Source organism: Crinia signifera, chromosome 8 (assembly GCF_055691185.1).
Source record: "Crinia signifera chromosome 8, ASM5569118v1, whole genome shotgun sequence".
NCBI classification, from domain to species: Eukaryota; Metazoa; Chordata; class Amphibia; order Anura; family Myobatrachidae; genus Crinia; species Crinia signifera.
The window spans coordinates 78,072,903-78,144,991 of record NC_139224.1 but is presented as its reverse complement, the minus strand read 5'-3'; the positions used below and the strand labels follow the sequence as shown (position 1 = coordinate 78,144,991).

The 72,089-nt window shown below is 43.8% G+C and overlaps 1 long non-coding RNA gene across 1 annotated transcript; it reads right to left on the bottom strand.

Moving 5' to 3' along the window:
• Window positions 1-40,818: 40,818 nt before the first annotated feature.
• On the bottom strand, window positions 40,819-68,401 carry LOC146026229 (uncharacterized). The gene is made up of 7 exons (XR_014454396.1): window positions 68,241-68,401; window positions 67,503-67,676; window positions 52,507-52,575; window positions 51,353-51,605; window positions 47,591-47,659; window positions 46,471-46,723; window positions 40,819-42,693 (listed from the first exon to the last, which is right to left on the bottom strand). It is a non-coding gene; the product is annotated as an uncharacterized LOC146026229 (long non-coding RNA).
• Between the last annotated feature and the right edge of the window lie 3,688 nt (window positions 68,402-72,089).

Genomic DNA, 72,089 nt, shown 5'->3' with positions numbered 1-72,089 from the left:
CTCGCTGACTTTCTTTCCTCCCACTCTCTGCTTGACCCATTCCAATCTGGCTTCCATTCTCTCCACTCCACTGAAACTGCTCTCACAAAAGTCTGCAATGATCTTCATGCTGCCAAATCTAAGGGCCACTACTCTCTGCTTATTCTTCTTGACCCCTCTGCCGCATTTGACACTGTGGACCACCCTCTCCTACTCCGAATCGTTTACTCCATTGGTCTGCGTGATACTGCTCTCTACTGGCTGTCCTCCTACCTCTCTGATCATTCCTTCTCTGTATCCTCTCATAACACTACCTCCCGTCCACTTCCACTAATCGTTGGTGTCCTACAAGTTTCTGCTCTTGGTCCTCTCCTTTTCTCTCTATATACATCCTTATTAGGTGAGTTTATTAGTTCTTTTGACTTCCAATATCATCTCTATGCTGATGATACTCAAATCCACCTTTCATCCCCTGACCTTTCCCTCGCTCTCCTCACTCATATCTCCAACTGTCTCTCTGCTATCTATTTCTGGATATCCCAGCGCTTTATCAAACTTATCATGTCCAGGACTGAGCTGATCATATCCCCCCACCCCCCCCCCACAACCTCATATCCCACAATCTCATTATCTATTGATGGCATGACTATCACTTCTAGCTCCCAAGTATGCTGTCTTGGAGTAATCCTTGACTCCTCTCTCGCCTTCAAACCACATATCCAGCACCTCTCACAAACCTGCCATTTTCATCTCAAAAATATTTCCAGAATTAGACCTTTTCCCACTCAGGAAGCCACTAAGACCATTATCCACTCACTGATCATATCCAGGCTGGACTACTGCATTCTCCTCCTAACTTGTATCCCTGACAAATGCCTGTCTCCACTCCAATCTATCCTCAATGCTGCAGCCCAGCTCATCTTCCTCACCAAACACTACCTCCAACTCCCCTCTTCTACAAGCCCTTCACTGGCATCCCTTCCCTTTCAGAATTCAATTCAAACTTCTCACACTCCCATTTACATCTTTGACCTTATATCCCTTTACACTCCCACTTGTCCCCTTTCGCTTGGCTAACACCTGTCGGCTCTCCTGTAGACTTATTACTTCCTCCCACTCCTACCTCCAAGATTTTTCACGTGCTGCTCCCTTACCCTGGAATTCTTTACCTCTCCCCCTCAGACACTCCACTTCTATACAGAACTTCAAATGGGTTCTTAAGACTCACTTCTTCACAAAACCCAGCAAACTGTCCTCCTAACTTTCTGTTCCTCGCCCTGTCTACCCCTCTGGTGTCACCCCTGTCTGTCTACCTCTCCTCTTTAGAATATAAGCTCTCATGAGCAGGGACCTCTTACCTCATGTACTTATCCTTTCTTACTTCAGCAGTCTTCGACTACACCAAAGTATGCAGTGTGCTGCCACCTGGATACTTATGTTGCAGCAATTCCTATAATAATTTACACTATATTTGTCCATTATTGTCTTCAACTGTAAGTTACTGTTTTTTCCTGTTAGATTATGTGTACTCTGTAACTGGGTGCTGCGGAACCCTTGTGGCGCCATATAAATAAAGGATAATAATAATAATAATAATAATAATAATAATAATAATAATAATAATAATAATGTACTGAAAAGAGAAGCTGATGCTTGGCTTTATCTTAAAGGAAATTAGCTCAATCTCTAAAATCTTTCAGCCAGTCAATTCTTTCACTGTTCTGTTGACAGCAGATATTTTTGTTCCAAGTCCCCAATTCTTTCTGTGGAAAATGTGTAACTGTGCTACTCGAGAAATCAAAGTGCCTCAAAAAAAAGTAACAGCAGCATTATCAGAACAAAAGAAAAACCTCAAGCATCCAGGAGTTCAGGAGGTGCTCCCATCTATGCTGGCCAAAAAATAAAAAACAAACCTCCATAAGAAAACTCCCCTGCAGAAACACATATCAAGAACCATTTGTTATGGGTGGCAGAAGGACAGGGCGACGCGTCCGTTCAGCCGCCTGTCCTTCCGGGTCTGACGTCCGGTTGCTAGGCAACCAGGGACGCCGGAGGACGCGGCGGCAGGACGCAATGCCCGCCCTTCAACCCAGCGTCTCCCAGCAACCTGGGACGCTGTCAGCTGCCGGAGAGACTTCCTGCTCACGGCGGCGCCGTTGCTTAGCAACGGATGACGCCGCCGGGCAGAGTAATAGGGTGGCCTCTATTCGGCCTAATCACAAACGGACCACAGGTGTCCGGAGGGGGCAATTAATGTAGGTGGGGCTGGACTCCCCGTTCTCATTGGTCCCTCAGGGTCATTTAAGGGAGCCAGCCCAGCAGTACCCTGCCGGTGATAGCTTCTTCCTGACTCTATCCACCTGCCGGTGTCCTTCTCTGTGTTCCTTGTGGATCTTACCCGTGGAACGCTGTTCCCTCGATACCCCTGGTTTTGTGAGTTACCCCAGCAGGGGGTTATCCTTAGTTCCTGTATTCATTCCTTGCATTGCTATTTATTCGCAGCCAGTCAGGCTAGTCTTGTTTTTTTTTTTTTTTTAAAGAGAGTTGCAAACTCTACTTTAAGCTTCGACCCCGGTCTTCTGGGTCAGAACAACAGCAGATAGGCTTAATTATTTCCTTATTACAAGGAGATCCCCAAACTTGGGCGTTCGGGTTAAAACCTGAGAATCCCGCTCTGCGCTCAGTTGATGCTTTCTTTAAATCTCTAGGGCTCCTGTACGATGACCCGGACAGAGAAGCGTCTGCCGAGAGTCATTTATGTGCTCTCAAACAGGGTCGAAATCCTGCAGAAGCATATTGCACGGAGTTCCACCGATGGTCAAATGACTGCGGCTGGAATGACCCAGCACTACGCAGCCAGTTCCGGCTAGGGCTTTCGGAAGCCGTTAAGGATAGTCTTATCCAGTATCCTGCCCCAGAGACATTGGATAAGTTGATGGAACTTTCCATCAAAATTGATCGACGCCTCAAGGAGCGGAGATCTGAGAGGGGGTCAGGTCTTAGGCCCACTTCCCTTGGTTATGTGCCCTCGGAAGACGAGGAGGAGCCAATGCAGGTGGGTGCATCCTGTATCTCTCCAGATGAGAGAGCCCGCAGGATGAGTACCGGCTTATGTATTTATTGCGGAAATAGGGGGCACTATCTGCGCAACTGTCCCAATAAGTCGGGAAACGCCAAAACCAAGTGAATACTGAGGGAATTCACTTTGGTTCTCAACTTTTCACCCCTCACAATGCTCTATTAGTTCCTGCTGAGATTCAAGTAGAGAAGACCAAGATGTCAGTAACAGCCTTCATTGACAGCGGTGCAGCGGGACATTTTTTAGACATCCAGTGAGCTGAGAAGCTGGGTATACCGCGGTTGCCTCTGGACAAGTCTATAATTATGCAAGGCTTAGATGGCAGTCCATTAGCCAATGGGGTGGTTCTGCATCAAACCCCACTGGTATCTTTACGTATCGGCATTTTGCATTCTGAGATCATATCGTTTTTGTTAATTTCTTGTGCCGCAATTCCTCTCGTACTGGGTCATCCCTGGCTTAGAGTTCATAACCCACAGGTTGATTGGCAGACAGGAGAGATTGTGCGATGGAGCAATCATTGCTCCATTAACCGCCTTGAGCGGCCAGTATTGGGGGCAATGGTTCCTTTGGAAGGGGTACTGATTGCTTATGCAGACTTCGCAGACGTCTTTTCTAAAGGCGAAGCGGACGTCCTACCTCCCCATCGCCCATACGACTGCGCTATCGAGCTACATCCCAATGCACAGTATCCCAAAGCCCGATTATATTCCTTGTCCGGGCCAGAGACTCAAGCCATGAATACCTACATACAAGAAAACCTAGCCAAGGGTTTCATCCGACCGTCAAGGTCTCCCTTGAGTGCAGGGTTTTTCTTCGTTTCTAGGAAGGATGGATCCTTGCGACCCTGTATAGACTACAGGCACTCAACAAAATAACGGTTAAAAACACTTATCCTTTACCGTTGATCTCCGTTGATCAGCTCCGCACAGCTAAGATTTTTTCCAAGATTGATTTACGGGGTGCATATAACCTCATCCGCATTAAGACTGGAGATGAATGGAAGACCACTTTTAGTACCCAAACTGGGCATTACGAGTACCTCGTAATGCCCTTTGGTTTGTCCAATGTGCCGGTGGTCTTCCACGACTTCATTAACGACGTCCTAAGGGACTTCTTGGGAAGCTTTGCGGTAGTCTATTTAGACGACATTCTGATCTACTCCAGGTCGTTGGAGGAGCATCATAATCAGGTTCATCTAGCGCTTCAAAGACTTAGGGAGAATCATCTCTTCGCAAAACCAGAAAAGTGCGTATTTGAGATTTCCAAAGTTTCCTTTTTAGGATACATAATTTCTCCTGAGGGCTTCTACATGGAACACAAAAAACTGCAAGCCGTTTTAGATTTGGTCAAGCCCACAACTCTTAAGGCCATTCAAAGATTCCTAGGGTTCACTAATTATTATAGGCGGTTCATTCAGGCCTTTTCAGATCTGATAGCCCCCATAGTGGCGCTCACTAAAAAGGATGCTGACCCTTCTCAGTGGTCTTCACAGGCAGAACAGGCATTTGTGGCCTTGAAGCAAGCCTTCGTATCCGCTCCCATCTTAAGGCACCCCGACCCTCAGTTGCCATTTGTAGTCGAAGTTGATGCTTCGGAGGTTGGGGCAGGGGCAGTCTTGTCTCAACAAAACTCTAAGTCTTCATTTTTTTCCTTGTGCCTATATGTCTCGAAAATTTTCGTCCGCAGAAGTCAATTATGACGTCGGCAACCGAGAGCTATTAGCCATTAAATGGGCATTCGAGGAGTGGAGGCATTGGTTGAAGGGGGCCAATCACCAAGTTCTGGTGATTACGGATCACAAAAATCTGCAGTACTTGGAGTCAGCCAAGCGTCTGAATGCCCGACAAGCCCGGTGGGCATTATTCTTTACCCGTTTTATTTTGTCATCTCGTATAGACCCGGGTCAAAGAACGTCAGGGCAGACGCATTGTCCCATAGCTTCCTTCCCAAACAGGAATTGCGAGAATCTCCTCGGTCCATTCTTCCGGCCTCTATTATTAATTTTGGTATGACTCATACTCTCAGAGACCTTCTTCTTTCTGCCCAGGATCAGGCTCCCGGGCAAGTACCTGCTGGTTGTTTATTTGTGCCGCAGTCTTTGAGAAGACAAGTTTTTAGTGAGTTTCATGACACTCAAATTGCGGGACACCCTGGCATTAAAAGAACTTTGAATCTTCTTTCTCGGTATGTCTGGTGGCCTAGCATTGCGTCAGACAACAGGGAATACGTCCAGTCGTGTCCCGACTGTGCTAGGCATAAGATTCCTAGAGTGTCACCCACAGGGCAACTTATTCCTTTGGCCATCCCCTCGAGACCATGGTCACATATTGCCATGGTCGAACTGCCCCTGTCTTCAGGATTTCGTGTAGTCTGGGTCATTATTGACAGGTTCAGCAAGATGGCTCACTTTGTTCCTTTACCCCAGTTGCCTTCAGCTTATAAACTGGCCAAATTATTTCTGCTTCATGTTTTCAAGTTCCACGGTCTACCCACTGATATCGTCTCTGACCGGGGCCCGAAATTCGTTGCCAGGTTCTGGAAGCTCTTCTGTAAGGCATTGAAGATTAAACTGATTTCGACTTCCGCCTATTATCCCCAGTCGAATGGGCAGACAGAATGCCTTAAGCAATCTTTGAAGCAGTATTTGCGACTCTTTGTTTCTAAGTCACAGAACGATTGGGCAGATCTTCTCCCCATGGCCGAGTTCGCTTACAACAATTCCCATCACTCGGCTACCGGAGCTTCTCCTTTTTTAACAAATTACGGCTTTCATCCTAAAGCCGGTGCACTTGGTCCAGAAGGATCTATGGTTCTTTCCTCCACCACGGCCCGGTTAAGGGACATTTGGAAACAGGTACACCTTGCCTTAAAAAAGGCGGCTCTTCGGGAGAAGGTCTTTTCTGACCGATCAAGATGACCTTGCAAGTTTAAAGTGGGCGACAAAGTCTGGCTGTCGACACGAAACATTAAAACTTCGGCAGGGTACAGCTAAATTTGGCCCAAGATTTATTGGTCCATTTGTTATCATTAAAAAAGTCAATCCTGTTGCCTTTCGGTTACAGATCCCCAGGGCTTTGAGGATTGCTAATACATTTCCATGCGTCTCTCCTCAAACCAGGTTTTTTTTCGAAAAATTTTCCTTGAAGAATTGAACAAGGTAAATCTCCAGTTAATGTCCATGGACAATCAGAATTTGTGGTAGAAAAGATTCTGGATTGTAAAGTCTCCCGAGGCTCCTTGTATTTTCTGGTCCACTGGAAGGGGTTTGGACCTGAAGAGAGGTCTTGGGTTTCCGACCTGGACCTGCACGCCCCCAGACTGAAAACAAATTTCTTTCGGGAGTTTCCTCATAAAGTTGGTTATAGGGGTTTCTTAACCCCTCCTCAAGGGGTGGGGTACTGCTACGGGCGGCAGAAGGACAGGTCGACGCATCCGTTCAGCCGCCTGTCCTTCCGGGTCTGACGTCCGGTTGCTAGGCAACCAGGGACGCCAGAGGATGCGGCGGCAGGACGCAACGCCCGCCCTTCAACCCAGCGTCTCCCAGCAACCTGGGACGCTGTCAGCCGCTGGAGAGACTTCCTGCTCACGGCGGCGCCGTTGCTTAGCAACGGATGACGCCGCCGGGCAGAGTAATAGGGCGGCCTCTATTCGACCTAATAACAAACGGACCACAGGTGTCCGGAGGGGGCAATTAATGTAGGTGGGGCTGGACTCCCCGTTCTCATTGGTCCCTCAGGGTCATTTAAGGGAGCCAGCCCAGCAGTACCCCGCCGGTGATAGCTTCTGCCTGACTCTATCCAAATGCCGGTGTCCTTCTCTGTGTTCCTTGTGGATCTTCCCCGTGGAACGCTGTTCCCTCGATACCCCTGGTTTCGTGAGTTACCCCAGCAGGGGGCTATCCTTAGTTCCTGTATTCATTCCTTGCATTGCTATTTATTCGCAGCCGGTCAGGCTAGTCTTGTTTATTTTTCGGGCCTAGCAGGCTTTTCCTTCCTGCCCCCGTCCCACGGGACATTCCTTCCCCTGGTTCTTCTTTACTGTTTTTTTTCTGTTTGGTTATTGTGTTTGCAACAGGTATCGCAAAGTCATAGCGACTAGGTCGCTGGCGCATAGTAGCGTTAGCCAGGGCCTGGCTAGTCGCCATTTGGTTAAACTTTAGTTAGGCTCCTTAGTTAGTTCTTCCTGTTTACTGTACCCTGGGGGGGTCCCCGGCTCCTTGTTTATACGTAACACCTGGCTGTACCGGAGTTAGGGCGGGCTTAACTCGCCCTTCCAAACGTGACGGCTACAGGCGAAGACTAGAACACCTGCAGGAGTCGGTCACCCAGCCTGGGGGGGTATAACAGAGTCAGAATAGGGTTTTGCCGTGGCTGTCCTGAACAGCAGTCCCGGCTGCGGGGTAACACCCGATACCTAACACCATTAACAGATTGGAGTGGTCCAAAATACCCAGAAATGATTAATAGACAGTTGAGACCATGTGATATAAATAATGGGAGACAAACCGAAATAAAAGTGTGAAAAAGGTATTATGAGTAGAGGAGAAAATGGAGTAACATTGCACCTAGGGATTCTTAGAGCACCAGGGATCCACCAACCCTGTCTCCCATATAAGAGGGCTGAGGCTCGGAAAAAACAGTATGTGTGGTGGAATGTGGAATCTCCCACCATCTATCAAAATCATCAGCTAATACAGCATTTAAATCACCAAGAGACTTCCCCTCTTTTATTACTGAAATACTTCATAGGCTTTAAGGCAGGCATGTCCAACCTGCGGCCCTCCAGATGTGCTAAAACTACACATCCCAGCATGCATTGCCATCATTCTAGCATTCCAAATTGTGGCAAGGCATGCTGGGATGTGTAGTTTTAGCACATCTGGAGGGCCACAGGTTGGACATGCCTGCTTTAAGGTCTTTATTATAACCTTTTCCGGGTAAAAATACAACTGTGTACCATAAAAAACAACAACAACAAAAATGATCAAATTAAGTCAAAATGTCATTATAACCATTTAAGAAAAATAAGAGAAATAATACATAAAAAGATTCATTTGGACATGAAGTACAAAATAAAGACTGTAAAGTGTTGAGAAGGGGTCCCGTCCCATTGGACTGTCCTCTCCATTAACCAGTGAATTCCTCTTTTTAAGGATTATAATAGTGGAACTGTTTCCAAAGGAAATTTTTGAACTGATGACCTTAGAAGAATGATTTCCTCTAAGGATAATTTAATTGGATCTATTTCTGGTAATCAAGTTTTAACACTTTCACTGCTTGTGAAATATTTAACTGCAACTTTCCATGACAGCTGAATATAGAGTAATAATCAAATGTAATACTGAGTAGATGATGAACAAAGCAGTGGAAATAGTTAAGGCATGTTGTTCATTGTCACATGGTGCTGAGAATCCTAGCTTATTATATGCTGTGAAACAGGAGAGAACATCTTGCATGCACATGTGGCAATACCACAAACACATCAAAGTGGTTCTTTCAGACTGACTGAACATTCCGACGCCAATTGTTAAATGCCCTTGACACGCAGAGTGGAAAATATCAAATACTCTAAACAACCAAAAAGTATACATTAATTTAAGACGTGCTAATGATCTGACCATGTAGGAAAAAAAGATTTACGTTAGACTTTAATACTGTCGCTTGTTTGTGCAATTGTGAATTGGGACAAAAGCACAGTATGTTGATTCTTCATTTTCCATTCACTTGGAAATAATAATATTGATATATGTATGTAAATGTGAATAATATTATTTTTGCTGTTGTTTATTTTTATGTAATATTATAACTCCTTAAAGATAAAATTATTTTGCAACTAATTTTGGACCCGATTTCACCTGAATTCGGAGGATCGGGCCAAGAAATCTGGTGAAATAGGCCCAAATTGCGTAGTGTATGACATCCAATCTGATCCACAGTCCAGTGCGCATTGGATCGGACTCGGAGGTCAGACGGTATGCACAGAAGATGTCTTATGTTCAGTCGTCAGCAGCACATCATGGGTGTGGCAGGGAGCGAGGTCTAAGGACCCTGGTATGGCAGATGGGAACCAGAGAACATGGTCCAGGGTAGTGGTGGGTGGGAACCAGGGAGCAGGGTCCGGGGTAGCGGGAGGCATCGACCAGAGAGCAGAGTCCAAGGTATCGGCAGGCAGCAAGCGGCGGGAGAATAGAAAAAATCCTATTCAAAAACTGGGCGTCCACTGATTGGCAGAGAGCTCAGCCAATCAGCGGCTGTCCAGTGCCGTACGGCCGTCCAGTATTTTGAATAGGATTTTTTTCTATCTTCCTGCCACCTGCCTTAACCCCGGACCCTGCTTTTCTGTAGCTACTCCAGACCCTGCATTCTTGCTGCTACTCCGGACCCTGCTTTCCTGCTGCTACCCCACCCCCCGCCTGCAGCTCCTCAAGTAATGTGATAAATCACATCCAAGTCCAATTACTGCATTGACTGCACCTGTAAGAGTCCCACATGGCCCTCTTCTGCTGCGCAGTGGTCCTGTTGTTATGCTTCCCCAGCAGCCTGTACTTGCATATGCTTGGAATTAGATTTGGATTGTTGATCAACAGCCAGCTATAGTAGGTAACAATTAAACAGTGACAGTACAGATACATTACACATACAGGTATTCACTAGATGTACCCTGTGGAGGGTGATGGACATGTACAGGGGAGACACAGGGAACATATATTTGCAGAGCACAGCGCCTAGGCAGCCATCAGCAGCACCACTTGGTCAATGCAGCAGCCCAGTGGCGTAAGTTCGTTCCAATTGCCCGGAGGCAAGATATATATTGGTGCCCCCCCTCCCCCACACACAACCCTATATAACCTTATATACAATATATTTTTCTGTTCAGAAATATAGATAGAGAACACATATATATTTCATAACTCAGCAATAGAAGCAATTTCCTTTAAATTAACTGATTTAAACTTCCAGATGGAGGAGAGGTGCCCCCTTGGGAGCAGGAGCCCGGCGGCAGATGACTCCATTGCCTCCCAGAGTTCTGCCTCTGCAGCAGCCAGATAGGTAACAATAAGCAACAACAGTACACTTATCGACACGGGGAACATATATTTGCTGAGCTGCACGGGGCCTAGGCAGCCATCAGCAGTGCCACTTGGTCACTACAACAGCCAGATAGATAAAATAAAACAAGTAAACAGTACAGGTATGGACACGATGGGGAGACACAGGGAACATAAAAAGCTGGATGAGTGACACAGATCCTAGGCAGCCATCGGCGGTGTCATTTTCATCATTGCTACTCACAGCCAGGAGACACATGCATGATCACCCTGGCTTTTCAGGTTTGGCTGCGGGAGTGAAGGTTTGCAGATAGGTTAGGGTACGGCTGTTGGAGGGAAAGTTAGGAAGGAAGGTTAGGGTAAGGCTGCCAGAGGGGAGAAGTTAGGGTAAGGCTGTCAGAGAGGAGGTTATGGTTAGAGCAGAGGTTAGGGTAAGGCTGCAGGAGGGGAGGTTAGGGTTAGGGGAGAGATTAGGGTAATGCTGTCTGAGAGGAGGTTACGATTAGGAGAGAGGTCAGGGTTAGGCTGCTAGAAGGAAGGTTATATGGGAGGTTAAGGTAAGGTAGCAGGAAGGAAATTTAGGGGCAGAGAAGGCACTACCCACTCAGCAGATCCTGCAAAGCAGTGAGGCGCCGGGCTATATAGGCACTCTTCTGACTCTATGATGCTGCTGCTGTCTGCTGTACCTGTTGCAGTGTATGACAGGCAGCAGCGCAGGTAGCTGAGAGGAGGGAGAACTTACTGTACTGTACATTGAAGAGAGCAGATGGCAGCTGGGGAAGTCCCTGCACCTCCTTCCCTGCATTGCCCGGCCTCTTCCCCATGATCTCAGCATCAGGGTCAGAAGAGCATGTGCTGAGCTGTGATTGAAGGAGCTAGGCACATGCCGATTAGAAAAGTACTGATTGGAGGAGTTTGCTACATGCTTCTCTGACAAGCTTCTCTAACCCCTGGAACACCTAGTATCTCCTAGCATGGTCCCTGTCTGTGGGAATGCCCCCGCTTCCTCTCTGCCACCCTTTCTATGCAGCTTCTCTCTCTTACTTCTTTAAAGTTTCATATTTCTACTCTATGGCCCTTATTCTGGTTGGTGCGGATGTGTCCGTGTGCGTTCGTTCCGCCGATGTTTTATGTCTGCGCATGTGCAGAGGCATATCTGCGCATGTGCGAAAGGGACATACTGTACGTCCAAATTCCGCATGAATTGTTTACACTACGAACAGGGGGAGGAGAGGGGCGTAAAGGGGTGTTTGGCCTCATTAACATATGCATACGCCCAGCGTTTCATGGGCGTTCCCATGAAAACGCTGGGCGTACGTATGGTAATGCAGCCGTGACGCACGTGTATGGGGTGGACATATGACATTGCCGGATGTCAGCTGCCCGCCCAGATCCCTGCTTTTGCACGGAGAAATGCCCAAGTGGTCTGAGCTCGCGGGAGCTGCCTGACCGCTCGGTCCTGCATTCGATGGTATGCGACCATCGAATGATGGGGGAGGTTCCCAGAGATGGAGGAGGTGTATACATGAGATATCCACTCGTGCTCCGTGCGGTCAGCGGCTTACCGCATTCAGACGGAGTGAGCGATCCGTACGGAAGGCGGGGTTTAGGACGCACGGTCCTGGCCGCATATTCGGCTCCGGCCGCACAGACCAGAATATGGCCCTATATTATGTGTCCTTCATCTGTCCCTCCCCCTCTGCCCAACATCTGTCCTCCTGCCCATCATCTGTCTCCCTTTCTTCCTGCCCAGCTTCTGTCCCTTCCTCTCTCTGCCCAGCATCTGACTCAGCATCTGAGTTTATTAAAAAGTGACGTATATTTAGAGCATGTCCTCTAACACTTTCGGGACAGCTGTCCCGTCCTCAGGACAATGCACTGAGACCCATCCGTAAAACATTAGACAACATGCTCTGAATACACAATCATTTTGGATAAGAGATTGTCTCCAAGTGCCTTCTTTAAACCATGAATATATGCTGATGTTAGTGGCACTGTAGCATATTCCATATCCATTAACGTGTCAGACGCGCTGTTTAACGTGTCAGACGCGCTGTGTGAGGAGGGACGCGCTGTGTGACGCTGTGTGACGCGCATCCACTCAGCTGGAAGCCGGAAGTGCGGGGGGACGCGAGTCAGCTGCACGCTGCAAGCTGCACGCTGAATCTCGCTGTACAGGGGCTGTACAGCGGCACCAGGGCTTCGGGGGGGGGCCCGGGCGCGGGCAAGGAGCACCACCGGGAAAGGGACTGTACACCAGGACCGACTGTACAGCGGCACCAAGGGGCTGTACAGTACAGTGGCACCAGTGTTGTCAGGGGGGGACCAGGCAAGGAGGACCGGTCCAAGGGGCTGATCAGTGGCACCAGGTTACCAGGGGGACAAGGTGAAGCCCGGACACCCTCGGGAAGGAACCAGGCCAGTCCTTCACTTCACTGACAAACAGGCGCCATCAAACAGGTGCCTAACTAGGTACCAAAGAAGAATCATCAGGGAGCCGGGTGCAGGACTCACGTGTGCGGAGGAGGCGGTGAGGTGAAGAAAAGCAGGTCAGTCAGGTGAAGCAAGCACCAGGAAAAGGACGGGGTACGCTGCGAAGCAAGGAGCTGCACGATCACCTGCGGAAGCATAAAACCGAAAGTATACTGCATCAAACTGTATAATTGTCTCTCTTAAAATTAAATAAAAATTAAAATAATATAGCATATAGCACCCACGTACGAAACAGCAGAACCCAAACTAATTAACCATGAGTGGGGTCGGCAATCTCACTCAGTGCGTGTCTTGCCAGATGTATGCGCATTTGGATCAAAAGATCCAGAGAGAATACATCTGTGTGAGGTGCGTATAGATGACTGCTTTGGAAGCCCAGATTTCTGATCTAAAGCAGACCATCGAAACTCTGAGGGACATTGCCAAATTAGAAGAAAGTTTCCGCCTCACGGTGGAAACTTTGGAGGATCAGGGGGTTTTAGCAGTAGATGAGGAGGTAGAGCCAGCTAGCTGGGTAACAGTCAGAAGGGGTAGTAGGGGGAGGAAGAGGCAGGCCAGTGCTGACTTAACCAATCCTAGTAGATTCCCCAGACTGGACGAAGCTACTGCGGATGTTACTTCAATACTGGTGGGGTCAGATGTGACCTGTACCTCTAGCAACCAGAGGACAGGCACATCAGACATAGTGGGGGCTAGAGAACCAGGGACCACAAGACAGATGGTGGTGGTAGGCGATTCTATCATCCGTAAGACAGATAGGGCAATCTGACCATGATTGTCGTACAGTCTGTTGTCTTCCGGGTGCTCGGGTACGGCATATCACGGACCGGGTGGACAGATTACTGGGAGGGGCTGGAACAGACCCAGCGGTCATGGTGCATGTTGGCACAAATGATCAAGTCAGCGGCAGGTGGGGTGTCCTTAAAAACGATTTCAGGGACTTAGGACGTAGATTAAAGCAAGGACATCCAAGGTAATTTTCTCTGAAATTTTACCTGTGCCACGCGCTAGTCCAGGAAGAAAGAGGGAGCTTATGGAGCTAAACGCGTGGCTAAAGGGATGGTCTAGGAAAGAGGGGTTTGGGTTCCTAGAGCATTGGTCGGACTTTTCAGACGGGCGCCATCTATACAGCAAAGACGGATTGCACCTGAATGGAAAGGGTGGCGGCAGTGCTGGGAGGCAGGATGGTTAGAAGGTTGGAGGAGTCTTTAAACTAGGCATAGGGGGGAGGGATGCAGATATAAACTATGGGCATATTAGACAGTACAGTGATGAAGGGGCATTTAAGAGATTGGAGGGTGGAGAAGGGGGGTTGGGGAGAAAAACTAGAGTCAGTAAGAAATCAATAGAGAAACGAGATCCCAACGTAGCCTCAATGGTAGCATCTAATAATAAACACAAACTCAAATGCATACTGGCTAATGCAAGAAGCTTAGCAGGAAAAATTGGGGAACTAGAAGCTATGGCCACTAGGGACGACTATGACATTATTGGTATAACAGAAACATGGTGTAATGAGTCACACGATTGGGCGCTAAGCATGGAGGGATATACACTCTACAGGAAAGACAGGGAAAATAGAAGGGGCGGGGGGGGTGTGCCTTTATGTAAAAAAGGACTTAACATCTTGTGGGCAAATTATGATCTCAGATACAGAAGAAGATAACTCGGAGGCCGTGTGGGCAGAGATAACTGATAAAAATAAAAAACCCAATAATAAAATTTTAATAGGGGTATGCTACAGACCGCCAAACGTGAACGATAGGGATGAGTCTCTACTCCTAAACCAAATCAAAAAATCGTCGGATCAGGGGCAGGTACTAATTGTTGTCGTTTCTGCGATGGAATCTACCAATGATGTATGCAGCGGTCAGCTTCACATAAAAGATGGTCACAGGTGTTACCTTGCAATCAGATAGGATGAGTCTTGTAAAGTTATAACTTCTTTATGTATAACTGAGTAACAGGATCAATGTAACATTACATAAGATCAGCATTCAGTGGTATCTTGTTCACACAAGATGTCTGCTACATGTGCTTCTCCATTCCTCTTCTTAAGACAACAACAAAACAGGAAACATCAGAGAGATACAGGAATATAACAGCAGACAAACAATACATATGACAGTATATCGCCATCTACTGTCCCTCCAGTGTACATACACATGTATATGCATATGAGTGAAACCCACAGTCTGTTGCACATATTCCAACACTAATAATGGGGGATTTTAATTTTCCAGATATTGACTGGAAAAATGAGACATGTAAATCATCTAAAAGCAGTGGGTTCCTAAGCTTGCTCAAGGATCAGTTCATCACTCAAACGGTAGATGCTCCAACTCGTAATGGGGCACTATTGGACTTAGTATTAACAAATAACATAGATTTAGTTTCAAACCTAGGGAACAGTGACCACAACATGGTCTCACTGGAAATCAACTTCTGAAAACCTCAATATAATACAGGACCGGGTAAAGTACTAAACTTCAGAAAAGCTAATTTCATTTTATTCCGGGAAGCTCTAAAATAAATTAATTGGGGAGAGTTATTCGAAGGTAAGAATGCAGAGGAAATGTGGGATACATTTAAAAATGTGCTAGAATCACTAACTACTAAATGCATTCCAAAAGTCAACAAGGGTAAATTTAACAAAAAAAAGCCACCATGGTTGGACAAAAAAGTAAGGACAGCGATCAACAATAAAACAAAAGTGTTTAAATTCTATAAAAATAACGTAATTGAGGAGACGTTCATCAAGTATAAAGAAACAAACAAAACTTGTAAAGAAGTAATCAAAGTAGCTAAAAGGGAAAATGAAGAGCACATAGCCACAGAAAGCAAAACTAACCCCAAGAAGTTTTTCAAGTACATAAACAGTAAGCAAATAATTAAAGAGAACATAGGCCCACTAACAGATATCAACGGTAACATTTTTGCAGAAGATAATGAAAAAGCGGAACTGTTAAATAAGTTCTTCTCATCAGTGTTTACTAGGGGAGAGCAGATAGTGGAAAGCACAGATACCACAACTGGGACAAACAAACCGGATCTCAATATGGATCTCTCGACCGAGGATATAATTTTGAGGCTCAGCAAAATAAAAACGAACAAATCACCAGGGCCAGATGGGATACATCCTAGGGTACTAATGGAATTAAGGGAGGAACTAGCGACCCCTCTATATTGCATTTTTGAAAATTCACTATCAACAGGTATGGTACCAAAAGACTGGAGAATAGCAGAGGTAGTGCCAATATTTAAAAAAGGTAAAAGGGATGACCCTGTAAATTACAGGCCTGTGAGTTTAACATCAATAGTGGGTAAAATATTTGAAGGAATTTTAAGGGATGGTATCCTGGAATACTTAGACCTTCATAGTTTACTTAGTATTAACCAACATGGGTTTGTGAAAATATATTAACGATATTGGGATGGGGATGGGGATTCAGCGATGTATCCATCTTTGCTGATGACACAAAACAGAGTAGAGTTATTAAATCAACAGAGAATATGAACATACTTCAAAATGATCTTAACAAACTAGATGAGTGGGCTAAAAAGTGGAAGATGAGGTTCAATGTTGATAAATGCAAGGTTATGCATCTCGGGAGACGTAACCAGTGTGCAAGTTACAACCTAAGCGGGGAGGCATTAGGTACTTCAGCACTTGAAAAGGATCTAGGAGTCCATATAGATAATGAGCTGGGGTGCAGTGTTCAATGTCACATTGCAACAAAAAAGGCCAACAGAATTCTAGCATGTATTAAAAGGGGCATGGAAACTAGGGACTCAAAAGTAATTATGCCACTGTACAAGGCATTGGTTAGACCACACCTTGAATATGGAGTACAGTTCTGGGCCCCACACTATAAAAAGGACATCATGGAATTGGAAAAAACCCAAAGAAGAGCAACAAAGCTTATTAGGGGAATGGAGAATTTAAGCTATGAGGAGAGATTAAGCAAGCTAGGACTATTTACACTAGAGAAGAGACGTTTAAGGGGGGACATGCTCAACATGTACAAATATATCAGGGGCAAATATAAGGAACTCTCAAGCACCCATTTTACTGCAAGAAAGGAATCTAGGACACGAGGGCACGAATTTAGATTAGAGGAAAGAAAATTTCGTTCCCTCAAAAGAAAAAAATTCTTTACGGTCAGAGCATTCAAACTTTGGAACTCTTTTCCTGGAGAGGTGGTGTTGGCAGATACAATAAATACATTTAAAATAAGGTTGGACAAGCATTTATTGGATAAAAACATTCAGGGGTACTAATAAGAACCATATTCTGTATTTTACAAGGGATAAGCTATTAAAACGTAGGTTGAACTAGATGGACGCAAGTCTTTATTCAGCCTTATCTACTATGTAACTATGTAACTATCTATAATAAACTGTGTGTGTTGGGGTAGGGAGGGGTCGGTAGAGGAGGGATCACAAACATTCATCTTGCCTCCGGTGAATCTTAGTGAAGTTACATAAACCCAGGTTCCATCTGTTCATTGAATAGTGACGGCACAATATCCAGGTGACATCTTACCTACCAAGACCTTTCTCAGTTTGTTGACGTATCCAGTCCTTCGATAGCCATTTACCTGTTTAATGAGATGTACCATCTCAAGATCAATTTCCTAACCATTTGCTCTCCAAGGAATAGGTCTTCATCTGATTTCACCATATGACCTCCCAATATTTGTATCTCCTAAAGTCCGTGAAATTAATACAAACCAAGGATTTATCTAGAATATTGGCAAAGCCACAAACTATGGGACTTGGTTACATTGTATTTCCCTTCAGTGGGCGTCCCTTCAGAGATGTGAAACAGCTCAGGGCCTTCTAATGGAATGGTAACTAACCCTACATTTTCTTGTCCTTGAGGTACATGGGAGCATACCCAACAATCGTCCTGATTTAATACTTTCCTTTTAGGGAGTGGTAGAGTTCTAATGGGCACCTATCAAATTAGAGGTCTTCTTTGGACTGGCACCTTTCAATACAACTTTCTTCTGTGATGGTGTAGAAATATGTTACACCTCCTCCACTTTCTTGCGCATTTGCTCTGCTATCTTAAACACCTATTGAAGGATCACCCTCCTTCGATAATCACAAAACATACACAAAATATAGGTGAAGAATGTAAAGCGCTATTAGAATAAAAATATATACATGTGACTTCCCTCTGTCTAGTAGTCAGGACGTCTGGTAGTTCTGACTACTAGACAGGTGTTGTTTATATTTTTGGGGGTACGACACCTCTCAAAAATATAAAAGATACCTTTATATGCGGTCTACTTTCTCTCACTCATGTGAGTTTTGGTACGACACCATTTACACATGAAGGAGGAAGGATACTTTTAAAAAACACCTATTTGGGAATAACATGCACTGAGGTGTACTGAACTCTAGCCATATAGACTACTACAATATTTGTTGTATTTTCTTTTTTTTCATGACCATTTACATGAACTCATTCATCTGGAGCAAATGTGACATTCAGAACTACTGGATGTCCTGACTACTAGACAGAGGGAAGTCACATGTATTATTCTTTCAACCCTTCACACTGAACTCCATGTTCTTTTGTTACCTTGAGAAAGAAACATTTGACATTTTGACCATAGATTCTACAGATGGAGCCCACCTCATTCAGGCTGGTGCTGGCAATTGAAATGCCAGCCAACAGCCTCCACCGTCTGCCGCCAGCTGCCGAAAGGGGGGCACACGCATACGAGATGCCCGTGCGCCCCAATCTGATTGAGCTCCCCGCCACCTCCCCACCGTTCCCCATCGGTCGCCACCACCTCCCCACACACCCCCTAACCCTGCCCGTCTCCCTGAAGTGGAGACGGGCAGGGTTTCCTATCCCTGCTGCCGAGTGACTGGGACACACGTGCGTGCGAGATGCTCATGCGTCCCAGTCAGATGGAGTCCCTCTCAGCCAGCAGTCACTAGTGGATACATTCTGGTAATCCCCGGATCTGAATAAGAGGGGATCCATCTGTATACCAGTATTTGTGTGATTACCAAACCCAATGTCCTCCACTCTGTGACAATAACCCAGAGTGGTCAATTGCTGCTTGAAAGATCGAATAACAATTAAGAGAGAAATGTTGGTCGATGCTGACGATGGCTTTGATATTTCTCAGATTTAGTTGTCCCTTGTCCTCCTGAAATAGACACTTCCTCTTTGTCTCAAACCTCCATCTCAGCAACCTTAAACCACCAGTTTACCTTGTCCATCCCCCCAGAACCCATGGGCTCTTGTTTGCAACCCTTTGCCATCCAGACTGCCTTTTCCTATGAGGAACACAAATCTTATATATTAATTAACCTTTGCATGGAGAGAGTCTCAAAAAAACATAACCTTATTTACTTTAAAAAAATCAGATAACAATCAAGCCGTTGCTCTCAAAGCAGCCTCATCTGCTCCCTGGATTCCCATTGACACTGTTTCAATTTTGTATATATGTGCTTTGAATATGAAAACTGCTATCTCTGCTGAGTGTGGTGGACCCAGAGATTCAGCTTCTACAACACGTTCATCATCAACTACTGTGTAACTGATACATAATTCACCTGTGTGAGTTTGCCTATGACAATTCCCGTCCATGCAAAATGTTAAATCTGCGTTTCCTAGCGGTGTGTCATGTATGTCTGGCCTTGCGGTGAATGTCTGATTCAGATATTCTGAATGTGTGTCCTTGTACTCACCAACTTTGGTTGTTCCTTCAGTCTCATCCTCCTTATCCACCCTTTGTCCCTCATAAGGCACATATAGAAAATATGATACTGGGCTCAATGTATTACACCTTTTAAGCGTAATGTTAGCTGGCACTATCAGTGCTAGTTCCCATATGGTAAACCTTGTGGAAGAAACATGCCTAGTCTGGGGTTAATTGAACAATGCAGACACAGCATGTAGACCATGAACTACCAAGTCATGGCCTAGAACCACATCCTCACTTTTACTTACCAAAAGCACAGCTGCTGCTACTGGTCTGAGTCAAGTTGGGAGGGACTTGGCTACATTGTCCAGTAATAGGCTACTGTTCTATTAGCATATCCATGTTTTTTGTGTAAGGACCCCTGCCGCACAAACAACAGCTTCCGTGCAATATAGATGAAGGTGTTGACATTAAGCTCCTTTTAAGGTATTCACATGCCTGCTCTGACATCTCTGTGTGTATTACGCCGTCAGGATTAGAAGCAAAAACTTGTTCCTGTAATTGCAGTCCCAGAAAGGTAAACATTGGAATCCAAATCTGTAATAGCCACATGCCCTGAAAATTTTTACGGATATGCTGTTGATTCTGCAATAGTGTTATGGATTGTATCTTTCAATGCCATCCTCAGTTATATGTCGCAACCCTTTGGTCAGACAGTGTCCCAGATATTTAACATTACTTTTACAAGGGAATAGAATGGAAAATTGGTAGAATTCTATTTGGAAGAATGTGAATAAAATGATTGAAAACAAGAAAAATAAAATAAATAAATAAATAAAAAATAAATATTTTGAATGATAAATAAAATTAAAATAAAGGTACAATTAAAATGATTGACACAAAGGTTAACAGCTCTTTTGAGTGTAATTAAGGAGATCCTGCGCTTTCCCTAGACGGAATGGTAAGGGCGGCTACAAGTCTTGAAAGCCGTTGATGCTTACTGTATATCTCCTTTGTCCGATGTTAACAGCAGCGTTGGGTGTCTAAAGGTCCTGCACTGAAGTCCGCTGCTGTTGGTATGCTGTCCGCAGCTCAGTATGGTCAATGAGGGAAGTACGGATAGTGCAATGAGTGTAATTAAGTGTAATTAAGGAGGCATTACTGCCTCACAGCACTAAGGTCATGGGTTTGATTCCCACCATGGCCCTAATTGTGCTGAGTTTGTATATTCTCCCTGTACTCGCGTGGGTTTACTCCGGGTACTCCGGTTTCCTACCACAATCCAACAATATACTGGTAGTAATTGTTTTAAAGAATAAACTAGAGAAAATATTTAAACTCAAAATCAATATTTAGTCCATTTGGCTGCAAAGTTTGCAACTCAAATATCCATTTAAATTCTATTTGTTTCAAGGTTTTAATGTGGTCAGCACCCCTTCAATGCTGAATCACCATTTGGATTCCTAGGAATGACATTCTTACTGGATCTTTTTTTGTGGAATTCCAGAAAATTATTGGATAAACTGTGGGTGATGAGTCCTCTTCTCGTGTTTTCTGTCATTTTGATATTTCTTTTAATTTTTCCAACAAATTGAATGCCGCAAGGGCATTCAATAATATAAATTGCCCCCTGTTTCACAAGTGATACGATCGTTAATATTGTATTCCTTTTTAGTCCGATATGATATGAATTCTTTAATTGGCTTTGTTAAAATGTTTTTTTATTTTTACAAGCCTTACAGTTTAGACAGGGGAAGAAACCTTTTGATTCCAATAAATTGTTACTTTCTGTTACTGTTTTTGTGTAACTTGAAACTAATTCTTGTTTCAATTCTTTGCTCGCCTGTAAATCACTTGCAGTTTGTTTGAAATAACTGATTTTATATCTTTGTCTAATCCTACAATATGCCAATTTTTATGAAGCATAGGGTGAAATTTAATAGGATGATTCAGAAAGTGAGAGCTTTGGTAAGAAATATCCAGTTTTTTTAAAGCAGCAATAATTTGCATTGCAAAACAAAAACTGGTTTTGCAGTGTAAATGATTGCTGCTTTAAAAACTGGAGATTTCTTAGCACTTTTTGCATCTCTCATCCTATTAAATGTCACCCATATTCTCAAATAGGTGATGGCTACTGTCAAATTGTGTAATAAATGAGATATCTGAAATATTGCTATCTTGAAGTTTTGGTTTATATTGAATTTGTGCTTTCCTGTCCATTGATTGGACAGTTGTGAGTTGATGGTCTAGAAATTGTTTCTTATAGCCTTTTTGGATAAAGCTGTCTGTCATTTTGGTACCAAAAAGTCTTCATCATTGGTGTAATTGTGACAAATTCTTCAAAATTGACCTACTGGGTTCCTTATTACCCAGTTTCGGTGAAGGTTACTATTTGTTGATAGAGCATTATTTCCATTAACGAGTTTAATGTAAGTTTTAGTGTTAATTTTGTTATTTTTAAAGGTGATTGTTGTTCTAGAAATATAATTCTTTCTTGGCTTGTGATTGTGGTGATTTTAAGATTTAATGTATTTTGGTTCAGATGTAGCTTGAATTCTTCCAAATCATCTTCTGTACCTGACCAGATGAAGATCACATCATTGATAAAACGATGCCTAAGGACTTATTTATCACAAAATTTATTGTTTGTCCATATGTTATCTTCCTCTTTCTTGGGTACAAATAAACTCACGTAAGAAGGGGCAAAATAACTGCCTATTGCGGTTCCACAAGTCTGCAGAAAAAAAACCTATCATCCTCCCAAAAGTAATTGTGATGCAGAATATAATCTATAATATCCATAATGAAATCGAATACACATATAAAGTAATGTTACAACAATTGTGCCAAAAATATAATTATTTTGCCAGTCCAGTTGTTTTAAAATCTGTAACATGTGTAGTGTGTCCTTTAAATAACTTGGTTGTTGGATAACTAATGGCTGTAAATGAGGGTCTATGTATTTTAATAATTTGGATAAAATTAAACCAATTCCCAACACTATTGGGAGGCCAGGAGGGTTTTGTAGATCTTTATGTAACTATGGTCTTATTTAATGAAATTATATTAGTTCTGATCCAGAATACCTAGTTGTAGTCCTTCTTCTAGTATGTAATTTAGCTAGTTATGGTATTTTTTCATAGGCTCTAGTTCTCCCAGCAGACCCTATCCTCCTGAGGGAGGGGATAAATGTTGGCAAACCACTTATGTAGCGTAAACTTTCTATTTGGTATCTCACAGGCCACCGAGAGGGTGTCCTCCAAGTCCTTAGACTTTGGGAAGACAGCCAGAGTCCGTTTGGGCATCGTCGTCATCATCATTATCATCCCTGTCATCAACTAGTTGCCCCTCCTCATCGTCATCTTCCATATCAGTGTCCTGATGGAGGAGAGGTTTGAAGGAAGGCGCCCGGCTATGCTACGCTGACAATGTAGCCATTGCAGGGCGGCCGGCTAATCTCGGGCGTCGGGCGGGGATTGTGCGGCAGGCGGGGCGGTCTGGCAGACAGGGGGGGTTTACTTACATCGTCCTGTTGGAGGATGGGAAGCGGGGCGGGCGGCAGGGATTCAGCGGCGGACAGGCGGGGGCGAAACATGTAGGCGGCAGTGCAACAATGGCGGCGATTTAGCGAAGTCACCACTGGGGGAGCATCACATGGTTTCCCAGCTCCCCCAGTGGCACTATGCTAATTGGGTACATGCCTGGCGCAGGGGAGGACTGTCATGGCGGTCAGGACTGTGGGGAGCCGAGTGCTGGAGGCACCGGAGACATTGTGGACGGTAAGTATCATACACACACACTACACACACACAACACGCACATATGCCCACTATCCACGTCACAACTCCAGTGTCCATGTGGGCGTGGAGTTAATTTTAGAAAGTGTGGTGAGCGCAGTGAGCCACCGAGCCCGAAGCGTGGCGAGCGCAGCAAGGCTAGTTTCATTTTGCAGTGTAAATGATTGCCGCTTTAAAAAAACTGGAGATTTCTTCCCAAATCTCTCACTTACTGAACCTCTCATCTTATTAAATCTCACTCATAGTTTGCAGGGGGTGCCAAAAACCCTTGTGTAATTGGGGGGGGGGGGGGTGTCGATGGCAGGGGAAATGAGTTCCACCACCTCTCCATGACCACTTTAAGCCCTGCCAAAACACATACAAGTTTTGGTAAAAGAGAATGCAAAAAAGGCATACTAAAAAAAGACATCTAAAGATACATTTAGAACAAAGGTGTACAAGAGTATAATAAAACTAAAGCCAGGTAATGCTAGTTACCAGATATGGACGTTTTAAAGTGGAATTTCTTCTGGAAAGATGATCTGTGGGAAATACTCAGCACTAACAGGCCAGTTAGTATATATGACGGGCATTATAAAGGAAACAGACAGGTTAGAACAATAATCAGTTTCATAGAAGAATATTCTGCATATGAAAAAGGAAACCACGGCAGTGGTATGTAGAAAGCACTTTAGGCACAGCACGAATGATCAAATTTAACAGTAAATTCTATGCTACAGAAATTATACAGCATGAGACTGAACGCTTTAGAACATATTGCATCTTAAGAAATGTCTGAGCGACTGAACAAATTAGTGAAGACATTAAAGGTAACCATATTAAAAATGTATGGGTTAGGTGGAGGTCTCTGAAATTCTTCATTTCGCTTGAAAAACAAACTCCTGGCTGGATGGTTTGCATATGTTTGATGCTGGCTCAGGGGTTTTTTTGACATGCATGTCCACAACTTATGGCTTCTGTCTATGATTAAACTGTAATCCCTCTATACTGTACATGCTCTGGACTCTGCTCACATGAAATAAGACTAGGGGGTTATCCATACCTTTGGGTAAGAATCTTCCATGCTAGTTGAAAAAGAAAAGGTACAATATGAAGCACTCACAATCAGAACTGCTTTGCTATACAAACCACAATGCTGAATAAAGTTTGTGGTTTGTATAATGACGCAGTACTGTTTGTGAGCACTTCATACCTTTTTTTTCAAATAGTGTTTTATACTAGAGAACTTACATTTCTCAATTTAAAGCAGCTGTGACCAGTAAGTCAATAGCAGCATTGTGTTCCACCTGCACCAGACTATTCTGATTTTCTTGGTACATACAGTATACTCAACAGAAAAATGTACATGTTCACTCTTCATTTAAAGTAGTGTTCTGCCTTTACTGTATGTGTATTTACAGAGTTTTTGCAGGGGGCTGCATTGCACACTATGCATTGGAGAGTAAAAACATAGATAATCAGCTCTTGTCATTTTTCAAACACAGTGTGCAATATGACAGGTAGGAGCTTATTGGCTGTAACTTTATCTCTTTCCACTTTGTGAAAGGTTTAGTGCATCTGCCCCATTGGGACAAATTAATCTAAGTTAAGATAAATATAAAGTGGAGAGAGATACTTTCCAGAATGGATGCATGTTTGGCCTCCATTTTCTAAGAGGGGAGAGCCTAGGGTCCATGTCACCATGCAGACTTCCTGACCTCACAGACCCTGCATCCATTGGCCAGTTGTGATGTTGGGTCCGAACTTGCTACATCATTCACATTGATTGGATTGCAGACACATGCTTTTACTGAGACGTATCTTGAATTCCTCTCCTAAAAATGTAATGGAAATTCAACGCTGCATGCATGTTCATCTGAAACAGGCCCTTGCCCATAATGTGTGTAGATGGGAATTTACTGATAGGATATAGAAGTTGAGACACAAGTATATTCTAGGTGTTCACTCTCCGATCATCCATACATAAGTGATTGGCCACTGTCAGTTTATAGTGTTGATAAGTGTTATTGATTGCTAAAGGGTTTGTTTATTTACCTTCCACCACGACTGTCAATGCAAAAAAGGAATTATGAATTTAATCCCAGAATCCCATGATTGTAGTCTAGCAAACACCATTTCCTGTGATTTCTAAATCATATCAGGAATCCATAGTATCTTTATAATGCAATAGGACAATGGGGGTTATTCGAACCTAATCGCAAAGTTTCTTTCTTATTTAGCAAATGGGCAAAAACATGCTGCAAATGTAAGATTTGGGTAAGTTATTTTGATTCTGTGTATGGTAAATACTGGCTACTTTATTCTTACATTGGAAATTAAATTTCAGTTTTAACACACCCAAGCCAAGTCTAACTCTCTCTGTTACATTTTCCCTACTTGCAGTGCAACATGGCTTTGCCCATTTGCTAAAAAAAGCAGATTTGCAATCAGGTCTGAATAAACACCAATGTCTCTAGTGGTTTCCTCCAAGAACTCATGGGTAAATGTATGAAGCTTGGAGAAGTGGTATCTATCCCCATAAAGAATGTTATGTGCAAGATGATAATGCTCCAGCCAATCAGCTCCTAACTTTCAATTTACATATTGTAGCTGATTGGCTGGTGCAATATCAACTTGCACATAATGTTCTTTATGGGAATAGAAACCACTTCTCCAAGCTTCATACATTTACCCATCAGTCACAGTAGCTTGCATGGCGTAACAATATATTCCAGCAAGAACACCTACTGTATGTGGATTACTGCAGACATTCTCAGAGCAGTGTCTTTTACAGACTATCATTAGACCACTGATTTATGGGACTTGTTTAGCAGATTACCTCTTTTGGTCCCACAATACATCACTGGTTGAGGGCAAGGCTATCCTGACTGCATTGTCAGCCATGACCAATGCAATGCATTGGCCCTAGGTTTGCCAATCCCAGGATCGGCGGGATCCCGGGATTTGGCCCCCAAAATGACGGGATTTCAATCCCAGGATTTTTTTTTATTAGGAATCCGGGATTCCAGACACCCCGGGATTGAAAAAATTCCCCGAGATTGGCATCCCTAATTGCCCCTACACACCCATTCAGGAGAATCAATAAACAAAAATGATAAAAAAAACTCCCCCTATGGTCCTGCACCTTCTCTTCACATGCTTCCATACAGTGACCATCAGCACTTTGATTAATGGATAGCTCCAATAATCCACCAATTAGCATATTGACATCTATTCACTGTTCACATTGCTTCCATACAGTGAATGGCTCTCAGCACTCTGATTGATGGATAGCTCCAACCATCCAGCATAAGGCAGCGGCAATTTTGGAGGGACATTTTCAATGGGGGCAGATACAATGGAATTGCAGACAAGTAGATCTGTCGGACTCTGCAGCGGTGAAGTAAAAGCCCCGGCTATGCCACTGTGCATCCTGCCCACTTACCTAGAAAAGTGGGATGATGATGCAATTTTAATTGTATTATCATGGGCCCATTCTAGGATAATACAAACAAGAGAGGGCAGACTTCAGGTTTGCACCTTCCACAACTCTCCAGGGGGAAGTTTTGTAAAAGTCACCAAGTACTGTATGTGTAAGGGCTCTGGTAGCAACTTACTATAGTTCCAAAATGTGCTTTGAGCCACAGTACCAAATCAGTAATTTGATTGTGTCTGCCTAGAGCTAGACAATGGAAACAAGTCTAACATGCAGTGTTAATAAATAAAAAAAAACAGGAATGTTTCAATTATATCAATAAATATAGACATTACATTTAATTTAATTGCATTTTCTGTAAGTAAACCTTCCATTGCATACTTTGTTCTAAAAGAAGCAAATGTTTCATTTTAGTTAAACATACTTATATTTATTAGAAAAACAAACCTTCATAATGTTTACATTTGTAGGGCAGTCATTTCTATGTTCATAAAAATGGAATGCTCCATCACTGCATAAACTGTGGCTCATAAGGTGTTTGCTGACATTAAACCCAGATGCCTAAAATATGTTTGTGTAACACATCTGGATGTTGGCATCTTTCAGCAAACATTGAGAAGAATATTAGACAATGCTGTATTATAAGTTATAAGTTATAAGTTATAAGTTGCAGCATTATAATGCTTTAACTTGTTGTATAAGTTATGGTTAGAATTCAGTAGACTTTTTCATCTTAAATTTAAAACTGTATTTTCTCATAAGCAAAAATCCTTGCGTATAAAACAGCATCAACAGATTTAATATGCACAATTAATTCCTACCAGAGGCTGGATTGGGGAAACATAAAGGACTTTTAAATAAATATTTGTTACCTTTAACAATCTGTTAATGGCCAGAATACTGTATACCTTGATGCATAGTTGAATAAATATAAAAAAATAGCTGGTTGAAACATTTATAAAACATACATACATATAATAAAGAAATATTAATGTTTTAAAATAGTTTATTAAAATGAAAAGACAAAACAAGCTATATCACACATCTTCACTAATTATAACTCTACAAATAAAAATTATTCAAAATTTAATTTTGGTCAACTAACCTCGGGGCTAAAAAAAACAATCAATAACATAACAATTGTATCCATCATTATAGATTAAATAAAGTGTATTAAATTTTATATTTTGAAGTACAATAAATATTTCTATAATGTAGTTATAACAAGAACATGCTTTAAGGAAAATGATACAGAAATTATTTTCCATACCCAACCATACTGGTTCATTTGCAAAGTCAATTTCCTTCTCAAATGGAAAAAAATGTGTACTGCGGGTGGGGCAGACGTAGTGCAGAGAGAATTAGAATTGGGTGGGGTTTTACTTCAAAGTGAGATCTATATTGTAGTGTAAAATAATATATTTTGTGGTTTAAGGCTATTGTAATGAGGTAAATTGGTAGAGAGAATGGTATGTTTTATACTGCAACAGAAGATAATGCCGATCAAAACCGAATAGATATAGGCAGAAAGATGAACATAGCTAGCAGCAGTGAAGCACAAACACAACTTTAAGAGCTATGTGTGCAAATGCTAGGAGCTTAGGAAATAAAATCCCAGAACTAATTGCAATAATGACAAGGGATGAACTGGATATTGTGGCTATTACAGAGACATGGTGCAATGAAAATCATGACTGGGACATAGCTATACCAGGATATACTTTATTTAGGAAGGACAGAATGGGAAAAATTGGAGGAGGGGTTGCAATATATGTGAAAAAATATATAAAGACTACCTTAATACAAAGTATTGAAGAAAAAACGGAGGCCCTTTGGGTGACCATAGAAACAGGGGAGAAGGCGATTCTTCGTATAGGGGTGATCTACAGACCACCAGGTCAGGAAAAGGAACTAGACAAGAGCCTATTGCAGGACATCAATAAAATGGCATTAAAAGGAGAGGTGATAATCATGGGAGACTTTCATCTACCTGATGTAAACTGGGAGCTGCCTGTTGCAAGTTCCACCAGAAGTAGGGACATGCTGAATTCCTTGCAAGGAGCATCCCTCCAGCAATTGGTGAGGGAGCCCACTCGTAAGGATGCAATATTAGACTTAATACTTACAAATGGTGACAGAATATCTGACATAAATGTGGGTGAAAATCTGGGATCCAGTGACCATCAAGCAGTATGGTTCAAAATAAAGACAGAGACTGACTCATCGCACACAAAAACAAAGGTGTTAGATTTTAGGAAGGCTGATTTTGTAGAGATGGGAAACTCTGTAAGGGATTCTTTGGCAGAGTGGAAGAACTTGGAAGGAGTGCAGGATAAGTGGGAAAAATTAAAAAGTGCAATTATAAAAGCAACAGAACTTTGTGTCAAAAGAGTTAGGAAAAACACAAGAAAAAGAAAGCCATTGTGGTTTGCAAAAGAAGTAGCAAGTATTGTGAAAGCAAAAAAGTTGGCCTTTAAGAAATTTAAGCAGACGCAGAAGAATGAGGACAAAGAGGTGTATCTTGTTAGACAGAAGGAGGCTAAGAAGGTAATCAGATGTGCAAAAGCACATGCTGAAGAGAAAATGGCCCAGTCAGTTGGTAAAGGGGGGGAAACTTTTTTTTAGGTGTATAAGTGAAAGGAGAAAAACAAAAAGTGGAATAATTAGACTGAAGACAGAGAATGGAAGTTTTCTTGAGGGGGACAATGTAATAGCAGATAATATTAATAATTATTTCTGCTCAGTATTCACTGCTGAAAGAGAGGGGAAGGGGCCACAGTTAAGTTGCAAGTATAGTCAGAAAACTGAGGGAGAGACAAGTACATTTACAGAGGAGAAAGTCCTCACAGAACTCTCAAAACTGAAAGTGGATAAATCAATGGGGCCAGATGGGATACATCCAAGGATACTAAAAGAGCTTAAAGGGGAGCTGGTAAAACCAATAACAGAATTATTCAACCAGTCACTAGCTACTGGAGTAATCCCAGAGCACTGGAAAACAGCGAATGTAGTCCCACTGCACAAAAGTGGAAGCAAGGAAGAGGTAAGCAACTATCGACCAGTGAGCCTTACATCAGTAGTAGGAAATTGATGGAAACACTCTTAAAACAAAGAGTTGTAGAATATCTCAAAACCAGCAATTTACAGGATCCAAAACAGCATGGGTTTACTGGGGGAAGATCATGTCAAACAAATCTTATTGACTTTTTTGACTGGGTGACTAAAGTAATAGATCAAGGTGGGGCTGTAGATGTAGCTTATCTAGTGTCACACGCAGCTGCGGCGGTGCGCGGCGGGCATACTACTCACCCGCTCGCGCCCGCCGTTGGCTAGCGTGTAGTGGTCTCCAGGTCAGCGGCAGCAGGCAGTGGCAGTCTGGATGGCAGCAGGCAGCGTGGGACGCCGGCAAGTGTAGCGGTATGTGCTGTAGGGGCGCCGGGAGGCCGGAGCCGCCATCTTGATTAAGGGCAAATAAGCAGATTGGTCCATGTCTGAGGTTTCCGCCCATACTGACCTGACAGCCAATGGCAGCCGCCCTCTAGGGATATAGGGGATCTGCCTAAGCCTGTTCAGTGTCAGTACAAAGAGTCGCCAGAGGCGTTCACAGCTCCCAGCTGACTCTGGCTCTCTGACTCACCTCTCCTGACTTGGTGCCTTGCTTCCAGTGCTTTGTGTTTGGTTTCGGTTCAGCTTAACCCCATTGCTGCCAGTTCTCTCCACAGTCTGGTCTTTGCCTGCATCCCTGAGCTTCCTGGCCTAAGCTCTTCAAGCCGTCTGCTTCCAAGCAACTTCCCATTCTTCAGTCATTATCCATCTTCTTTCAGTCTTCAAGGATCCCTCATTTCCATCAAGCACATTCTCTTTCCGGATTCCCTCATTCTTCAAGACCCCAGCCTGCCGTCCTCAGTGTCCTGAACTGTCATTGTTTAAATGAACTTTTTCTTCTTTCAAGTGCCTTGCTGGCCAATTATTATTATTACCACTAACTGCCACTTAAAGAAAGTATTCAAGTGTGTATTGTTCCATTTATGAATTCTATTATTGAACCTGCACGATTTAATCCTTCCTCCTCTGGTCCGTCTCCGGTTGCTACACACCACACGACTTCATCCAGCCCTTCAGTTGTGACATCTAGACTTTAGTAAAGCTTTTGACACTGTCCCACATCGCACACTGTTAAATAAACTTGAAAGCTTGGGATTGGATTCTAAGATAGTTGAATGGATAAGAGCGTTGTTGCAGGACAGAAAACAGAGAGTTGTAGTAAACGGAGTACAGTCAAATGAGGGAAAGGTTACAAGTGGAGTACCCCAGGGATCTATACTTGGACCGGTGCTTTTTAATATCTTTATTGGTGATATTGCAAATGGAATTGAGGGTAAAATGTGCCTTTTTGCAGATGACACAAAGGTATGCAACAGGGTGGACACACCAGGAGGGGTAAAACAAATGATTGAGGATCTAGGCAGATTAGAGAAATGGTCAAGAGAATGGCAACTACAGTTTAATGCCAAAAAATGCAAAATCATGCACTTGGGTCTCAGAAATCCAAAGACTCAATATAGTATAAATGGCACTATAATGGAAGCTACAGAGGAAGAGAGGGATCTAGGTGTCACTATTTTAGGGGACTTAAAAGCAGGTAGGCAATGTAACAAAGCAATGAAGAATGCAAGTCAGATGCTTGGTTGCATAGGGAGAGGTATCAGCAGTAGAAAGAAAGAAGTAATAATGCCACTGTATAGGTCATTGGTACGACCTCACCTAGAGTATTGTGTTCAGTTCTGGAGGCCATATCTCCAGAAGGATATAAATACATTAGAGACTGTACAAAGAAGAGCAACTAAAATGGTGCATGGCCTACATCACAAAACGTACCAGGAAAGACTAAAAGATCTTAATATGTATACTTTAGAGCAGAGAAGGGAAAGGGGGGACATGATAGAAACTTTCAAATATATCAAGGGCTTTAACAAGGTACAGGTGGGAGGCATTCTTCACAGGAAGAGGAGCAACAGAACACGAGGACATGCACTGAAACTAGAGGGAGGAAGATTCAGGGGAAATGTGAGGAAGAATTTTTTCACAGAAAGAGTAGTAGATAAGTGGAATAGCCTCCAAACAGAGGTGGTAGACGCAAATACAGTAGTACAATTTAAACATGCTTGGGATAAGCATATTGATATCCTTACAAAAAAATAAGGATCAAATATGGTTTGAGGTAACATGTTTAAAAAAGGGGCAGACTAGATGGGCCAAGTGGTTCTTATCTGCCGTCAAATTCTATGTTTCTTTGTTTCTATGTTATAGGGGCATTCTTTTACATACTGTTAACAAGACAAAACACATTCTATGCTCTGGTTTCCTTTCATACTGCGCTGATAGGTTGGACAATTTATGAATATGAACCTCATGCTGTTCATGTAAATACACATTGGTATAGTAATTAAAAATCTGTATGGATATATCATACCATTAAAAAATATAAGGATAATTCATGAACACATATCTACTCATTAAATTATCAATTGAATAGTCAAGTTCGGTCCACAATAGAAATATTCAGGTTTGGAATAATAATAATTATTATTATTATTATAAAAATATCACTTTTATTTTAAAATATAAATAAAACAATATAGATAAAATACTGTTATTAAGTTGTATTCATTTATGCAGTCATATTCACCCAAATATGTCCAAACTGGTCTCCTGCTGTGTGTCTGTTCCTAGAATTTGCTTCCCTGTAGTAGTCCAAGGCAGGGCCGGATTAACAATGGGCCTGATGGAGCTACAGCTCCAGGCCCACTCTCCAAATAGGCCGATTTTGTAGCTGAGGGTCAGAGCTTTCCAATGAGCCCAGCCCTGCATTGATAGCCCACTGGGAACCGAAGGTACCACCAGGCAAACCTGGAACGTTTTCCCCATAGGATAACATGGGAACCGCTAATTCCGACCTCCACCCGGTTCCAACGGCTGCCATTTCCCCCTCCGGCATCACAGAAGCTCAAGGTTGATTTCAGTCTAACCCAAAATCGCTGGGCCTTCAATCTGATACCTGGTCCATATGGGTTCATTGGTTCTAGAGATATTGTGGGTAAACCAATGTTTTTTTCATTTATGAAATGCTGTTCATATTGTTCATGTTGTTTGAGGGCAGATTTCTCTAGAACCAAATGGCTGGTTCACAGGACCAAAATCATTCGAAGCCTACATGTAAATGGGTCAGTTGGTTCCGAAGATATAGCTGGTTGTTTAAAGGGGACGGCTGTGGTTTTCTCTCCCCCTCACACCAGAAAATGCAGGCACTAGGCTGGTGCAAAAGGGGCCAGTCGGGGATTTCCCTGCATGATCCTGGGACCATATTCCTGGGTAAGTCTGTGCATTTTCTGGAGTGAAAGGGGTATTCGTTAAAATAGCCGGGACATGCAGTGCTCTGAATACAGCTGGGCAGCCCCCTGCTCTCTGCCCAGCTGTCAATGGCTGTCATTTCTGCCCGGCAGTGGCTGTCCCCCAGTTACCGCGAGCATGTATTCCCCTTGGCAATGAGCATGCAATACCACATGACAACGAGCATGGAAACCCTGGCAATGAACATGTAGGTAAGCAACACTTATGTAGCATCATTTTTAATAGGTATTATGGTGTTTGGCATAATATGTAATGGAGATTATGGTGTGAGGCTTATCATGTAATGGGCATCATGGTGTAAATTTTTAAGCGCAATGCCCCTATTTGTGAAGCATATTGTGCATTATTGCTCAATCTGTTTGGTATAGTGCAGGCATGTCCAAACTATGGCCCACCAGCTGTTGTGAAACTACAAGTCTCATCATGCATTGCCACAGTTTTGCTATTAGGGAATGCTAAAACTATGTCAAGGCATGCTGGGACGTGTAGTTTCACAACAGCTGGAGGGCCACTGATTGGACATGCCTGGTATAGTGTGTATTTTGGCTCAATCCATGTGGCATAATGTGGCAAGTACAGTATAAGGGGGTTACTATTGTGTTGTATGATTTGTATAAGGGGTATATGGTGTGGTAAACTTAGGTGACCACATAAAATGTGCTGAAATGTTGTATACCAAGTTTCGGCTTTCGGTATTTTTTTTATGACTGGAATGTATTTTAGGACATCGGCATCCTGTGGGTGCACCTTTGGAGGGTACCCGTCAATATATCTCCCTGCATTTTTCCTATGCCAGCTCCCTGCCTTTTCCAGGAATATATAATTAGTTGAAAGTATTTACACAAATACAGACACACCCATGAGCAGACCACCCAACCAGAACACTGGTCACGCTTCCCACATTATTAGGTGCTGGCCACAACCCCTATTATTGTGCATAATAGGCCCTTGATCATTTTCAGCTCCAGGCCCTTTTAGACCTTAATCTGGCTCTGGTCCAAGGCATATAAGTAGCCAAACTGATTGGTCTCAATCGATGGACTTAAAAGAGTGATGGCACTCTCCTGCCATGAGGACCCCTTGATGTTTCTAAGGTTCCTTCTTAAACAGGCTTGAATATATGTCCAATGGGAGATGTCTGTGACCATCGACATGTTTCACTGTAACAGCTTTTTCAAGCTGATCAACTTGAAAAAGCTGTTACAGTGAAACACATCAGAAACCACCTATGCAGAGACACCAATTTGGACCTTTTCCTGTGCCAGCATTTGTGACAGGACCAGCTTCCCTATCTTTTTCCCATCAGAGTCATCTCCCATTGGATATATACAAGCCCGTTTAAGAAGGAGCCTTCAAAACATCAAAGGGTCCTCATGGCAGGAGAGTGCTACTGTATCTCGATTGAGACCATTCAGTTTGGCTACTTATACGCCTTGTGTACTAGAAGGAAGAAAAGGAATGGACACATAGCAGGAGCCCAATTTGGACATATTTGGGTGAATATGACTGCATAAATGAATACATGACACCAGTTTTTTTTAATCTATATTGGTTTCATTTTATTTTAATTATCAGCACTTGTTGCATATATTAGTTATTATTGTAGTGCAATACAGATGGACCAGATTAGTGTAGCCAATCCCGGGATCGGGATCGGCGGGATCCCGGGATTTGGCCTAAAAAAGTCCGGGATTTCAATCCTGGGATTGGAGAATCCAATCCCGGGATTTCGGGATTAGACTGCGCATGCGCAGTCTAATACCGGGCAGCGTCTGAGCACTCGCTCAGACGCTGCCCGGCTGTTCCCGTAACCTGACCCGGCGTGCGGCCTGCGTAGCGTGACAGTAGAGGTCACGCTGCGCAGGCCACACGTCACCAGTGACCGCCTGCCCGCCTACCCGCCTCTTCTCCGCCGCCCGCCAGCACGCCAGCCTTACTCCGCCCGCCTGCCCGCCTCCGCCTGCCCGCCTCTTCTCCGCCGCCCACCTGCCTCCGCCCGCCTGCTGTCTTCTATGGAGGTGCACTTGCCGGGAGGCACCGTGCACCTCCAAACCCACTCCCGGCCGCCCACCCGCACCCTAATGTAAGTAGATGTGCGGGTCGGCCGGGGTGGGTCCTATGCTAAAAATGTTTTTTTTTGGTGGGGATGCCAATCCCGGGATCCCGGGAATCCCGGGATTGAGCATTTTTCAATCCCGGATCCCGGGATTGAAAAAATGCCCCGGGATTGGCATCCCTAGACCAGATGGAAGACTGCATACATCAAGTGGGCAGGATTTCCGGAAACGGGGTGGATGGAAATGACAACGTATTTTGTCTCCTAGGCAACCAGAGACTTTCTCAAGATGGACCAATATTATAATATTATCTTTAATTTTGTTTCTTTTTCGTTGTATATTTAATGTATTATTGCATCATAGCCTAGGAAATGATAGACAATATCTAATTGGTGGCTATGGCAGCATCCCAAACTTTTAGTTTTAGAAGCTTTAGTTAATTATACCCCTTCATATCCCAAATCACTAGCTGGTGACATTGGCAACCACAAGATTTCTTGAGGGGGTCCACAGTCTCCCACTCTGCAGAACATTGGAGCAAGAGCGGGAGCCTGGGAAGTGGTAGAAGAATCTAGTAATGACCCTGGACATTAATGTACACATTGGTCTTTTTATACACTGGATCCCAAAAAATACAGTATAAATATTTAAAACTATAGCTGGTCTATGGCTGTTTCAAACATATTTAATATACATACTAAGTGGTCATGAAAAGGTTAAAAATACTATAATAAATACTGTACACAAACATAATAGAACAAGAACTGCACTAAGCATACATTCTCCCACCTAATGGCAAGGCTCTTTTCTCTTCTTCCTGGTGGCTACTCTCTGGTACTATGCACTTACTGAGGACTCAGACCCACACACATACAAAGCAAACTTGATAGAACAAGCTACTACCACTGGGCATGTTCCCCAATCTGCCATTTTTCTTAAAATGCATCATGTGGCGGTATTTCTAGTATTATATAGCATTGCTATCTATTGTCATAATTTGAGCTACTTGCTAAGAGAAGGGGGGTTTCCGGGCAACCAGAAACCCCCTTGCATTTGCCTATGGGTGGTATGTAGGGTACTTGTTTAGTTTCACGGCGGCAGCGGCCGTGCGTCTGAGTCCCCTTGCGGGGCTCGGTGGCTCGCTGCGCTCACCACGCTATCTAAAATTAACTCTATGCCAACCAGGATAGTGGGGGTATGAACTATCTTCATTGGCATAGAGTTAATTTACCTTATTTTTGATAGTTTAGTGAGCGCAGCAGCCGGAAGTTCACGGCGGCCATACTGCCGCCGTGAAACTAAACAAGTACCGTATGTAGTAACTAGAACACACAGATAGGAAAACAGTCTCATCTAACAACTTTGTCTGGATGTAGTTAAACAACAAGAGTAGACAGAATAGACATAACTTACACTGAAAAATGCTTTCTTATGTACTTGTCCTCTTTTACTATCTTGCCACCTACTGACATCCACTGGTAAATATGTATTTCTGTAGTTTGAGAATATTTTCTGTGTGCTCAAACTAATGCTGGGTACACACTAGTAAATCTATCTGCAGATCAATTGATCTGCAGATACATCTACAGATGACCAGGCAGCATGTTCTCCATACACTCTGCCCGATCCATCAGGACTGATATCACCACTGAGCAGTCATATTTGCATGAGCCCGCTCATTGAGCTGTCTATCACCGGCGGCTCCCAGTGAGGCTTTACTGGCAGTCGATATTTTTCCCATGCACACAGAACAATGCCCGATATATCTATTCTAAAGATATATTGGGCATCGGTTGTGTTGCACAGCCGACCCAATACAGTATATCTGTGAATGATTCCATTCACAGAAAAATATCAATGGCACACACTGGCCAAAGGTCAATCGATATTTAAACCTTGTGTGTGTGTGTGTGTGTGTGTGTGTACTTTAATTGTTAGTGCAAGTAAGTATGTGATTGACAGTTCAGCTGCAACAGAATATATAAATCTGGTTACCTTTCCAGCAAAATTCTTATTAGAAAATAATGTGGGCAGTATATGGGGCCCTTTCAAACACATTTGTTTTTAAAATGGGAAAAACCATGTGCACTGCAGAAAGAATTCGATTTGAAATCTAAATTGCAGTGTAAAAATAAAGCAGCCATTATTTACTCTGCACTGAAAAAAATAACTCACCCAAATCGCCTAGGTTAGCCTAAATCACACAATGTTAAACATGCAGGCGATACCGATGTGTGGCCCCCCTAAGTCAGTATCACCTAGCTAGCATAATAGCCTGTGCAGACAAGTCTATTTTGACTAGATTGTAGACTAGCATAGTGAACAGAGACAAAATCCCCAGTGCATTTAGTCAAAATAGAGAAGCTTAGTCAAAATCGGCTACTAGTAAAAATTGCACCGTGTGTAATTTGAACTACAACTTTATGAAAAACTGATTTAGAGGATAAACAATTGACTGTCCCAGCTAGAATAAGGTACAATGTATTACAATAAATTAAACCAGATTCATTAAGAGGTGTTTATAAGACAATTAACAGTAAAGGTCCCCATACAATGAGCCGATTTGGGCCGATTCCAATGGATAGGGATGTCAAATCAGCCCAAATCGGGTCAGTTTGATGTCTCCTCGGGTCCGATGCATGGCCCTGTGTGCATTGGATCTGAGTTGGTGGTCTGACCTACTGGCTGTCTGTCCACCCGACCTGGGACCTCCCTCCTGGCAGCGAGATGGAAGGGGAGCAGATCCATCACAACTAATTGTGATGGATCGCATGCGTCCCTCCCACCCAGGAAGGTACTGGGTGCCTTGCGGGGTATCAGGTGGCCATACACTGCAGCGAGACATCACAGCAGTGTATGGCCAGCTTAACTTTATGAATAAAGCTTAATTAATTAATTAATTTAAACCATAGCAAATGCAGTATTTATTTGAATAAAAAAAAAAAAAAGACGCTGTGTAAGACTCAATTATCTTACACAACTGAAGTACAGTATTTTAGAAGTATCTGAGCCATACTGACTGCCATATTTATTTCAGTAAAATTAGGCGTTTTGTGAGTCATTTAATATTATCTACATTCTGATATTTTAAACCACACCTACTATAATATTTATTTCAGTGAATACAAATAATTAAAAAACATAAATAAAAACCATAAACAATCTATACACATTGTAAGCATTTCTATGTAGGTCATTACTGACCAGGATCAGTACATGGATAAATGGTTTTCATTCCCTATAAGCATTAATCATATTTTTTATCCAAATAAAACATACTTTTTACACAATACACATCAGAGCCTCATGTAATGTTGAATTAAAACTATTTTTTTAAGCCCAAGACACAAATGCAAAATGCATATAAAGGCACAATTACCAGTGTATGTTGATTCTTCATTCAAATGTTTGTCGATTAAACAGTTCTAAAAATATAGCAAAATATATTATTCAGCTTTCAATCCTTTAATGTAGAAACATGTACAATCGTTGTAGCTAAGTGTATTTGCTATATTTAGTTTTGGAATTATTATGTTTTTTTCTCCTATAAATTCAACTATTCTTTAATCAAACAAGGAATGTAAATATAACAGAGACCCATATAAATATATACAGAAAACAAGTGCGCTTGCCAAAACATTAGCTGCCAGCACATCTGAGCTGGCAGAATGTATCTTACAGAGAAAATAGAAAAAAACTATTTACAGAGGCTCATTAATTTACATTGGCTAGGAGCATGTCCAGCAGACTATCCAATCACCTTGGTTATTTTTCTCCTTCATTGCAAATTTGGCACACTGAAATGTATTTTTGATTGAATTAACCTAAGCTTGAGGCTATAAACTATAAATTGCAAAAACAGAACCATAAAAAGTTATGAAACAGTGGGTGGGCCAGATGTTTTTTAAATATTCTCCATTTAATGCTGGGAGGCACTGGAAATGAAGTAACTTATGCACAATGGGAATATGGTGGACACTTTTAGTATGCTGAAGATTGAGAAATGTTCCATTGTGATACAAAGCCAAGGTCCATAGAAACATTTATGACAGATGCAAATGTTCTAGTGTCACAAATAGATGTTACCACCAGAATTATCTCACTGAAATCTAAAAAGGGGTACATTTTCCTTGAGCTATTGTAGTTACATTTATTGGAGGGAATGTAGTAGAATGAGAATTCTGTAATGTCTTCTAAAAAAAGATATGAATCTATCTAAATTTATCTTAATTTGCCCGTCAAATCACCAGATTTATTTATTTACAGTTTCTTATATAGCAGGGTTTACAAAAAAATGCGCTATATCGCGTATTTTACCCGAAAACGGTCCCCGGGGACTCAGATTTTAAAACTAAAGGGGTCCCCGAGGACGCGCTGTACTAAACATGTGAGCCGCCGCCGTGAGCCACTGCGAGCCAATCACAGCAGCGGCCGCCGGGACCCAATAATTGAATAGAGGCCGCCCGACAGCCAATCATTGTAGGTTTTGCTGCGCACCCTAAAGCCGCGCGCCCTGCATTTTGAGAGCAGGTTACCGAGTCACTGTGTGTCTCCCTCCCGCGATGTAAGTTCATTCCACTGCTGAGGGGGGGGGGGGGGGGGGGGGGACAGGATGGGATGCAGATGTAACAGCCGCTCTCAGCAGAGTAGATGAGCGGGCTGTCAGGGTGGTGGGGGACTGGATGTGGCTAAAGCAACTCAGAGCAGGGTGTCAGCTATTCCAGCCACATCCAGTCCCTCGCCGCGCTGATAGCCCGCTCACCTACTCTGCTGAGCAGCATGTCGACATGTTTTCCAGCCTTTGGGAAACGACACCCCCCCCCCCCCTCCCCGTGGCAACAAGCAAAAAATGCCCCCCCCTCCACTGTGGCAACGAACCTAAAATGCCTCCCCACCTCATGGGGCAATCAGCATAAAACGCCCCCTCCCCTGTGGCAACCAGCATAAAATGCCCCCCCCCCCCCAGCATATAACCCCTGCAAGGAGCATATAACGCCTAGCAACAAGCATGTATTTATTATAGCACTTATGTGCTATAATAAATACTGTAAATAAAAATCACTGTACTATAATGTGTACTGGGCATAACGGTGTGCGCTGTAATGTGTACTTGGCATTATGGTGTGTACTATAATGTATACTGGGCATAACGGTGTGTGCAATAATGTGTACTGGGCATAACGGTGTGTGCTACAATGTGTACTGGGCATAACGGTGTGTGCTATAATGTGTACTGGGCATAACGGTGTGTGCTATAATGTGTACTGGGCATAACGGTGTGTGCTGTAATGTGTACTGGGCATTACGGTGTGTACTATAATGTGTACTGGGCATTACGGTGTGCGCTATAATGTGTACTGGGCATAACGGTGTGCGCTGTAATGTGTACTGGGCATTACGGTGTGTACTATAATGTATACTGGGCATAATGGTGTGTGCAGTAATGTGTACTGGGCATAACGGTGTGTGCTATAATGTGTACTGGGCATAACGGTGTGTGCTATAATGTGTACTGGGCATAACGGTGTGTGCTATATTGTGTACTGGGCATAACGGTGTGTGCTATAATGTGTACTGGGCATAATTGTGTGTGCTATAATGTGTACTGGGCATTGCGGTGTGTGTTATAATGTGTACTGGGCATAATGGTGTGTGCTATAATGTGTACTGGGCATAACGGTGTGTGCTATAATGTGTACTGGGCATAACGGTGTGTGCTATAATGTGTACTGGGCATAACGGTGTGTGCTATAATGTGTACTGGGCATAACGGTGTGTGCTGTATGGTGTACTGGGTATAGCGGTGTGTGCTGTAATGTGTACTGGGCATTACGGTGTGTGCTGTAATGTGTACTGGGCATAACGGTGTGTGCTGTAATGTGTACTGGGCATTACGGTGTGTGCTGTAATGTGTACTGGGCATAACGGTGTGTGCTGTAATGTGTACTGGGCATATCGGTGTGTGCTGTAATGTGTACTGGGCATTACAGTGTGTGCTGTAATGTGTACTGGGCATTACGGTGTGTGCTGTAATGTGTACTGGGCATAACAGTGTGTAATGTGTAGTGGGCATTACGGTGTGTGCTGTAAAGTGTACTGGACATTACTGTATGTGCTGTAATGTGTACTACTATGTGACCACACCACTTCCCCCAAAAAAACATGCCCTAAAATTTTAGCGTCCCTATTTTCATGTTTAGATCGTTTCCAGTATATATGTATCTTTATGCGAGTGTGCCAATTGATACTTCCCCCCCGTCCCACATGAGCCATGCTGGGGAGAAGGGGAGAGGAGGCTTTATTCCGTTGGGACCCAGAAAAGGTCCGGAAGGACCCCAATTTTTAGAAGTGAAGGGTCCCCGGGACCCACTTTTTTGGGTGCTTTTCGCGAACACTGCATAGCGCAGCAGACAGACTTGGAGGTAGGAGAGCCCTGCTGCAAGCTTACAATCTATAGGAATATGGGAGGGAAACACAAGGAGAGGCACCAGTAATAGCATAGCAGTCCCACCAAGTTACAAGTCCAGAAGGGAAGCTTTATAATACATAAGTGCCTCAGAGGGTAATGCGTGGAGAAGTTAAATATGATAGGCTTGCCTGAAGAGGTGAGTTTTCAGGGAACACTTGAACGTTTGGTAGGCTAGCAGAGAGTCTTATTGTGCATGGAAGGGCATTCCATAGGATGGGAGCAGCCCGATGAAAGTCCTGTAATAGTGAATGGGAGCTAGTGATCCGTGCAGAAGAGACGCAGATCTTGTGCAGAGCGGAGTGGTCGAGATGGGAGATATTTTGTGATAAGTAGAGAGATATATGCTGGTGCAGTATGGTTAATAGCTTTATATGCGAGTAGAAGTGTTTTATATTGAATACGGTAAGATACAGGCAACCAATGGAGGGACCGGCAGAGCGGATCAGCAGACGATGAGCGTCTTGCAAGGAAGATGTAATAATGAGATCTTTGTAGACTGAAAACCCAAACATCCAGTGAATTGTGGAGGATTTAAAACACGTCAGTGGCAGTTTGGATTACATGGTGTTTTATTGAAAAAGGTCTGTTTATTTTTAAAATAGAAAAATGCTATGATGTAGAGGTTCTGCTAGGGCTGGATCCCCCTACTTAAAGCAGGCTAAATAGCTGAGGGTCTTCCTTGGTACTCTGGGATTGGGTACCAAGATATTAATTTAAATTGTGGATCATACTCATTTGAGTTGTATAAGCACATTAAACACATGAAATACACACAAATATATTTTATTTGTGCATGAAACATGGTTTTAAAACTGAAAAAGTTTGTGTACAATCTCAGACACTGAATTTAGATGCCAAGCAATCATGTCTTTGCACATATTTAGTGCCAGTTACAGATGTAGCCAATAAGCAAAAAATAAAAAAAATAAAAGTACATTTTGGAGACTATGGTTTTTTAAAATAATTAGAATAATGGATATTTGGATAAGGAATACTCAACCTGTGCAACCGATGCCACCAGAACCCATACATTTCATACAGAAGTCCCTCTTTCCAAATGATAACAGGAGTTTAAGCTTTTAGTCATAAGTATGACTTAAAAGTATGTGGGAGGGTAAAAGAGCTTTAGATCCAGGCAGTGTTCAATTTGCAAAAAAATAAAGCAGGTGGAATAGGACCTCAGTGGTTGGTTACATAATACCTTATATCCAGTTGGCAACTTCTGTCTTCCTGAAAAAACTGTGAGAGAACCATCTTCATGTAACTATAAACTTGAAAATAAGAAAACATGAGAATGAACATACTGTATGTGTATATTCGGCACAAAGTTTTGATTGTTAGTCAACAATGATGACCTAAAAACTGATGGACATAACATAGACTTAGGAGATGCCAAGAGTAACTTCTCCCCGTGTGTACTCCCTGAAATTCTGGAATGTGGACAAATGGTAAAAAAAATTGCATGTGTATTACTGAAATAATGGCATTTCCAAAGAGTACTCCATACATAAAACATTGTGGCAATTAATTGGTTCTTGTCTGCGGAAAGGAAAAATCTCGAGATGGTACAATGAAGCAGACTTTGGGCCACATTCTCTAGGCTTCAAAAGTGATAAAATGGAGAGTGATAAACAGCCAGCCAATCAGCTCCTGTCTGACATTTTTCAAACACAGTCTGTGATATGGCAGGTAGGAGCTGATTGGTTGGCTGTTTATCACTCTCCATTTTATCACTTTTGAAGCTTAAGGCCCCCATACACTATGCGATTTTGGGCCGATTTCATCCGATTTCGGCACTTTGGGAAGATAAATCGGGTGAAATCGGCCCAAAATCGCATGTTTGTGACATCTGATCCAATCTGATGCACGCTCCCGTGCTCATCAGATTGGATCAGGTGGTCGGACCTGCTGATCATAAGATATATCGGAATCTGAGCCATCATGGGTGCTTTTTAGCACCCGCGATGTTTCAGATCCGATATATCTATAGAGCTCCGGGTACCTCCTTCCAGCGCTGTGGACCTCCTTCAACCCCCAGTGTGGAAGCAGCAGCCGGCATCACAGGAAGGGGCAGGCGCGATGGGAGGGCAGCAGTGACAAGACTTCCCTCCCTGCTTCAATCTGGATGTCTGCACAGGCTTTAAAGCCCGGACGCCCCCCCCCCCCCCCTCTCCCCAGCTGCTGAATGACAGCAGTGGACGGGCTGCAGAGCCTGGACCCGCCTGACCAGCTAATGAATGTCTGTTCCCCCCACCTCTCCCCAGCTGCTGAATGACAGCAGTGGACGGGCTGCAGAGCCCGGACCCCCTGACCAGCTAATGAATGTCTGTTCCCCCCACCTCTCCCCAGCTGCTGAAACGAGGTAAGGAAACCCAGGAGAGAGGTGACAAAGTTACATTAAATCTCTCACACAGCGAGTTCCCCATGCAGATCCCTGCTGCTATCATGGTACAAGATGTGTGTGTTAGGAAATAGATTGTCTACATATTATATGTACAACACATACACTAGATATCCCACTTTCTGCCTGTACATGAAATATGAATATGATGTGTAATGTAATATCTTATGTACTACTTAAAAATAAAATAGAGCAGATCACTGATATGTTGGTGATATCACTGAGTATATTATATGAGTAATACAGATGTCTGTGTGTCGGCATCATTGTGTTAGTGTGTTACCATATGTATGCGTGTCGGCATCCATGTGTCATCATGTCAGGGTTACTGTGTCAGTGTCCATGTATCTGCATATGTCTGTGTGTCGGCATCAGTATGTCTGCATCTGTCTATGTGTCAGCATTGGTGTATCGGTATGTTAGTATTGTTAGTATCTGTCTGTGTGTCAGAATCAGTGTGTCAGCGTGTTTGGGGTTAATGTCTGTCTGTATGTCGGCATCAGTGTGTCAAAATGTCAGGGTTACTGTGTTAATCTCCATGTTTCAGCATCTGTCTGTGTGTAGGCAACACTGTGTCCACATCTGTCCGTGTCAACATTAGTGTGCCAGGGTTAGTGGGTTGCTACATATACCGTATAACCCGCTTATACCCAAATAGCTGCCTATATACCCCTTAACACTGGACGTCCCTCTAATTGGCCGAGGCTGCCGAGACTGAGAGCTTTCTCAGCCAATCAGCGGCCTCACATTCAGGCGGACGCTGATTGGCTGAGAGAGCTCTCTCTCAGCGGCCTCAGCCAATCAGAGGGCCATCCAGTGTTTCAATGTCATATGCTGCCACTGCTGAGTCCCGCCGCCTGACAGCTCCGGTCCCCAGCCAGGTATGTACACCGCTCCCCGCCAGCGCTCCTGTCCTCCGCTGCCGCCAGCGCTCCTGTCCTCCGCCAGCTCCGGTCCCAACCAGCGCTCCGGTCCTCAGCCGCCGCCAGCTCCGGTCCCCGCTGCCAGCTCCGGTAACCGCTGCCAGCTCCAGTCACCGCTCTAGTCCCAACGCTGATTGCATTTGAGCAATCGCATGTGGTTAAAAACCACATGCGATTGCTCATGCAATTCGATAAATATTATGTGCAGCTCATAATATCTATCGATGCGATATTCGACGGCATGCCTGCGCATCGCGTCGAATGTCCCCTTCAAAATGCATGCAATCATTCGATTTATCGGCCAGATGTGGCCGAAATCGAATGATTGCATGCAATATCTCACAATATCTCACATATGTATGGGCAGCATAATACCTGCAAGGTATAGCACTGTTCAGGCCACTCCCTAGGGCCATCCCATCAGATAAATCTCATGGCACATCCAATTTGCGTCAGATAAATCACGTGATTAATCACATGTGATAAATCACATGTGATTTATCTGACACAAATTGGATGTAAAAAAATGGCACATCAAGTGTCAAATTGTATGTAGGCATCCTGGGAAGCTGCCGGGGAAGTTCAGGGGAAATCAGATGCAATTTTACAGGTCAGATAAATCTCATAGTGTATGGGGGCCTTTAGATATTGTTATCACCCATAGAGATACCCTGCCAATTTAGGTCATTAACAAACTGTCTAATAACAGGGACAATGGGAAGAATTAAATGCATGGGTGATAGTGGACATCCTTTTACCTTGTGCCTCTGTGTTATGAAAAAGGTTTGTGCATCTATTCTCGTATGAAAATGAGGTTGCGGCTAATTAGCATAAGCCATGCCCTCATTTGCATACGCCCCGCCCCCCTTTTCACCGCGCGAGTGTCCCTATTTCATTAAATCAGAAGTTGGGAGGTATGTGTTGGTAGGAGGAACAATCTCAAAGGGATGATTGGACTGGATCCTGTGGATGGCTCACAAAGGTCCAGAATACCTTTATTGTCGGTATTCATTTGTGGACATATCCAAAGGGTGACAGTCTGAGCAACTTTAATGCTGAAGAGACATTTTGTGTATACAGATCATGATTATTGGAAGGGATGTATGCAACCTTAAGATTTAAATAAGTATCTTTATTATGTGCTTCTCCCAGAGGGCCTGTATCAAAAATAATCATTACCTTTGACTTCTGTACACTGACCCTTTACCAAACAAAGGATCCAAAATGGTATCCAATATCACTTGAATGAATTTGGCAGGAGTAGAGATCAATGTCAGCATGTTGTCTGTGAATAATTTTATTTTATGTTCTATGGTACCTACATGGTACCTATAAGTAATTAACTTACATATATATGTTATAGCCATCGATATATGTTATAACTGATAGAAGGGGTTAAAAGCATTACCCCATTGTTCTTCCCTTTAATTTAATAAAACTTGGACTCCTCCATCTATTGTGTGAACCAGAGAGACTGTTAAGGGGCTGAACTAAGAAAGGAGTTGGGGAAGTCGGACTCGTGGGCACTCTGCTTGTGTCACTAATGTCCCTGCAATAAAGTTTTTGGTCTCATGGACAGTACTGAGGCAGTTGGCCACAAGGAAGAAAATATAAAGGCTGCAGCCGTTGCTGGCTGTGGCGCAGTTTACCTCAGGAAAGTTGTGGAGCAGAGCTGCGCAGCATAGTCGCAGTGGAGAGCGATGCTGGGGAGAAGAGTGACTCACCGTGAACAGTGGCCGGTCCGGTGAAGCCGTAGCGGGACCCGGTGCCTCGGTTTAGCTGACTGCGGCATCACAGAGGAGTCCGGAGCTGAAGAGGCGGAGCCGGAGTCGGGTGACGCGGTAGCTGAGGGACGGACCCGGGCGCCATTGGTGTGAGGTCGTCTGGAGGCCGGGCCTGAAGGAGATCGAGGTGTTCGGGTAGGCGGAGTGACCGGAGCTACCCCCTGTCAGTGGCTGACCGTGAAGAGGCGGAGATCTGGAGGTCGGAGAGAGTAAGGAGGTAGTGAGTGACGAAAACCCTGCACCCCACACGCCCCTATAGGGAGGAGCCATCATAGCAGCGTTTATACAGCCCAGCTGGCTCTGTCTTCTGCAGAACAGTGTGCTAACCAGTCACAGACCAATCTAAAATCCTCATAGGAGTGCTGCCAGGTGGACAGACTTACATATAGTGCAGCATAGATTCTACCGGATATCATCCTCACCCCTCAGCATTATAGGACAGCGTCAGTGTACCACCCAGTCTAGATGCGCAAGGAGGTCATTGCCCCAGCACCACCCATCAAATAGAGAGTTTCTCCCACTGTCAGCCGATATGCAACACTAGCCCATCAGGCTATGTACATTCAGCAGGTAGTCAGTGGCATTACAGTGAGCGGACACCCAGCGCAGGTCTAGGTTCAGTCACAGAAAGACAGCATAGTAACCCGGGCTAAACCCGACGAATTCAAGTCAGGGGACGCCCCAAAGGAAAGCACCTTAACCTGGAGACTTAGTCTTTTACAGAGAGTGCATTGCAGTGAGCAGGCGAAACCCGGCCTCCAGGGCCAGGGGAGGGCCAAAACAAAGAGGGAATATACCTCTTCACCGCAGTCGAGTAATACAGCATTACACAGGAGACTTGTAAAGCAGGCAGTCAGATCAGAGAATATCAGCTGATAATTTGCAGCAGAACTATTGTAACAGGAAAGGATACATTTTACTAACAGTCAGGCTTCATTGTAAGCAGAAAAAGGGTCGAAAGGATACAGGGTTGCTCCAAAATAGAAGGATTTGTCCTACTCCCTGACTTATGTTAGAACCTTGTTTACACGCCTGTGGAGACTAACTGTATCTTACTCACCTTCCACTGTTCTGTCGATCCGGGCTGTAGGCTGGGACTTTTACTAGACTGTGGCCACTAGGTAGAGCTCTGCAAAGGGGATAAAAAACGCTTATGTTAGAGAATAGAGATAAGGAATAAGTTGAAAATATTATTGCGCAATAATAGAGTGGCAATAGACTTACCACACTTATTTAATGTTCACGGTAAATGAAATGCTCGATTCGAGCTAATTGAAATACCCGTTTACAGTAACCCTGTTTATTGCCGCTTAAATGTTTGTGATAACCGTATTTATTGGTTTCAGTCAATACAGTAAGGTGTTATGTTTGGTTAATTAAGGAAACCTTGGTGAAAGGAGAGTCCTGAAGAGCGACTGCATGTTCCAGTAAAATAAAAACAACTTGTGTACCGTATTATTTATCTATTGCCAAGAATTGTTCCTGAATATATTGATTGTTCTGAAATGTTATGCCCTTGCTTATGAAAGAAATCTAGCATTTTAATAAAAAAGAAAAAGTTTTAAAACTTTCTGTGACCTTCTGTGAAGAGAAGAAAACAAAGAAAAGATAATACTTACCTACTGGGAAGCCAAACCTACCACCGGTGGGAGGTAACGCACATTATTACCCGAAGGTTTCCACTTGGCGTCACTAGAACAGGATACGACAGGGAAAATGGCGGATGAAGAAACAAATAGAGAAAATGCATCAGGGAGCCAGGAACAACAGGAACCACCGGTGGTGGCTAGCTCCTCGTCTGGCCCTGCACCTGGTCCAGTCGGGACTGGTTCTTTAGCCGACCCTACACTTAGTCAAGGTGGTGCAACGGGTGGAAGTATAGTTACAATGCCATACTACTTCGGAACCCCTTGGTTACCCACCTATTCCGGAGAAAGCCCAAGGAAAGAGACCGCTACATTTACGGACTTCAGAAACAAGATGCGGTCAATACTTAAGATATATACTCTGACGACACAACAACATGTGGAAATTGTAATGGGGCAACTGAAAGGGGCAGCCTTACGGGAAGTACTATCCTGGCCCGAGACTGAAAAGGAAACCGCGAAACAGGTGTTCAAGAGATTATCTACTACATTAGAGATCACTACGTTGTCCGAACTAAAGTCAAGGTTCTATGCGAGGAGGCAGAAGCCTGCAGAGACCTTAAGAGATTTTGCTTTGGGTATACTGGAGGTGTATCAGGACATCAAAGCAGTCAATAGTACCGAGATCCTAGATGTGGACAACACGCTTATAAGTAGACTCATTGAGGGAGTTCATTGCGGCAATATTAAGTCACAATTAAAATTGCTACGGTTGCAGAAGGTGGGAGTCTCCTTCCTAGACTTCAAAGAAGAGGCCATTAAGTTAATAGGGACAATGCCAAACACAGAATTGTCCTTCCCAGAGCTACCTGGCTTCCAGGAGAGGATCAGGAATGATGAAGACGAGCATCTAGGGGCAACTGGACCTGCCCGAAAGGTGTCTCCTGCTACTCAGCATGTGCAAGCCACCACTCCTGATCTGCTGTCCTTACTAAAAGGGCAGATAGAGGAATTATCATCAGAAATGGCTAATATGAGAAGGGATATTCAGAGACTGGCGAGTCTAGGAAGACCCATCTGCAGGCATGGCCAGAAAGGCGGGCATATTGAGCAAAATTGCCACAGTACGGAACATTTAAACGAAGAACTCCCGAGGTCAGGGACCAACCCTCGGGAGAATCTTCAATAGAAGGTCCTACATCGCAGGAATGGATACCAAAATTCATTGGATGTTGCCCTACAATGGAGATCAAAGTGAATGGAGTCAGTATACCAGCAGTGTTGGATACCGGGTCACAAGTGACTACGATTCAATGGAATGAGTTCACTAAGCATTGGAGGAAAGAAAGTATCATAGCCATACCACCGGCCGGGTTGAATCTGTTCGCCATTAATGGACAACGTATTGAGTGTTGCGGATACTGGGAGGCTGAGATCGACATAGGGCAAGCTCATCTCCTCAATCAGGGATGTTTAATTACGGCCGTTAAAGACCAATGGTTGCCGCCCATAATTATTGGAATGAATGTCCTAAGAAGTTGCCCTGAAGAACTCATCTCAAAACTGACCCAAGAACTGTTCAACCAACCTCAGACCGTGGGACGAATTATGCAATGCACCATCTATGACCGGAGAAGCCAGACGGGGAAGAGAGTTTTGGCTACACAGGTACAAGGAACCGTCAAGTGGTTTAATGTCCAGAAGAGATATGGCTTCATCAACAGGAATGACACAAAAGATGATGTCTTTGTCCATCAGACGGCCATAAAAAGAAACAACCCCTGGAAGTTTCTGCACAGTGTTGGAGATGGCGAGACGGTGGAATTTAATGTGGTGGAAGGAGAAAAGGGTGCCGAAGCAACAAACGTGACGGGCCCTGGCGGTGTACCAGTTAAAGGAAGCCGGTTTGCTCCCAACAGACGTCAGTTCCGCAGGTGGTCTTACCAGCCAAAATTAGAGGGTGCTGCCGAATCTGGTGGAGCAGGAATAAGTACAGACCAAGCCAGTGAATGGGAGAGAGTGGAAGAAGCGTTCCCGAAGCAGAGACCCATCCAGTGCAAAAGTCCACCGCCATTCTCCCACAGGCACCCTTTTGGTAGGGGAAACAGAGCAGCGAATCAGGAGCTTGACACCCTCCCCGAGGGGACAGAGGTGACACAGACCGATGGGGTGAACGAACACGAGCATCGGCATGAACTGGCCGAGAAAGTAGTGGAAGAAAGGGTGGAGACAGCCCACCACCCACAAGGGACAAGTTATGGCCAGAATGCGAATGCCGCATCGTTCCGAGTGGGAGACCGAGTTTGGAAGCTGAATGACCAACGGGGTAATGACTTAGATCCCTTCTGGGAATCTGAACCCTACGTAATTGTTCACCTTTCGGCTACAGACACGGGGTTGTATGGCATAAGAAGAAATGGAGATGACCACCAAGTTCTTAAGATGTACACAGAAACCAACTCGAGCCATGCCAGGACTGTACAGAAGAAGACGCAATACCACAAGTCCCCTACCATCCTTTGGAAGACCCTGTATTTCTTCAGCGTGTTTGGGAAATACTCCTCGCAGAGAAAAGAGGAGAGGCCGAGGAACGTGGCCCATTCCTCCACAAAGACGGTGTAGAGGGGATGTCCAGCAGACTCATTAGAAGTACCTGAGGGGTGAAAACCCTCAGATTCAGAGACTGATTATATAAGTTTAAAGTAAAGAATGGTTGATGATAAAAATGTGAATAGTAAATTGCGCGAAGACATGCAAGGTTCCACCCCGTAGGTATTGTGATTGAGTGTACATTGTGTAATACTGTTATAGTTCTTGTTGTGTTAATAAGGGTGCTGGAGGACCAGCAAGCTTTAGCGGGGAAATGTGTAATAACCATAGGTATATGTTATAACTGATAGAAGGGGTTGAAAGCATTACCCCATTGTTCTTTCCTTTTATTTAATAAAACTTGGACTCCTCCATCTATTGTGTGGACCAGAGACTGTTAAGGGGCTGAACTAAGAAAGGAGTTGGGGAAGTCGGACTCATGGGCACTCTGCTTGTGTCACTAATGTCCCTGCAATAAAGTTTTTGGTCTCATGGACAGTACTGAGGCAGTTGGCCACAAGGAAGAAAATATAAAGGCTGCAGCCGTTGCTGGCTGTGGCGCAGTTTACCTCAGGAAAGTTGTGGAGCAGAGCTGCGCAGCATAGTCGCAGTGGAGAGCGATGCTGGGGAGAAGATGAGTGACTCACTGTGAACAGTGGCCGGTCTGGTGAAGCCGTAGCGGGACCCAGTGCCTCGGTGTAGCTGACTGCGGCATCACAGAGGAGTCCGGAGCTGAAGAGGCGGAGCCGGAGTCGGGTGACGCGGTAGCTGAGGGACGGACCCGGGCGCCATTGGTGTGAGGTCGTCTGGAGGCCGGGCCTGAAGGAGATCAAGGTGTTCGGGTAGGCGGAGTGACCAGAGCTACCCCCTGTCAGTGGCTGACCGTGAAGAGGCGGAGATCTGGAGGTCGGAGAGAGTAAGGAGGTGGTGAGTGACGAAAACCCTGCACCCCACACGCCCCTATAGGGAGAAGCCATCATAGCAGCGTTTATACAGCCCAGCTGGCTCTGTCTTCTGCAGAACAGTGTGCTAACCAGTCACAGACCAATCTAAAATCCTCATAGGAGTGCTGCCAGGTGGACAGACTTACATATAGTGCAGCATAGATTCTACCGGATAGCATCCTCAACCCTCAGCATTATAGGACAGCGTCAGTGTACCACCCAGTCTAGATGCGAAAGGAGGTCATTGCCCCAGCACCACCCATCAAATAGAGAGTTTCTCCCACTGTCAGCCGATATGCAACACTAGCCCATCAGGCTATGTACATTCAGCAGGTAGTCAGTGGCATTACAGTGAGCGGACACCCAGCGCAGATCTAGGTTCAGACACAGAAAGACAGCATAGTAACCCGGGCTAAACCCGACGAGTTCAAGTCAGGGGACGTCCCAAAGGAAAGCACCTTAACCTGGAGACTTAGTCTTTTACAGAGAGTGCATTGCAGTGAGCAGGCGAAACCCGGCCTCCAGGGCCAGGGGAGGGCCAAAACAAAGAGGGAATATACCTCTTCACCGCAGTCGAGTAATACAGCTTCCCTGCAACAAACCTAGTTGCCTAGGCAACCAGCATTACACAGGAGACTTGTAAAGCAGGCAGTCAGATCAGAGAATATCAGCTGATAATTTGCAGCAGAACTATTGTAACAGGAAAGGATACATTTTACTAACAGTCAGGCTTCATTGTAAGCAGAAAAAGGGTCGAAAGGATACAGGGTTGCTCCAAAATAGAAGGATTCGTCCTACTCACTGACATGTTAAAACCTTGTTTACACGCCTGTGGAGACTAACTGTATCTTACTCACCTTCCACTGTTCTGTCGATCCGGGCTGTAGGCTGGGACTTTTACTGGACTGTGGCCACTAGGTAGAGCTCTGTAAGGGGGTAAAAAGCGCTTATGTTAGAGAATAGAGATAAGGAATAAGTTGAAAATATTATTGTGCAATAATAGAGTGGCAATAGACTTACCACACTTATTTAATGTTCACGGTAAATGAAATGCTCGATTCGAGCTAATTGAAATACCCGTTTACAGTAACCCTGTTTATTGCCACTTAAATGTTTGTGATAACCGTATTTATTGGTTTCAGTCAATACAGTAAGGTGTTATGTTTGGTTAATTAAGGAAACCTTGGTGAAAGGAGAGTCCTGAAGAGCGACTGCATGTTCCAGTAAAATAAAAATAACTTGTGTACCGTATTATTTATCTATTGCCAAGAATTGTTCCTAAATATATTGATTGTTCTGAAATGTTATGCCCTTGCTTATGAAAGAAATCTAGCATTTTAATAAAAAAGAAAAAGTTTTAAAACTTTCTGTGACCTTCTGTGAAGAGAAGAAAACAAAGAAAAGATAATACTTACCTACTGGGAAGCCGAACCTACCACCGGTGGGAGGTAACGCACATTATTACCCGAAGGTTTACATATATATGTAATTAACTTACATATATATATATATATATATATATATATATATATATATATATATATAATTAGAGCAATAGTCGGCGGCACTCGCTTCAAAAAAATACACTGACAAGAAGTTTTCAGTGGTATGACATGTTTCGGTTATTAAACCGTCCTCAGATACAAGTGACAACATAAAACAATCTTACCTTTATAGAAGTGTATAGATAGACCTCCACCTCCTTCACCACGTTAAAACCGGAAGTATTCAGTGTTACATCTGAAACCTTCCATACACCAAAGTGAAACACCATACAAAATTGCCAAGGTTCCAGCAGGTAAATCTTAAAGGGAAACATTCATAGTAAATAAACAAATCAGATGATGAAAAGTAGATGACGTAAAGTTGATTTAGCTCGACTTAATAGACAACTTCGTTTAAAAATTTTTTTTGACAGATGTCCATCGGAGCAAACTGACGTATCTGCTTGTCCGGTTAGAACAAAATCTAACTTTGATCCTGTCTCCACCAACCCGGCTATTCGCTCTTTTACCAGGACTGTTAATAATACCATTGATCATTGTGATACCAATCCACACACCAGTCCCCAGAACCTGTCTAAGGTTGAAAGATTGGCCCTAAGTAAGTTGTCGACTTATACCGACATAACTATCCGCCCTGCTGACAAAGGGGGCGCGATAGTTGTGCAGAATATGGTCGATTTCAAAAATGAGATCTATCGTCAGTTAAATGATCCACATGTATATATTAAACTTGACAGTGACCCTACAATACAGTTTTCATCAGAGTTGACTGCAATTCTGGAAAGTGCTGTGCTAAACAAAGTCATTACTGAACGGGTGAAAGTGGCCCTACTGGAAAAACATCCCAAAGTCCCTATTTTGTACAGTTTACCTAAGCTGCATAAAAATAGTGTCAATCCACCGGGCAGACCTATAGTGTCTGCCAGAGACTCACTATTTTACAAGATCGCTAAATATTTAGATTTCTATCTGCAAGCTCCGGTCCAACATAAACCAACATATTTAAAGGATACTACATCTTTCCTTGAAAAATTGAGAATGCATGGCCCAGTGGCACCGGGTACCCTACTGTGCACGGTAGATGTGGTTAGTCTTTATACCAACATCCCGCACAGTAGAGGTATCCAGGCAGTCAAAGTGCTGCTTGAGGATAACCCCCGGTATGAAGGCCCACATCTACCATTTTTTCTAGAATTACTGCGTCTGGTACTAGAAAGAAATTTCTTCATCTTTGATAGATCATTTTATCTACAAGCACTAGGGTGTGCTATGGGCGCGGCGATGGCACCGACATACGCCAATGCGTTCATGTTTATTGTAGAAGAAGAGCTGTTCTTTAAACACAAAAATCACATGAACATCGAATTATATACAAGATTTATCGATGATATCTTCTTTCTATGGCGAGGACCCAAAGAACAACTGATTGAAATGTTGGACACCATTAATGCAGCAGATATGGACATTAAATTTACATTTAACATACAGGAGGAATGTATTCAATTCTTGGATGTCCAAGTTGCGATCTCAGAAGGACAGTTCACTACAACACTTTACAGCAAATTGACAGATTGCAACAGTCTACTCTCTTACTCCAGTCATCACCCAATATCTCTAAAAAGAGGATTGCCATACTCGCAATTTTTGCGAGTTCACCGCATCTGTAGTGATCCACTCGAAGAGGAGAAACAATCTAATGGAGAGAAAATTTCTGGAGAAGGGGTATACTAAGAGACTTCTGACTAGTGCAAGAACTAAAGCTAAATTACAACCTAAATATGGAGTCACACATAAACCTGATAAAAGCAAGGACTCAATTATTTGGATCAATAACTTTTCCACAGAAACTTCAGCAATTACCACTATGGCCAAACAAATCTGGCCTGTCATTGCAGCTGATCCAGACCTTAAAGGATTTAAAGGACGTCGCTTACTCCCTTGCTACACGAGAGGGAGAAATCTGAGGGATATATTGGTTCGTACGGACGTATCGGATCTTGGACCTACAGCACCTGTGCACTTCTTGTCCCGTAAACCGGGGAATTATAAGTGCTTAGGGTGCACTACATGTAGTCATCTGCTTGCCCAGAACTATATAACACATCCCCATTCAGGCTATAAGATCAAGATTAAACAAGCTTTAACATGCACAAGCAGATATGTTATATATTGCATAATCTGCCCGTGCAGTATGTATTATATAGGAAAAACGATTTGTCAATTCCGTGAGCGTATGGGACAACATAGGAGTGCCATTAAACTCACCCTGGAGGGGAAGATAGTTGACCAACCTGTGGCCAAGCACTTCCTGGCATGCAAGCATAATCTATCAAACCTAAGATATCTAATGATAGATCAAGTGACAGAGAATAGACGGGGAGGAGACCGTGACAGGCTCCTCTTACAAAAAGAGATGCGGTGGATTCATCGACTTAAAACGATGACACCGTATGGACCTAATGAGCTTCTCAGTTATAATTGCTTTTTATAAAGTTTAGTGCTTAATACATTAACTATTCATGTATGTCTGCTTTTCATCATCTGATTTGTTTATTTACTATGAATGTTTCCCTTTAAGATTTACCTGCTGGAACCTTGGCAATTTTGTATGGTGTTTCACTTTGGTGTATGGAAGGTTTCAGATGTAACACTGAATACTTCCGGTTTTAACGTGGTGAAGGAGGTGGAGGTCTATCTATACACTTCTATAAAGGTAAGATTGTTTTATGTTGTCACTTGTATCTGAGGACGGTTTAATAACCGAAACATGTCATACCACTGAAAACTTCTTGTCAGTGTATTTTTTTGAAGCGAGTGCCGCCGACTATTGCTCTAATTATCTTTCACCCCGTGGAAGGCACCGCGCAAATTGGACTTGAGTTTATACCTGGGAGTGCCAGCCATCTTCACTAACGTATATATATATATATATATATATATATATATATATATATATATATATATATATATATATATATAAAAGAAAGGGGGAGTGTAGAGATGCTGACGAGGAATTAGGGGATGAGGGCAGAGACGCTGATGTGGGGTGAGGGGAGGATAGGGAAGCTGACGGAGAGTTGGGTAGAGGGGGTGGGGATGCTGATGGGGTGTTAGGGAGAGGGTAGGGATGCTGACGGAGATTTGGGTAGAGGGGGAGTAGGGATTCTGATGGGGTGATAGGGATGCTGACAGAGAGTTGGGTAGAGGGGGGGGGCAGGGATACTGATGTGGAGTTAGGGAGAGGGGGAGGGTAGTAATGTTGACGGGGTGGGTGCAGGCACGCTGGCAGATAGTTAGAGGGTGATGGCAGGGACTCTTACATAAGACATATGTATGTAAGACATACTTCTCCTGACCATAGGCGTTTGCTGAAATTTATTTATAATTATGCATGAATAAATAAAAATATGAGTGTAAAATATTTGTAAAAATAGCTTTACCAGAACAAATGCTCTAAATGTAAGTGTAGGGTTCTTGACAATAACCAGCATATGCAGGTTAAATGCTATTAGAGAGCCCCCCTGACTGTACCTTACTGTACATGATATTTGCTTACTCAGACCCTCCTCATGTAGATGCAGCTGGCACAGGTAGATCTCTATTGCAGAAGCTGAGTCTCTGGTGACTGGGCGCTGCAGCTATCCTTTTGATTCAAGCAGCAGCAGCCCACGGTGGAGGCGGAGCCAGGACAGAACTCAGAGCTGCTGTAGGCTGGGTGGGTGGCATATACAACTGGACCACCCCTTAGTTATGGCTGTTGGCTGATGCCACACACACACTATATCAGGCAGAGTCAGAGGGGTAGGAGGGCACCGCTCTTCGTGCTGCAGACGCTGCCGCTGCTGCCGCTGGCTGTCTGTCACTTGTGTGAGAGGCACTGTAGCAGAGTGGGGAGAGTTGTACATTCAGCGTGACACTTAACTACAGGCAAAGGCAGTGTCAGGAACACTGAATATCAGCAGGGTTGCAGAGTGGGGAAAGCGCCTCTCAAGCGACGCGCCTCCCTGCTTTGCATACCTTTCTGAGCGGGTAACGCCTGCCCTGTACCTGGCCACACTGCAGTCCAGCACTAAGAAGGGTACTTGTGTATTATCACGGGCCCCCGATTTCCATCGCAGGGCATTGTACGATGAAAATTCGCATCGCATGCGATATGATCGCATGCGATGCGATTTCACCCGGTTTCTAATTGTACAGGCACCCAGATGCCTTATTACCATGTTATATGCCCCCCCAGACCCGATTTTTTATTGTATACCCACCCTCATGGGTCATGAGTATGTAAAATGCCCCCCCATTGTTAACGCCACCCCACTATGAACGCCAACCCACGAGGGGCGGCGGTAGGCGTCCTCCGAACTTTTCATACCCCCACTATCCACATCGGCGTGGAGTTGATTTTATAAAGTGTGGCGAGCGCAGCGAGCCCTGCGAGGGGACGCGTATACCTGTGAAGTAATGCACTTCCCCTCGCGGAGCTCGCTGCCCTCGCCATGCTTCGGGCTCGGTGGCTTGCTGCGCTCGCCACACTTTATAAAATCAACTCCACGCCGACGTGGATAGGGGGGGTATGAAAAGGTCGGAGGACGCGTACCGCCGCCCCTCACGGGCTCGCTGCGCTTGCCACGCTTCGGGTTGGCGTTGATAGTGGGGGGCCGTTAACAATGTGGGGGCATTTTACATATTTATTACCCATCAGGGTGGGTATACAATAAAAAATCGGGTCTGGGGGTGTCATTTAACATGGGAGTCAATGGGAAATCGTGTTGCATCGCATCGCATGCCATTGTAATGGCATGCGATGTGACCCGATTTTCAAATTGTATACTCAGCCCGGGAAAAGGCTGAAATCGGGTCCATCGCATGCCATCGCATACCTTAATTAGTGGTATGCGATGCGATGGGCGCAGTGATAATACACAAGTACCCTAAGAAGAATGTTCTGGATTGAGAAGAGCTACTACCAGGTGTTGGGGGCTCCCTCGTATTTATGAAAGCAAATATATACATACTTACAGTACACATGGAAATAATGCAGTTTGCATTATAAACACTAGCATATAATGCAGTCCCAGAAAAAAAAGTGCAATGTAAAGAGCAATGTTAAAGGTGCCCATATACAGGTCCGATTTGGACTGTTTTCATCCGATTCCGACAGGTTCACCCAATATATCAGATGAAAACTGACCAAATCCGAGGTGTTAGACATCTGTTCGGATTTCAAGGGCATTTCTGAGTGCATCGGATTGGTCCCTGGAGATGTTATGTGCAGCACATAAGATAAATCAGAATCGGACCATCAGCGGCACATCACAAGTGTTGTTCAAAAGCTGAATCTTTCATTCAGGGCTTTAGGGGATAAAGGGGCAAATGTAAACCAATCAGCCCCTAACTGCATTTTTTCCAAATACAGCCTATACCATGCCAGTTAAGAGCTGATTGGCTGGACATTTATCGCTCTATCACTCAATTACCCTTTGTGTGCATATCTTTTTAAGGCTTAACCTTTTGAGTGCCGACATCTCTGTGAGAAATGTTCAAAATATCTGCTAAAAATTTGTTATATAAATTGAAATAAAAAATGTTGTGTAAAAAAAGATTATATTTCCTATATATGGTAAAAAATACAGTTCATTATGATGAATAAAAATATTTGCTTGCCAGTTTTCACACCAATTTTGACAAATTCACTTGGCACTCAATAGTATATATCACAAATTTAGTTGACAATGTTAAATGGTGTCAAACATTGGGGCAAATGCTCTGTATACTATAATTGTATATTATGCAAATCATAGATGTCAGTGCTGATTAGTTACCAGGGACAACTTCGCCACTGGCTCACATCTCCTATCTCAGGGTTATCAAACTCGGTCCTCAGGACCCCACACATTTCACATTTTCCAGGTCACCTGGCAGGTGCACAGGTGCATTCATTACTCATTGACACATTTTAAAAGATCCAGGTTAAGCTAATTACTGTATTCACTTGTGATTCTGTGAGGAGACCTGCAAAACACGCACTGTGTGGGGTCCTGAGGATCGAGTTTGAGAACCTGTGTCCTATCTTATTACTAATTCATACATCTGCCTCAATGTACTTAACTCTGGAATATGATGAAAAATTGTGAAACAGCAATCATAAAGCTACAGTACATGTAGTGCAATTTGAACAAAGGAAACAGAAATTCCTTGCTTTGCTTTGCATTCCTTGCTTGTCCTTACTTAGACCTGAAATATCTGTCCTAACAATGTAGTCCTTCAAGTTTTTTTCTCTTGTATTACATGACATTAACAAGATGCCCTGTAGGCATTTCAAATCCTCATCGGAAAAGACCATAGGCCACACACATTTTGCCTCTCTGCTGATAATTGTTATTTTTTTAACCCAAAAATTGCATTTCTCAGCTTTAGAAACTCATTTAGGTGGTTCTTCTGGTCCACACGTAATGCTATGAATTTCATAGCGTTGTGTGTGGATTAAACGCTGCTCGCTCAGCTGGTCCCCCCCCCTCTCGCTTGGCAAGTTCCCCGCACAAATGGATGTTTTTGGTGCGGGGGCCAAATCATTTGATAGTCGCCGTCCATCGAATGATTTGGAAGGTACACGCAAAAACTAAGACACTCTCTGGTGTCTTAGCTTTGCATGTTCCCTGTACGGCAAGAGGGTGGGCAGATGACATCCGGTGAGAGGGCAGTTTCTCAAGAAAAACCGAGACTGGGATTTGTTCCTACCTTATTTCATGTTTGTGGTCAGAGAGGTACCCCAATCCTCTACAGGGTTTAGTCCCTTTGAGCTCTTCTATGGGAGACAGCACAGAGGGATTCTGAATCTATTAAAAGGAGGGTAGGAAGAACAACCTTGTCAGGACCCTAACATCGTTCAGATTGTGTCCCAATTGTATGGCCGTCTAAGGCAGATTTAGCCATTTCTGAACAAACACATGGAAAGTGCTAAATAACATCAGAAACAAAGTTATGACATCACCGCAGGGAGTAAAATGTATGCTTAATAGTGAGGCCCTTATGAGGTCAATGGGACAATTACAAGGTTCGACAGGAAGGTAGAAGAAGGGAGGTCCAATTCTACTATATAAACCTGTTAAAACCTTGGAAGGAAAGTGCCAGTCAGCCCTCTTTGGTAGCTCAAAAGGTTCCAGAATGCCGGGTATGCAGTTAAGTCACACTTAGGGCCTGATTCTGGTTCACTTGCAAAAGCAAATCCACGCTATAATGGACAAAACTATGTGGGTTATTCTGATTCACTCAGAAAGGCACAATCACTCTCTAATGGACAAAACCATGCTGCACTGCAGGTGGGGCTGATGTAACATGTGCAGAGAGAGTTAGATTTGTGTGGGGGTGCACTTCAAACTGTTATCTATATTGCAGTGTAAAAATAAAGCAGCCAGTACAGAAACAGTAAAACACCAAAATCTAACTCTCTCTGCAAATGATACATCAGCCCCACCTGCAGTGCATATGGTTTTGTCCATTAGAGAGTGATTGTGCCTTTCCAAGTGAATCAGAATAACCCCCAATATGTTCTGCTGATGTAATATGTTCAGAGAGAGTTAAATTTGGGTGTTATTTTGTTTCTGTGCAAAATAAATACTGACTGCTTTATTTTTACACTGAAATAGAGATTTCAGTTTGAAGTACAAACCCCACCCAAATCTAACTCTCTCTGTGCATGTTACATCTGCCCCACTTGCAATGCACATGGGTTTTGTCCATTAAAAAAGAGAATTTGCTTTTGCAAGTGAATCAGAATCAGGCCCTTAATCCTGGTCAGGAAGTGATAAAATAATTGGCCCAGTATCAAGGTGTACAAATGGATGGACTACACTTCCAATTGGGATACTTTGGAAAAACAATATAATTTCCTGGAATCCAAAGCTCTGGACATAAGAAGATAGAGCTGTGAATAAAATATGCATTTCGATTGGTCTGAAAAAGTTGGATGCTTCCTGGTCTAAAAGCTTAGAGAGAAGTTGAATCCGATTTGCATTTGGAGCATTAAATAAAAACACACGCCATTACATTTTCTGAGTTCCAGAAAAAAAAGACATTATAACATTCGGCTTCATGTGCCATGGATGCTGAAATTTGACAGGAGTTAACCACTTTTTCCCATCTCGTCTTTTTTTAAACAAACAGGACAATACAAAGTTTTAAAATCCATTTTTCACCAGGAGATGATCATAGTAGTGAAAATGTACACAAGGTTAAATTGCATTTTGAATTCTTTGCATAGGCCAGTGGTTCCCAAACTGTGTGCTGTGGCACCTTGAGGTGCCACAGAGCACTTACTCAGGTGGCCTGGTTTGGTGGTCCAGGACAAATTCAAATTATTTATGGTCAAGGTAATAGGCAAAAACATTGCTTGTGGTTTCTGATACTCTAGGGCAGGCATTCCCAACCACGGTCCTCAAGGCACACCAACAGTGCATGTTTTTTAGATATCCAGGCTTGAGCACAAGTGACTTAATTAGTATCTGAGGTATTCTGATTATACCATCTGTGCTGAAGCCTGGATATCACTAAAACCTGCACTGTTGGTGTGCCTTGAGGACCGTGGTTGGGAATGCCTGCTCTAGGGTGCCATGATTCAAAAAAGTTTCGGAACCACTGGCATAGGCCAATGGTTTCCAAACTTTCTTCACTCACAGCGCCCTAGAGTAGCCTAGAGATTAAAAAAAATGTATTCATTATTTTGGAAAAATATATAAAATTAAATAAGTTGTGTCTACCTGTCATCCTTAACATCAGTTATGTGTACAGTTGTGCTTCTGATTGTCCAGATGTATTATGAATGGCTGCCACTAGCACTGTTTGACCGTAAATAATTTGATTTGGTCATGGACCACCAGCCTGGGAATTTTTTTGCAAGAATTTCGTGTCACACCAGTGTGCTTAGGCACACAGCTTAGGAACCACTGGCATAGGTATCAATTTAGTATGTATATTATATTGAGTAAGTAGAAATTAAATATCACAGTAATAGTTGTACACAAAAAAATACATGATAGCAAACAGCAATGTTATTAACAGTACGTGCTAAATTTGCCAAAATATATAGTTAATAATTTTATACAGAAATATATCGCAACACGCATTTCAGCTCATATATATAACCATATATGGGGCTAGACATGACATTTGGGTGGAGCATGACACGTCCCCTCAACGCACCGCTGCGCAAAATTTTAGTACCAACTATAATCTCCCTGAAACTAGTTTTCAAAAGTAGGTAACTATGGGTGACATTCTATGGGATGAGAGTTTTTCCCACGTCAGTTTTTCGCCCATTATCACACTTTTTTCAAATCGCATTTTTGCCTTGGATTCGCATATTTAATGAGGTGCGTGTTCCGGCAAGAAAAGTGCGATTGAGTGCGATAATGGGCGAATTTTCGGCATGAAAATGTGTGATTTTTAGGCATGAAAATGTGCGATTTTGGGTTTGTATTAAAAAAAAAAAAAAAAAAAAAAAATTGCGTGGGGTCCCCCCTTCTGAGCATAACCAGCCCCGGGCTCATTGAGCCGGACCTGGTTCCAAAAATACGGGGGACAAAAAATCTGGGGGTCTCCCGTATTTTGAAACCAGCACCGGGCTCCAACAGCCCGCAGTGTCATGCAACAGCCGGGGGACACTTTTTACATAAGGTCCCCCGGCCGTACCATGAGCACCGTGGCTGGTCAGCCTTGGACGGGGTACCTGGAGGAGTGGGGACCCGCCAATAAAGGGGTCCCCCCCCCAAGGCTTCAGCCGTCCAGGGCTGAAGCCCGGGGCTGTCACCGGCGTCCCTGGCCAGTGGACGCCGGCCTGATGGTGTAAAATCTTTCAATCCTAACATTGCTTTATACAGGAGAACTACAAGTCCCAGCAGACCTCCCCCGCAGGCTGGGGGTTTCAAAATACGGGGGACCCCCAGATTTTTTGTCCCCCGTATTTTTGGAACCAGGACCGGTCCTGGTTTCAGAAATACGGGGGACCCCTACACTTTTTGTCCCCCGTATTTTTGGAACCAGGTCCGGCTCAATGAGCCCGGGGGCTGGTTATGCTCAGGAGGGGGGACCCCACGCAATTTTTTTTACGAAAAAAAAAAAAAAACACATATTTTACCACAGAACAATGCACAGATCTCAATGATCTATCTGTGCAGGGTTCTGGCCAACTCGCATATCAGAACCTGGTCTGATTTTTTGGCGAATTTAAGACACATTTTCCAAATTCGCATCTCATTAAATATGCGCATTGTATACTTTTCAATGGGAAAACATCTGGATGCGAGTTCCGGCGCGAGTTAAAATCGCACTTTGTAAAAGTGCGATTTCGCTGCAAAATCTGTGATTTTTGCCGTTTTTCGCATCTCATTAAATATGCGAAAACGGGATTTCGGACGTTTTTTGCACAAATTTCGCCAAAAAACACAACTCTCATCCCATAGAATGTCACCCTATGTGTTATTTTCTCTCTGTTTTTTGGGTAGGTGATCCATGAAATTTCTTCTTCATTATTGAATAGAACAAAAACAGTTAATGTTTCTTAGCTTTTTGTTGCCTTGTCAATTTCTGGCATATTTTATACTGTACTATAAAATAATGTGTGGTTTTGCCCACCTACAGTTCTCCCACATGGGTGTTTAAAAATATACACACAGCACAGCATGTGACAATAATAAATCTGTACTGCATAATATAAGCCAGAATATGGATGAGAAAAATATTGCTGTGAAATATTTACGACTTTTACAAGCAGCGCGTGAAACATAATGAGTGCTAAAAACAGTGTATGTTTTGTTAATCCTACTGAATAAAACAATGGTGGATGAAATCTCAGAAATAACACATTTATTGTAACAATTTCCATGATTATATAGGGAATTCCGGGCCTAATGCTTAATTTTGCCTCTATTAAGCAATATTTCCTAACATTTTTTAATGCAAAATTGTGACATTCCCTCTGATCCACAAAATTGTGCTCAGTTCTATACATACCCTGCCCATGTATGATCCACTTTAGAGAAGTATGTATATTTGTGTAAGATTTATTTATTCAATAATAGTTATTTATACTTAGCGCACACATATTTGGCAGCACTTTACAGAGAATATTTGAACATTCCCTGCCCACTTAGTGGCACTTATAATCTATGGGGGTCATTCTGGTTGACTCGCATTGCTGCAAATTCGCAGTGGCAGCGTATTTTAGCTTACTGCATAAGTGCCACGTACACAATGCGCATGTGCCAAAGTGTTCAGTCCTCCAAATTTCAAAACTATGAGCATAAAAACTCTTGCAAATGCACAACGAAAGCAAGGAGTGTTGTGGGTGTCTCTCTGGGCACGGACTTGAAAAACTATGAAATGGCCATAAAACGAGGCGTATACAAAGAGTGCAGGGTGATGTTTTCACAAACAAAAGCATACATTGGTAGTGTTGGGAGGGAAAATCCTTCGCAAAACTAAGTAACTCCAGGGTGTCTCCTGACTACAACTAAACTGGACAGGGCTCGCAATTGCAATCACCACTGTCAATTGCTAAATTACATACACCTGCAGACTCTACTGAGGCATGAACCATACAAGTTTCTCTCATTCACCAATTAACTAAGCACATGTAGTTTATGTAGACAATTCCCGTTGGGGACCGGGGATGGTCGCACACAGGAGAAGTCTGTTTTTTCATTCTCGGAGCTCCCATCCCTGAGAATGGACCGCTTAGCATTAACAGGAGGACAATGAGGGGAGAAGAGGGGGAGATAGAGAGTGTGGAGGAGTGCCTTGTGCCACCTGGTGCTGGATGCGGCATGTTCCGGCCAGAGTCAGGCCCCCAGCACGACCCCCTGATGCGGCAGTATAACCGGCCAGTGGATCCCCCGACGGGCCCCGAGAAAATACTGGCCAGCAGGACCCCAGGCCATGGCCGCTACACCCCCAGGAACACACCAATGCACAGAGGAGGATCCCAGCCCACAGAGCAGGATCCCAGCCTACAGGGGAGGACCAGGCTGGCCTGCGCAGCAGAGGTGATTCCTGGCATGTTGGCCCCAGCTGAAAGCCCTCAAGTGGACTGTGCAACCTGTTTGCCCCCTCCCAGTGAAACCTGTGGCATGGGAGGACCCCCAAGGAGGAGGTATGGCTACAGGAATCGGGGACATCGGCGGTAGCCCAGAGAGGGCCTAACTTTGGTCCCAGGCCAACTGACTCTACCATGCCTCACTGACTCTTTCTCCCCCCACCCCCCACCACCACAGCCTCCATCCTGGTGTCACAGCTAACCATGGTACATTCAAGAGCTGGCCCTTTGGGAGGGTATGCTCAGGTCTGCAGCACGTAAAACTGCGTGCCCAAAATAAGCGTCCTCAAATGCAAACTTATGAAAATGGAAGAATTAGGTAAATGTGTAAGCAGGGGACTAGGTAGCAGCCTTGCACAGCTGCTCTGCCAAAGCCTGTCACGCAGAGCCCAGGAAGAATTCACTGACTTCATGGTATGGCCATTGATCCTAGATGGTACTGGTTTACCAACATAAACCCTCATTGCCCAAACCAATTTTTTTGCCTCAATTGGAGGACAGAAAACCTGCAGAACAATCTTCTGGTTCAGTTGAAATGCTGACACAACCTTCAGTAGGAAAGTCAGAACACTTCTTAGAACAGCTCTATCATCATGCGAAACAAGGATTGGTGACTTGCAAGACAATGCCCCAACTAAGAAACCATTATGGCTGAAGCAATAGCCAGAAGAAACACAAACTTCCAAGTAAGAAACTTCAAGTCCATTGAATGCAACTGCTTGAACGGAGTACGTTGCAACACAGAAAGAACCAAGTCCCATGGAGCCACTAGAGGAAGGAAAGGAGGATGGATACGTACCACGTCATGCAAAAATGTCTGTACTAGCAGAAAAAGAGCCACAAGTTTCTGAAAGAAAACAGACATGGCCTAAATCTGAACTTTCAAAGATTTGAGACTCAACCCCGTCTAAAGGCCATCCTGTAGAAACTCCAATAGTCTAGACAGCTTAAAAGGGAAGTACAGCAGTGTCCACATACATCTTGGCTTTTTTTTCTCAATTTGTCACAATGTAAAACATGGCTTAGCTATTTTTCCAAATGTAGCAAGTAGATGGATTCTAAACATTTTTTTGCTGCAGTAGAATTGTATAAAGTAATAGATTAGAGAAGCAAATTTGTAGAAAAATCACAAATATATGAACTTTATGGTGTTCACACCACTGAATATATTTCTTCCACACCCTATGATAGTTGGTGAAAGAAACAGTATTCCAAGGCCGTAACACAGTCTGGACCACGGCCTCCGAAAAGCCCTTCTTTCTTAACAAGGAGGCCTCAAAACTCATGTCGTCAAAGCCAAGCAAGAAAGGTCCTGATGCAGAAACGGATCCTGTCATAACAAGTCTGGTCTCAGAGGAAGATGCCAGCCTGGTGCTGATGACAAATGACAAGATAATCAGGCGTTCCCTCCTGATGAAACCGCAACGCACCTTTAGTGGAGAAACACGTCAAGATTAAGATTTGAGGCACCTAACCCAATACTACTTGCACGGCACCCCCCATCACTAACTGCGGATTTTCAGCCTGCACCGTCTACCGTCTACAGCTTGGAGCCACAGAATCTGCAACCTTGCCCAGGTGTATGCGGCTCGCTCCCTGCCGAATCAGCTAACAGCTGGGTGTAGCTCGAGCTGCGTCCGTCATACCATCAGGTGGCTGCTTTAACAATCCGGTCATACTCCAATTGAACACTACATAGCCTAGAAAGGGGTCCCTGCTGAGACAGTCCATACAACAATGTCCTTATTTTTTCAGGGGTCTTTTAGATGGCGCTGTTTTACTTGCCCCTAAAGAGCACTGAGTCACCTGTCGACCTTCCTGTGGCTGATACTCACGGGGGAGGGTCTTCAGGTGGGTCCCTTGGGGGTGGTGGCGATGTCGCATCATTGACCCTCTGACCCATCAGGTCATTCCCGGCATCCAGGAATTTGAAACCACCCACAATGTTGGCACTGATTGCCAGAAAATCCTTATGGATGTGGTCATCCACATTTTTCATAACTTCTACAGTATGAAGCTGGGCTTGAAGGATCTGATTTTGAATATGCTGTGTTTGCTCCCCTTGCCACCTTATCACATTCAGAAGCTCACTTGGAGACTCCTGAGATGGTCCAGGTGTAGGGAGCATTTGCTGAGGATCAGCTCTCACCTGCTCCTAGCTTCCTCTGTTTCCAAGGTTTCCTCCACATCATCTGAACAGAAAAAGAAAATAATATTTCGAATTATGATGTTTGGGAAAAAACATTTGGTGTTTGTAATTTACCTTCATAGTCTGCAATGATCACCTCCACAGAGAGCTCACTATCCATGTCTGAAACGTCTTCCACCTCCTCTGGTGCAATGTACATCTCAGCAAGTTGTCCCCCCCCCCAGGTCTCCTGCTATATTGCCACCGATCGGTATATTTTGCTTAAGACGAGACTTGATATCTTGCCACCTACAAATGTAGACGAAACAAAGTCAAAAACTTTGCATTAATACAAACATAGCAAATATATGTTGCAACCTACAAAAAAATTAAAAAATTACATTGATCAGTTGTACCAACGATTGCTAAACAACCAGCCAATCAACTTCTACCGGTATTTGTTCTAAACCAGCCTGTAACATGCCATTTAGAAGCAGATTGCCTGTCTGTTTATCAGTGCCCACTTTATATGTTTATCTGGAAAATACACCCCTTTGCATGTAGCTAATTTAGTACCTTCAAATACAATAGTAAACACTGAATTGGAAGTAATAATAACCGCAAATTATATACATATCCACTAATCAAACATCTGTAGGGAAATGTACTTAGGTGACAATTGAATTAAATATATGATGTTGCTATGTTGAACCAATCACAGTGTACCTATGTATTTCACCACTTTAGAAATAGAATAGATAGTATGTGATTGGTTGCCCATAGCAACATCCACTCTTCATTACAACTCTCACCTTAGCACATTTTCCCCTAGTGACAACATGAGGACATGAAAAAAGTATCCATGGTTCATACATTAAAAATGACTGCTTTTGTGTTGGGCTCCTTGCTTTCCTTCTGTACTGGGATCTGGATGTTCCCTATTGCTGGCACTTCTTCAGCAACTTCTTGTGCTGGTGAAGTTGGTGCTGGGGGAGCAGATAATGTTGCTTGTAATGTGGCAGGTTCTTCCTCTGACATCCTTCTACTCTGTGCCATGGTGCGTATTTGCCTAGTGATGCTGGTCAATGCCCCCACTATGGCTTCACCCTCTGAGGATGAGAAGATATCAGCACAAATAGCACATGTGTAGAAGTTGCAATTTATAGCAAAACGATTCCCGCAAATGTTCTCATTAACTCTGTAAATTGCTAAAAGCATGCCAACCACAATCATCTGAACAACCTAATCTGCCTGCACACACAGACGTATCCGTGCAAGCTGTGAAGTTCATTGGAAAATCTATAAAAGTTTTAAAGCACATGGAATTCAGAGGTCCACAAATGTTTCAAAACTTATATAAAATATGAATAATATGACAGTGAGAATGATTTCCAAATAATATTTTGTATATTCACAATAGTTTTTTGTAAATGAAGGACTTTCAAATGACATGTAAGACAGATTTTCACAACAGCACACAGCAGGGCTGGCCAAATATGTATTTGTGTGCATGCAAACTGGTTAATTTATACAAAATAACACATGGAGGGCCTAATTAATGCAGTGTAGAAATGTGCCTATATATGGCAGGAGCTACAGGCAGGAGTTGTGGTTGTCATTGTCGGCTGGAATTGTGTCTGCGATACTCACACCCTGAACCACACAGAATATGTGGTACTTATTTAGTTTTACGGTGGCAGCACGAGGACGCTGAAGCTTTGAATATTGGCAGCTTGCCATTCTGCCTTAAGCTACGCTATCAGCGTAGTGACTGTTTTAATTCTGGCAGCTTGCCAGCTGCTTAGTTGTTTAGTTTCAGGGCGGCAGCGCTGCTACTCCAAACCTCCTGTGAATTGAGCGCCTCTCACACAGCGCTTGTGCCCGTATGATATCCTCTGTCCTGTGGAGAGGGGATCATGAGGGCGCCAGCAGAGAGGCGCTCCATCTTTGTGATACGTAGGAGTGTCTCAGCTGCTCCAGCGGCGGCAGCACGAGCCCGCTCAAGCTATGAATCTTGAATGGCAGCTTGCCAGACTGCCTTGACCGCGCAGATGTTGCCTAGTAACTGTATGAGCGCGCAGATGTGTGACCGCCCAGATGTTGCCTAGTAACTGTATGAGCACGCAGATGTTGCCTAGTCACTGTACGTAGTCAGTCAGCACTTGTATTTTGTGAGAGGCAGACGTACTATATCACAGAGATGGCTGCAGAGAGGCTGACTATATTCACTCTGCCTCAGAGTGATGAGGAGGCAGTGTCTTTTTTGCAGGAGCAGCATTTCCTGCCTGAGACCCAGACCTGCCCCAATGGGCACCCGATTAGGCTCTCTGTTAGGGAGCGGATGTGGCGCTGCCATATCAGGGCCTGTGGCAGAAAGGTCAGTTTGAGGGCTGCTCAGTGGTTTGCAGGATGCCACTTGACCTTTGTGACCCTCCTGCGTTTTGTATTTTAATTGGCTGAGGAGCTGATCAGTGTGCGGTTCTGCAAACGCCACCTCTCCGTGTCCCAGGCCACCACTGTCCAGTACAACAGTTTGCTGCGGGAGGCCTGTGCTGTCGACCTCCTGTCGCAGCCTCAGCAGAAGATTGGCAGGCCAGGCACCATAGTGGAGGTTGATGAGAGCCTTTTTACCTGTCGAAAGGCCAATGTCGGACGCCTAATGCCCCGGTAGTGGGTCTTTGGGCACATCTCCAGACAGACTGGAGAGTGATTCTTGATGGCAGTTGAGAGGCGGGATGCCAGCATGCTCATGGCTGCCATCGAGAGGCACGTGCTCCCAGGGACTACGATATACAGCGACAGCTGGAGGGCGTACCAGACCGACCAGCTAGAGCAGGCTGGCTTTCATCACACCAGGGTCAATCATCGATTCCACTTCGTGGATCCAGAGAGCAGCGTGCATATGCAGAACAAGAGTACTTAAGTAGTCATTGCATATGGCTGTGGCCGGATAGGCTGTGGGCAGAGTTTATCTGTGGGCCTAGATTGAAGTGGGCCGTTATTAAAGTGGGAAAACTGATTCATAACTACAGCGTTATACCAGATTCATCTGACTCATCACCTCTTGTCTCCAACAGGTAACACACTGAACATCTCCTCTGTACTGCAGAGCATTACATCTATTGTGTGGGATTGATTTGTACTACTAGGTAACACACTGAACATCTCCTCTGTACTGCAGAGCATTACATCTATTGTGTGGGATTGATTTGTACTACTAGGTAACACACTGAACATCTCCTCTGTACTGCAGAGCATTACATCTATTGTGTGGGATTGATTTGTACTACTAGGTAACACACTGAACATCTCCTCTGTACTGCAGAGCATTACATCTATTGTGTGGGATTGATTTGTACTACTAGGTAACACACTGAACATCTCCTCTGTGTACTTTACAACAGTACCTAGCCTGTGTGTAGAGAGGAATTTATTTTTATTCTAGATGATATATAGTATCCTGGAATGCTAGTTTTGTTTTTCTAAGCCACTTTTATTGCTATGTGTTGTAGGGGGTGGGGACTGAGCGAGTGGATTCCAATTATTGGGAATTGGGAACTCATGCATTGTTAGAGTACTTAAGTAGTCATTGCATACGGCTGTGGCCGGATAGGCTGTGGGCAGAGTTTATCTGTGGGCCTAGATTGAAGTGGGCCGTTATTAAAGTGGGAAAACTGATTCATAACTACAGCGTTATACCAGCGTTACACCAAAGTGAAACTGAAGGACAAAACAACAACGGAGAAAACCAAAGTCTGCTTTGAGTGTGTTAAATTCATTCACACAACATACTACTCCTGGCTGATTAATCTGGCAATTCAACCATAACATCAGCATTTTACAGCAGCAAACAACTTTTACTATCACTGTTAAAGCTTGTACTTGCACTGTCAGTTTTGAAAATGGCCAGCTGTACCTCTAATGACCTCACCTCTCCTGCTCTTCCATTGATAGTAGGTGTCCTCTTTCTCTATACGTCCTCTCTGGGTGAGCTTATGTGCTCACTCAACTTCCACTATCACATCTATGCTGATAACACTGAAATCTACCTCTCCTCTCCTGATCTCTCTTCCTCTATCCTCACTCATATCTCCAACTGTCTCTCTGCTGTCTACTCTTGGATGACCCAGCGCTTCTTTAGACTTAAAATATCAAAGACTAAGCTGTCATCTTCCCACCCTCCTGCATAAAACCTGACCATCTCTCATCCTAACCTACTGTTTATGCTCACTTCTTTCCCTTCTGTGTCACCCCTGTCTGTCTAACCCTCCCCTTTTAGAATGTAAGCTCTCACGGGCAGGGCCCTCTCTCCTCATGTGCCTTTCTTAGAATATATAAACCACTGCCACCCTGATGATTGCTTCAGTGTCCTGTCCCCTGATGCAACTATCCATATTAACCATGTACTTGTCCTAAACTGTCTTGTAATGTAATTTGTTATGTGTTTTTGATTATAACTATGCTCTGTAAAGCGCTGCGGAATATGTATGCGCTATATAAGAAACTGTTAATAAATAAATAATAAAATAAATAAAACATAGAAAAAACTGTGGGGATCCTATAAGTGGCGGAATAAGCGCCAAAGGGGGACCACGTGTCATCACCTGGACTCATACCTCCAGGAATTTATCTGGAGGAAGAGTCTTGGCGCAGAGGACCCCTTTAAGTGCATTCTGCAGGTGCTGACCCTGCTCCCCCAGGCCGACAATGTCGATGCCGCAC